The following is a 72,089-nucleotide window of genomic DNA, read 5'->3' on the forward strand; positions in this document are numbered from 1 at the left end:
CAGCTCGACGATTACCACAGGCGAAGAGAGAGGAAGCTGAAACGATTGTTCAGGAAATGAAGAAAGACGGGGTGATAGAACCTTCTACGAGCCCATGGGTCTCTCCGGTGGTCCTGGTTAAGAAGAAAGACGGAACGACGAGGTTCTGTGTGGATTACCGTTTGTTGAACAACGTTACCAAGAAAGATAGTTATCCTCTGCCTCGGATCGACGATACATTGGACACATTGGCTGGAAGTAAATTGTTTTCTACTTTGGATTTGAAGTCTGGATACTGGCAGGTAGAAATGGACCCAGTAGATAAAGAGAAGACAGCCTTCACCACAGGATCTGGATTGTGGCAATTCAACGTTATGCCATTTGGACTCTGTAATGCTCCTGCTACATTTGAGAGGCTTATGGAAAATGTGTTGAGAGAGTTTTCTTGGAAAACATGCCTGGTTTACCTAGATGACATAATCGTCTTGGGGAAGACATTTGAAGATCATCTGAAGAATTTAGAAAACGTTTTTAATTGACTTAAAGCAGCCCGATTGATGTTATATCCCAAGAAGTGCCAGCTATTTCAAGGTAAAGTCAATTATCTGGGTCATATAGTCAGTAAAGAAGGAGTGGCCATTGATAAGGAAAAAATTGATTCTATTAAGGAATAGCCAGTACCAACGGACAAACATCAAGTGAGAAGTTTTCTTGGACTATGTACTTACTACCGAAGGTTTATTAAGAAGTTTACAGATATCGCTAAGCCATTAACGTGACTCACAGAGGAAGCAAGAGATTACCGCTGGGATACAGACTGCCAAAATGCCCTTGACCTTGAAAAAGAATTTAATAACAGCACCAATTTTAGGGCATCCACTGCCAGAAGGAGAGTTTATCTTAGATACAGATGCAAGTAATGTGGGAATTGGAGAAGTGCTGTCTCAGATTCAAGGAGAACAGAAACGAGTCCTCGGATATTTTAGTAAAGTTCTTTCAAAACCTGAGCGGAATTATTGCGTCACGATAAGAGAACTTCTAGCAGTAGTTAAATCAGTAGAGCACTTCTATCAATACCTCTATGGCAGAAAGTTTCTAATTCGAACCGACCATGCCGCCCTTAAGTGGTTGACGCAGTTTAAGAATCCAGAGGGTTAGATAGCCAGATGGATCGAACTACTCCAAGAATACGATGTCAAGATTGAGCACCGGGCCGGTGTTAGCCACAGAAACGCTGATTCTCTTTCCAGAAGGCCATGCCCAGCAGAATGTTTCCACTGCAACAAAACGGAATCCAAGGAAGCAGCAGTGCTAAGAACAACGATGGTCAACGACGACTGGACACCTACTTAGATCAGGGAAGAACAAGAAAGAAATCCAGTTATACAGAAAATTCGAAAATGGAAAGAGGAAAACCGTCGACCACCTTGGCAAGAAATATCAAACCTATGCTCAGTAGTTAAGACGTATTGGGCCCAGTGGGACTCATTTATCATAGAAGATAGCTTGCTCAAACGAGTCCTGGAAAATGATGACGGTTCAGAGAAGAGAAGACAGTTGGTGATCCCAAAGGCAGAATAGCCGAACTACTTCGTCAGATACACGACAGTCCATTAGGAGGGCATTTTGGTGTAAAGAAAACCCTTCAGCGAATTCGGGAACGGTTTTATTGGATGAACAGTTCCGATGACGTAAAAGACTGGTGTAATAAATGTACTATTTGTGCTACGAGTAACGGGCCTTACCGAAAAAGGAGAGCTCCTATGAGACAATATAATGTTGGAAGCCCGTTTGAAAGAAAAGCTTTGGACATCGCTGGGCCATTTCCAGAAAGTGAAAATGGAGGAAAGTACATGTTGGTAGTAATGGATTACTTCACTAAGTGGGTCGAGATTTACGCACTTCCAGACTAGAAGGCAACCACCGTTGCAGATAAGTTGATCCAAGAATATATCAGCCGATTTAAAGGGCCTTTGGAGATCCATAGTGACCAAGGCAGCAACTTCGAAAGCAATCTATTTAAAGGAATATGTGATAGACTTGGCATGAAGAAAACAAGAACTACCGCGTATCATCCGCAATCGGATGGTATGCTAGAACGAATGAATAGGACAGTTGAAAAGTATTTGACAAAGATGGTGTCCGATCATCAGCAAGACTGGGACCAATACCTTTCGTTCTTCACAATGGCCTACAGATCTACTGTTAACGAATCAACAGGCCAGACACCAGTCAGAGTCCTATTCGGACGCGAAATGCGACTACCTTGTGATCTAGAGTTTGGGTGTCGACCTGGAGAAGATGTAGCAGGTGAAGATTATGTGATCGAATTACGAAGAAGAATGGACGATGTACATGAGTTGGTCCGTTCCCACCTTCAGATCGCTAATGACCGAATGAAGAAACGGTACGATACGCAAGCCGAAAAGGGATGTTTTAAGAAGAACGACAAAGTCTGGCTCTATAATCCCCAAAAGCCAAAAGGTTGTTCTCCCAAGTTGCAGCAGTTTTGGGAAGGCCCATACTTAATTATGGAGAGGATCAACGATGTCATCTACCGAATAAGCAAGATTCCGAGGGGGAAGCCGATGATAGTACACCATAACCGGCTGGCGTCTTTCGAAGGTGACCACGACGTAGATGAAGAAGTGGAAGTAAACTAAGTCCAAGATGTGTCTGACCTCACGTTTGAGGAATTCATGGGTGCCTATGGAGGTACCGGTAAAGCAAGACATGGTGTTACCACTGAAGAAAAGCAAGATCTACTCGCGCTTCCCGATGACTACTCGCTGGCCCTTACCATCCCAGCCAGTATCAAAGACGCACCAGGGTTGGTCTCTGTCTTTCGAAGGAAGTTTGGTCGAGTTGCAGAACTTCAATGCCAAGTGCCAGCTCCCGGTAAAACCTTGAAACTCCAAGATGCATCACGTTACCTTTTCTACCTGGTAACAAAAGACACTGTCCGTGACCAACCTACCTACCGAGATGTATGGGAAGCCTTACTTCAATTGAGAGAGCACGTACTAGAGTCCGACGTGCAAAAGTTAGCCATGCCAAAGTTGGAGTGCCGTCAATTAGATTGGAGCGTTATCCAAAATATGGTGGAGGAGATCTTTAAAGACACCGAAGTCCAGGTGTTAGTCTGTTGCAATCCGCATAGTTACTGGTGCGGAGAGAAAACCGTCCCTTGTCATTTTTATACAACTGGAAGTTGTAAAAGTGGGTCCAGTTGCCGATACCATCATACCATTCCAGTTCCAGTTCCGACAAGGTTCCAGGAGGAACCTTCTTTTAAGAGGGGGCAATGTTACGATAATAAATATCATGGCCTGTAAATATATTATGACTAATTCTGTTTTTGTTGTAGTCATTTCGGCGTTTGTTTACCAGAAGCCTCTAGACCCGAATTATGATGAGTTATCCATCTCGAGGGTTCCAAGCAGTTGAAAAACTAGTTTTAGCCGTTGGCCGTCTAGTTTAGTCGATGGTGTTCCTGTTATTCTTGTCAACACCACCAACAATGTTCGAGTAAATTCATGTCTGCTATAGTGAATTCCGAAACTAACGGAGTTTTATATAAAAAGAGAAATTTTGTTGGGAAGAGAACAGTTAATTTTGAAGATTCGCGCCGCGTGTAAATTGTATCGTTCGTAGAGATAAATACAGTGGTTTAAATAAATGGATATAAATTATCGTGCTTTTTAATAAATTAAAATAAGAACAATATAATAAATTATAATTAATAAATTCGTAACAATATATATATATATATATATATATATATATATATATATATATATATATATATACAAAACTCAAATATTTGGGTGTGCAGCGGAAGATAGGACAAAGAAGTACTCTTTTTAGTTAACCAAGCTTTCGCAAATCTTTATTTGCATCATCAGGGTGCTACAATAAACAAAATTAGTACAAAATACAGAAAATAATTATTTTGCATCTTACACTAATTGAGGTTAGTTGTCGTGATGTTTATTAAATAAAATAAGCAACTCATTTGATCCCTACAAATGATAGCGAAAACTATCCACAATTGTTTTTAAAAAAACGTTCTTTAACAAATACATATTTAAAACACTTTAAAACACATATACAAGAACACTCAAATAAAATTATGTTAAAATAATTACAGAACATGTCATAATATAAAATTTAGGTTATAAACATTCTTATCAGAAACAAAAGAATTGGTTGTGAATTCGTTACTGCCAACTTAAAACGATAGAACGTTAGATCCTAATGATAACAATGTAAAGGTAATAGTATACCTGATAGACGCTGAACTTCTTGAAACAGAAAAGGAAAAAAGACTTATATTAGAAGAAGTAGGAGAGGTACTGTATATCTCATATATAATGAAACTTATATTGTTGATGATGAATTGTCTGTGTTAGTAGATTCGTGTTTATCCAAAGTTAACAATAATGAATATAGGTTGCTTAAATTATTGGTATCTGTCTTTTTGTTAATAGTTTCTTTTTCTTGAAAAATGAAAGCCATCTCGAGAAACAATCTTTTTAAATAATTGCTCTCCGTGGATAGGATTTTTACATTTGGAAAATCGAAAGAGTGCCCTGTTGTGTTAGCATGTGTGGCTAGAGAACATCTATCAGGGTGTAACCTAATGTCACTCTTGTGAAGAGTCAAGCGGCTAGAAACTTTTTGGGAGGTGTGACCTATATAAGAACCTTCACAGCCCAAACAATTAAGTTTGTAGACAACATCACTTTTATCTAAGTTTGGTACTTTATCTTTCAATGACTTGTACAAAGATCCCACAACTAGAGTGCTTTTATAAGCAATTTTTACATTTGGTAGGTATTGAGCAAAAATTCTGGTCAATTTGGGAGAGACGTCCTTAATAAATGGAAGTGATACAAAAGATATATTAGGAATATTGTTAGTCAGTGAGTGGGAATCAGAGCTAACTTTCATAGCACCTGTATTTTGGGGAGGGTTTACTTGTGTGTTGAGTATAACAGAGGATGTGTTGATCAGCGTTGATGACAAGCGTTTATCGCTTTTTCAGTATATATATATATATATATATATATATATATATATATATATATATATATACAAAAGGAACATTTTTATTCTCGAGAGAGAAAAAGAGAAAATATATCTTCTGTCTCTCTCTTACTCATATCTTACATCTGTAATGATTTCACCTATTCACTTCCGTGCAAATTTCCAACGTCGAGGGGGCGTATAGAAGTAGAAGTAGAACTTCAAAAACGGGTGTGGACTCCCACTGGACTGCCGGTAGAAGTTATACTTCTATACATGCGTTCGCCGTTACAAATTTATATGGGAGTCAATCTGCACAATCATATGTAATGCTATAGGCAAAAGAGAGGAGAAACAGAAACAAAATTAGGTATATAGGTATGTGGTGCATCGTTTGCTGTATATAAACAACATTTGACCTGTAATAGGAGTATAGTAAATGAAGAACTGAGAGATTATGTCACTGGATCAATTACATCCAACAACTATTTAATGATGAAAGAGAAGAACTTTCATTAGAAATTACCGAGGATACCGGACCACCAATATTAAGATAAAACGTTATCTATACCATCAAAAACGCAAAAGAGGGTAAAGCTACTGGACCAGATGATGTGCCAATCGAATTAAGAAAACTCATCGATGAAGATGTTATTGATGTAATGGTTGAACTCTTTAATCTAATATATCAGACTGCCACAACCCCCAGACAATGGCTGCAATTGACCTTTGTAGCAATTCCCAAAAGGCCAAGTACAACAACTTGCTCAGATCACAGAACAATAGCTTTAATGAGTCACACACTTAAAACATTTTTGAAAATAATTCACAGCAGAATTGTTAAAACTCTTGAATATGAAATTAGTGAGACACAATTTGGCTTTAGAAATGGTATGACTACAAGAGATGCTTTGTTTGGCTTGAATGTGCTGGCTGAGAGATGCATGGGCATAAATCAGGACAGGTACTTATGTTTTGTAGACTTTGAAAAGGCATTTGATAAGGTTTAACATAAAAAATTTGTAGATATATTAAAAAGCAAAAATATTGAAAGTAGTGATATAAAAATTATATCTAATTTACATTGGAATCAAACTGCCAAGGTAAGAGTTGACAACCAGTACATATATATATATATATATATATATATATATATATATATATATATATATATATATATATATATATATATATACTATATATATTTTAAAATCCTTAGAACTCTTATAATTGCATTCCTAAAATTGGCCTTTATTTTTTATAAAAAAAGTCATATTCTTAATTTAAATATTATTTCATTATTTTAGATTTTCATGGATCTTCTACTTCTGAGCAATAGTTACATGGAGTTACATGCTAATTTGTGATGATCCTGAAGAACAAGATCGCAGAAATGCTAGAGTTTACACTTTATTATCTACAGATTGTACTTTAAGGCAGAGTATTTTAGAAGGTATAAAACTTACAACAAACCATTACTAATGAATATAGAGGTATCTATATTTGTATATCAAAAGAAAGATCTCCAACACGATAGGAAGATTAAATGAAGATTGGAGGAAAAATCCCTTCAGGAAGTTGTCCATCTGGTACAGAATTGCAGCCAATGGAGACAGCAAGCTAACAATATTTAGAGTGTCTCCACCCACACCTTAACAAAAGCTCAAGAAATGAGGGGGATGAGGATATTTGTAGCCAATAAATTACGAAAGAAAATTATACAAATAAACAAGAGTCAGGATGTCTGTGTTTTATTTTGTTGTTTTTGGGACTTTGGTTTGTTAATGTAATGGAAAACAGATATAATCATAAAATATTAAATAAAAACTGTCCTATACCATAATATATACCATCTCTGTATTAGATATTATGTTATACATTTATATAAAAACATGTGTAAGTGCATACTTTATTTTTATACAGAGAGAATTTAATTTTTTGGCAGAGTTTTTATTTCTTATTTTATAACTATATTTACTTTCCATTAAGAGCATACTTTTTGAATTTTGGCGCCTAAAACTCAGATCATATTTTTTGAATTTTTCGCCCATAATTCAGATCCTAAGTTTTGAATTTGCCGCCAAATGAAATTAGTTTCGGCCGGTTCGTATTTGGCGCTAGAAACTCTCTCCTAAAACATTCCATGGGAGTTACCTTACTAGGTCATACCTATTTAAACAAATGGCACAGTTTAATTATAATACGAGTATTATTAATGCTTAAAAGAAATAAAATGATTCTATTTTAGCAATATGCAGTGCAAATGGTGTGAATTAGCAACTTTTTTTCATGATTGCTTGGTTATAGCAAAGAATATAGTGCGTCTATATTCTTTGGTTATAGTATATTGTTAAAGATTTGGTACCATTTGCTATGTTACTTCCGAGTCTGGGTTTTTATTTTATTACAAAAAGGTAAGTGTAATTCTATCTAAAATTTGTTGTTTAAAACAAAACGATTTGTAATGTAAAACGTGGAGAATATTGTTGAAAATATTAATAACAACGATATTCCATCTCTTTAAAACCTTTCTTCGGAATCCCTAACTGATCTTTTTGATGAGAGTTTCAGTTCAAATAGTTTAGATTACAATACTTTCGATCAACATTATCAACATCAGGTTAAGTGATAAAATGTGTTCGGCTTTCACGGCCATCATCTAACTTGTTAAACTGTTTGTTCGGGCTTTTAGGCCGTTGTCTTCTGAGATTAGTTTTCGACGTTTCGCCAACACTAGCGGTTGGCATCTTCTGGAGATGTTACTGCTTCACATGTACGCTGTACCGTAAATTGAATATTTGAATGTAGTGTGTTTATATAAGACAATATAAATCAATAAAACATGGATACCAATATTAAAATCTACAAAAACCCTTCCCGCAAAACACGAAGAAAGAAAAGCTACTACAAACGACGACACACCCTCTCACGCCAAAACCAGTGGAGGGGAGGCGAGTAGAGAATATAAATATGGCCTCCGCAGTACAAAGCGGCGTCAGTTTCAGCGTACAAGCGAAGCAGTAACATCTCCAACCCGTAGTGTTGGCGAAACGTCGGGTACTCGAGTCGAGTTGCAATATTGTCTAGGAAAAGGATTACAGCTCATTATAGGATGTGATGCCAACGCACACCACACCGTATGGGGAAGCACAAACATTAATGCAAGGGGTGAGTCTATTTTGAATTTCATCTTATGTGAAGGTTTGGTTATATCCAATATAGGAAACAAGCCAACTTTTGTCACTAAGGCACGCAAAGAAGTGTTAGATTTAACACTCTGCACGAGCAGGATAAGTGATATAATAACAAATTGGGTCGTGTCTGACAAACCCTCATGTTCGGATCACACAGACATATACGATTTGACCTTGATATTTTTCCATCGGAAATTAAATACAGGAATCCTAGAGATACAAACTGGGTAGGATGTAGGGAGTCCCTCAGTAAAAATCTCGAGGAATGTACGATTTCGTTTAAAAGCCCAGAGGTTATATATTCGGCGGCAGAAACGATAAGCGAAGCTATTATGGCGGCGTACCAGGAAAATTTTCCAGAAAAAACAAGGAAAAATACGGGCAGTAATACAGTCTTGTGGAACAACGGCTTAAAGAAGATGAGGTCGGAAGTCCGAAGCCTATTTAATAAAGCCAAAAGTAACCAAGATTGGGATACCTACAGGTATAAGCTAACGCTATACAATAAAGAAATTCGGAATGCCAAAAGGAATTCATGGAGAGAGTTTTGCGAGGAGATTACAGATATCACAGCATGTTCTCGAATCCATAAGGTCCTGGCAAAGGATGGTGCTACAACCAAAGAAGTAGGTTTCCTAAAGAAATCTAATGACAAATTTACGGACACCAAAGAGGAAAGTCTTAGAGAACTAATGAACACGCACTTTTCGGGCTCAACAATTCTGGATGATGCAGATAGGCAAACCAACATAGACCAAAGGCTCACTAGACCAAGGTCTACAGATTGGGAATAGCCACAGCAATCACAAGACCAAACAGAATTAGATGGGCTATAAATAAGTTTCGGCCATATAAGTCTCCAGGGACAGATGGCATATATCCAATACTGTTGCATATGGGATTAGAGGTATTGAAAGTCATATAAACCGATAAGCCTATCTTCTTTTCTATTAAAAACGCTGGAAAGGCTTCTTGATAGGTACATCAGAGACGAAGTGCTAAAAGATAATCCTCTAAGCAATCGTCAATATGCATACCAACCTGGTAAATCTACGGACTCTGCGTTGGATGATCTAAATAGGCTTATCTCAAAGTCAATGGAAGACAATAATGTTATCATCAGCTCTTTGATAGGAGCTATGAGTAGACGAGGCGCACCTGCGGTAATATACAGATGGATAAGGGTATCCCTGGAGAATAGGACAGTAATGTCCACTCTGGGTAAAGCAACCATCAAAGCAAAAGTAGGTGGAGGCTGTCCACAAGGAGGAGTTCTGTCTCCTCTACTTTGGGCAACCTTGGTAGATGATCTCCTCAGAAATCTGTCCACAGAAGGCTTTTATTGTCTAGGATATGCTGGCGATATAGCAATCGTTGTCAGGGGCAGGTTTGCTCAGGTAATGTCTGAGAGAATGCAAGCAGCCCTAAATATATTTGACGACTGGTGTATACAAGAGAGACTGATAGTCAAAGCTCAGAAAACCCCAAAATGACTCTATGGTTATATACAAGGGTTATTAGACCCATGATAACCTATGGCTCGGTGACGTGGTGAACAAAGACGCAGCAAGTGGAAGCAATAAGGCTGCTAGGTAATACACAAAGGCTAGCATGCTTGTGTATTACAGGGGCCTTAAAACAACTCCTACTGCATCGCTGGAAGTCCTGTTGAATCTACCACCACTTCATATCTTTATACAGGGCGAAGCTAGATCCATGATGCACAGATTAATCCATAGTCAGCGATATATAAGCCAGATGCATGGTACTGACAACAGAAAGCTAATCGAGGAGCTAAAAGCCGATATTGTGATGTAGAAACCTATTGTAATGTCTTTTATTTATTTATAATTATTTATATTTGGTTGTGAATTCTTAATTTATAATGTCTTGTTCTTATCTTAATTCATTAAAAGGCACAATAATTTATATCAATTTATTTAACGAATAATACACATAATTTATATAGGCGAGCGTAACAATTAAAATCGCGGCCGCGGGTCTTCAGAATTAACTGTCTCCTTCAATGAAAAATCCATTATTATATATGAAAACACAACTGGCCTAGAATTCAGGAGAATCCCTCTGATTTAGACTAGAAGGTCAATCCGGGTCATCGTTTCGACATTTTCTTTCAGGTAAATTTTCTGCCAGCCGCTAGAATTATCTGGTACAATCTACAACATAACAGAATTAGTCATAATATATTTACGGTTATTTTAGGCCATGATATTTATCGTAACATTGCCCCCCTCTTAAAAGATGGTTCCTCCTGGAACCTTGTCGGGAGAGGAACCGGAACTGTATGCTGGTATCGGCAACTGGACCCTCTTTTACAACTTCCAGTTGTGTAAAAATGACAAGGGACAGTTTTCTCTCCGCACCAGTAACTATGCAGATTGCAACAGACTAACACCTGGACTTCGGTTTCTTTGAAGATCTCCTCCACCATATTTCAGATAACCCTCCAATCTAATTGGCGGCACTCCAACTTTGGCATGGCTAACTTTTGCACGTCGGACTCTAGTACGTGCTCTCTTAATTGAAGTAAGGCTTCCCATACATCTCGGTAGGTAGGTTGGTCACGGGCAGTGTCTTTTGTTACCAGGTAGAAAAGGTAACGTGATGCATCTTGGAGTTTCAAGGTTTTACCGGGAGCTGGCACTTGGCATTGAAGTTCTGCAACTCGACCAAACTTCCTTCGAAAGACGGATGCCAACCCTGGTGCGTCTTTGATACTGGCCGGGACGGTAAGGGCCAGCGAGTAGTCATCAGGGAGCGCGAGTAGATCTTGCTTTTCTTCAGTGGTAACACAATGTCTTGCTTTACCGGTACCTCCATAGGCACCCATGAATTCCTCAAACGTGAGGTCAGACACGTCTTGGACTTGGTTTACTTCCACTTCTTCATCTACGTCGTGGTCACCTTCGAAAGACGCCAGCCGGTTATGGTGTACTATCATCGGCTTTCCCCTCGTAATCTTGCTTATTCGGTAGATGACATCGTTGATCTTCTCCATAATTAGGTATGGGCCTTCCCAAAACTGCTGCAATTTGGGAGAACAACCTTTTCGTTTCTTGGGATTATAGAGCCAGACCTTGTCGTTCTTCTTAAAGCAACCCTTTTCAGCTTGTGTATCGTACCGTTTCTTCATTCTGTCGCTAGCGATCTGAAGGTGGCAACGGACCAACTCATCTACATCGTCCATTCTTCTTCGTAATTCGATCACATAATCTTCACCTGCTACATCTTCTCCAGGTCGACACCCAAACTCTAGATCACAAGGTAGTCGCATTTCGCGTCCGAATAGGACTTTGGCTGGTGTCTGGCTTGTTGATTCGTTAACAGCAGATCTGTAGGCCATTGTGAAGAACGGAAGGTATTGGTCCCAGTCTCGCTGATGATCGGACACCATCTTTGTCAAATATTTGCCGACTGTCCTATTCATCCGTTCTACCATACCATCCGATTGCGGATGATACGCTGTAGTTCTTGTTTTCTTCATGCCTAGTCTATCACATATTCCTTGGAATAGATCGCTTTCGAAGTTCCTGCCTTGGTCGCTATGTATCTCCAAAGGCACTTCAAATCGGCTGATATATTCTTGGATCAACTTATCTTCAACGGTGGCGGCCTTCTGGTCTGGAAGTGCGTAAATCTCGACCCACTTAGTGAAGTAATCCATTACTACCAGCATGTACTTGCCTCCGTTTTCACTTTCTGGAAATGGCCCAGCGATGTCCAAAGCTATTCTCTCAAACGGGCTTCCAACATTATATTGTCTCATAGGAGCTCTCCTTTTTCGGTAAGGCCCGTTACTCGTGGCACAAATAGTACATTTCTTACACCAGTCTTTTACATCGTCGGAACTGTTCATCCAATAAAACCGTTCCCGAATTCGCTGAATCGTTTTCCTTACACTAAAATGCCCTCCCGATGGACTGTCGTGTAACTGACGAAGTACTTCGACTATTCTGCTCTTTGGGATCACCAACTGTCTTCTCTTCTCTGAACCGTCATCATTTTCCAGGACTCGTTTGAGCAAGCCATCTTCGATGATAAATAAGTCCCACTGGGCCCAATACGTCTTAACTACTAAGCATAGGTTTGATATTTCCTGCCAAGGTGGTCGACGGTTTTCCTCTTTCCATTTTCGGATTTTCTGTATAACTGGATCTCTCTCTTGTTCTTCCCTTATCTTAGTAGGCGTCCAGTCGTCGTTGACAATCGTCGTTCTTACCACTGCTGCTTCCTTGGATTCCGTTTTGTTGCAGTGGGAACACTCTGCTGGGCATGGCCTTCTGGAAAGAGAATCAGCGTTTCTGTGGCTAACTCCGGCCCGGTGCTCAATCTTAAAATCGTATTCTTGGAGTCGTTCGATCCACCTGGGTATCTGACCCTCTGGATTCTTAAACTGCATCAACCACTTAAGGGCGGCATGGTCGGTTCGGATTAGAAACTTTCTGCCATAGAGGTATTGATAGAAGTGCTCTACTGATTTAACTACTGCTAGAAGTTCTCTTCTCGTGACGCAATAATTCCGCTCAGGTTTTGAAAGAACTTTACTAAAATATCAGAGGACTCGTTCCTGTCCTCCTTGAATCTGAGACAGCACTCCTCCAATTTCCACGTTACTTGCATCCGTATCTAAGATGAACTCTCCTTCTGGCAGTGGATACCCTAAAATTGGTGCTGTTATTAGATGTTTTTTTAAGGTCTCAAAGGCATTTTGGCAGTCTGTATCCCAGCGGTATTCTCTTGCTTCCTCTGTAAGTCGCGTTAATGGCTTAGCGATATCTGCAAACTTCTTAATAAACCTCCGGTAGTAAGTACATAGTCCAAGAAAACTTCTCACTTGATGTTTGTCAGTTGGTTTTGGCCATTCCTTAATGGAATCGATTTTTCCCTTATCCACGGCCACTCCTTCTTTACTGACTATATGACCCAGATAATTGACTTTACCTTGAAATAGCTGGCACTTCTTGGGGTTTAGCATCAATTGGGCAGCTTTAAGTCGATTAAAAACGTTTTCTAAATTCCTCAAATGATCTTCGAATGTCTCCTCCAAGACGATTATGTCATCTAAATAAACCAGGCATGTTTTTCAAGATAACCCTCTCAACACATTTTCCATAAGCCTCTCAAATGTCGCAGGAGGATTACAAAGTCCAAATGGCATAACGTTGAATTGCCACAATCCAGATCCTGTGGTGAAGGTTGTCTTTTCTTTATCTACTGGGTCCATTTCTACCTGCCAGTATCCAGACTTCAAATCTAAAGTAGAAAACAATTTACTTCCAGCCAATGTGTCCAATGTGTCATCGATCCGAGGCAGAGGATAACTATCTTTCTTGGTAACGTTGTTCAGCAAACGGTAATCCACACAGAACCTCGTCGTTCCGTCTTTCTTCTTAACCAGGACCACCGGAGAGACCCATGGGCTCGTAGAAGGTTCTATCACCCCGTCTTTCTTCATTTCCTGAACAATCGTTTCAGCTTCCTCTCTCTTCGCCTGTGGTAATCGTCGAGCTGTTTGACGAATTGGCTTAGCATTACCAGTATCAATTTTATGCTTAACAACGGTAGTTCTTCCCGTCTTTTCTCCTTTCGGTACGAAAATATCACGATACTGCCCAAGAAATTCCCTTAATTTCCTTTTCTCCATCTGATTTAGAGACTGTCCTGCAACTGCAACCATTTGGTCGAATTTGTCGTTGGAATTATCAGATGTTGTCGCCTGACGGATTATGGATGTCACAGGTACACAAGTTCCTGCTTTTGTCTCTTTCTTGATGGTCACTGGGTAGTCGCTGACATTGATAAGTCTCACAGGAATTTCTTTAGCCGAAGTCACCAATTCCTTTCCAATTATGATTCCACGGCCAACCTCATCGTCGTGGTTCCAAGGCTCCATCATAACAGGTGTCCCTTCGTCTACAATTCCCTGTAGTCGCGCTACTATGATCATTTCGCTTCTTGCAGGCACGACTGTATCTTCTGTAATGGCTGCTTGCACAGTGTTGTCATTATGTGGATGAAGAAATACCTCTTCGTGGCCAACTTTGATTACCTTATTCTTAAAATTCAATTGGAATCCATGCATATTCATTACGTCCATTCCTAATATAACATCCTCTTCGATGTCAGCAACTATAACAGTATGGACGAACTTTTCTGCTCCAATTCCCAATTGTACCTGGATTTCTCCATGAATGTTGGCATTTTCACCTGTAGCAGTCCGAAGTCGCAACCTCGTTGGTAACAGTTTCTTTCGGCTGTTTATAACTGTCGGGCGTATAATGGTTCTGGTCGCTCCGGTATCCACCAACAACGTATGCTTTTTACCATTTATGTCTCCATCTACATATACACTATCTTCACGACATTTCAAAGAAGCTATTAGTATGAGAGGGTCTTTGGAAAAGTTCTGGGTCGAAGCTGCCCCCCTAAGGCTGACCCGTTCTAGTTTTCCTGATGGTGAGTTTCTTGATTTGCGTCGTACCTAGGGTGTTTACAGGAGCTTCGTACGTGTCCTATTTCGCCACAATTCCAGCATCTGATGGTTTTCGTTTTCTTATATGTCATGCTTTTCATCATATTAACGAGCTGGTCAAGTTTATCTTCATCTCCTTCCTCTTTTACAGTCCTAACTTTACTGTACCCGCCAGAGGCCTGCGTAGCTGACTCGTATGCGAGGGCGGCGGATAAGACATCAACCAGCGTCTTGTGACGAGCTAATCGCAGTGTTCTCTGCATTTCATGATCACGAAGACCATCAATAAACGTTTGAACGGCCAATTTTTCCATCATGTCTTCGGGAGCTGTTGGATAAGCGTATCGTACTAATCTGGCAATATCTACCTCGTATTCTTGAAGAGCCTCATCTTTCTTCTGTCTACGATTTTTAAGTTCTCTTCTTGAGTTGTTCGAAATCATCGGTCTCCTCTACGGCTATGGTCTGCAGCACATCTAAGGCATCTCCTCGAAGAGCGATAGTCAGGTTTACAGCCTTTTCTTTTTCAGACCATCCATTCGCTCTTGCGGCTGATTCGAACTGTTTCATGTAGTTGTTCCATGAGGATTTTCCGTCGAAAGTTGGGACTTTCACATGGACAGAACCTCCACTTTCTTCAAATTTCGGCCGTATTTCCAACTTACATTTCGTCTCGTCTTCTTTTGTCTCTACTGTAATTGGATTGTTTCCTCTCTCTGCCGTCCCTGTTTCCTCCAGCTTCTTTTCCATCTCTTTCCATATCTTTTCTTCGAAGGCCAACATATCGGCAGCAACTTGGTTTTTTAACGAAGATATTCTATCGTCCAGGGCAGACATCTCAGAAGTGACTTTAGAGATTTCCGAAGAGATGTTAGCAGAGACTTTGCTTTCCAGCGAAGAAATCTCGTTAGAAACTTTGTCTTCCAACGAAGCGATGTCGCCGGAAACTTTGGCTACATCACCAGAAACTTTGGCTACATCAGAAGAAACTTTCGAAATATCGTCAGAAACTTTGTTCTCCAATGATGCGATGTCACCAGAAACTTTCGAAATATCGCCAGAAACTTTGTTCTCCAATGATGCGATGTCACCAGAAACTTTGGCTACATCAGAAGATACCTTCGAAATATCGTCAGAAACTTTTTTCTCTAATTTAGAAATCGACGAGATGACAGCATCTTCAAATATATAAGTCTCTGGATCTAGTCCTTCTTCTAGCAAAGCGTTCTTTAGTCGTTGGACTAACTCAGCCTTTTTTTCGGTAGAAGCTAATTTTCTGTCTTCGAGATGTCTTCTTAAATTAGTCACTGTCAGCTCATAAATCGTCGTCATTTTCACAATTTACAAATATTCACTTGTATTATTATTATTATAAATCTAATTTATGTTCGATCCCACTTCTGACACCACTGTAATGTCTTTTATTTATTTATAATTATTTATATTTGGTTGTGAATTCTTAATTTATAATGTCTTGTTCTTATCTTAATTCATTAAAAGGCACAATAATTTATATCAATTTATTTAACGAATAATACACATAATTTATATAGGCGAGCGTAACAATTAAAATCGCGGCCGCGGGTCTTCAGAATTAACTGTCTCCTTCAATGAAAAATCCATTATTATATATGAAAACACAACTGGCCTAGAATTCAGGAGAATCCCTCTGATTTAGACTAGAAGGTCAATCCGGGTCATCGTTTCGACATTTTCTTTCAGGTAAATTTTCTGCCAGCCGCTAGAATTATCTGGTACAATCTACAACATAACAGAATTAGTCATAATATATTTACGGTTATTTTAGGCCATGATATTTATCGTAACACTATCGATGCAACAGTTACGAGATATAGCTTTAACAATAAGTTCACAATTAAGATACCAGGCAAGGAAGACTGGAATAAAGGTGTGCCCATACAAGCTGCTGCTACCTGGTACACGGATGGCTCAAGAACATCGAGGGTGTGGGAGCCGGCATAGTAGGAACGAATCAAGGGATAGATTTCCCGGTAAGTCTATCTAAGGATGTGACAGTTTTCCAGGCGGAAATAACTGCAATCCATCACTGCGTGGAAGAAATAGAAAGGCAGGAAAGAACGTTCTGTTCAGTTGTCATCTTCAGAGACAGTCAGGCAGCGCTTAAGGCACTCAATTCTGTAGAGTTCAATTCTAAGCTAGTATGAGATTGCGTGTGTGCCCTAAATAAACTAGGAGACCGTAGCAAGGTTACGGTAGCCTGGGTACCAGGGCACGAGGGTCATAAGGGCAATGAAAAAGTAGATGAAATGGCCAAGCAAGGCTCATCATTGCCATTCATTGGACCGGAACCCTTCTTCTTCTTCACGTGCCATCTCCGCGACGGAGGTTGGCAATCATCATGGCTATTCTGATCTTAGATGCTGCTGCTCTGAATAGTTCAATTGATGTGCATCCGTACCATTCCCTCAAGTTACGCAACCATGAGATTCTTCTTCTTCCTACACTTCTCTTGCCCTGGATTTTCCCTTGTATAATCAATTGAAGTAGGTTGTATCTCTCATTACGCATAACATGCCCCAGGTATTGCAGCTTTCGTGTCTTGATGGTTTCCAATACTTCCATTCTTTTGTTGATTCTTCTCTTCTACGGACTTGCAAAATCAGTAACAAGAACGGCTACAAGGAAGTGGGTAGCTCACAAATCTCTGGAATGTTGGAGGAATTCACCAGGACAAAGACAGGCGAAACAGTTCATTACAGAACATTCGCCAAAATTTACGGCAGGCCTAATAAGCAAAGATAGGAAAACAGTCAAGGTCATAGTAGGTCTTCTAACAGGGCACTGTAAGCTGAATAGGCACTTGAAGCTGATGGGATTATAAGATGATAACCTGTGCAGATTCTATCACCTCGAAGAAGAAATAGCAGAGCACATTTTATGTCAGTGTGACAGTCTGGCAAATGTGCGGTTCTTTGCATTAGGAGAAGAAAATCCACCGGCAAATAGCTACATGGAAGGTACAGTCTCGAAGTATATAGACTTTATAAAAAGGGTAAGGCTACAGAATGTTATCTATGAATAGATAACATTCACACCACAATAGATCTGAAAAGGTCGCAGTAAAATAGGCCGAAAGGCCACCTCTCTTAATCTAATATAATCTAAATCTCAGAAGACAACGGCCTAACAGCCCGAACAAACAGTTTAATCATGTTAAGTACCCAAAATAATCCAAATGGACCACGTGGACGACCATTCTGGTTTAAATTCTTTACAAAGCTCTTCTTTTAATGAAACTAAAGAAGGGTCTAAACATGATTGTAACGGAAATTTTGGAGAACCTTACTGAGATGTTTTTAATTTTTCTAATAAATTATTCAACTGGACTTTGTCCTTTAAAATACCAGGTCATTTATTAAAAATTCATAAAGAAGTTCCTGATCTTTCTCATTTGCCATCAGCCTATAAATCTTGCTTTATCCAGAGAACTTAAATTTAAGGACGTTTTCCTTGGAAAATATTTCCACTTTGATCTTAAAAAAATACTCCATATGATTAAAATTTCAAAGGTGTTTTTATCTTACAGCAAAAAACAATGTTATAGAAATGTTTGTAAATTTTGTCGAAATCCCACTGAAAAAGATTTCTATTAGTCAGTTTTATCCTATTTTGTGTAATTTGTTTATATATTCAAAAATTATAGGTTTAATAGGCATTTACTGTGGTAATAAGAAACCAATAGATGCAAATGAATGTTTGATTGATTTGGACAGAGGCTGTTTTTTGTTAGATAGATTAAGCTAAAATAATTAAGCATGGATGATCCAGTTTGTGGGATAGTTAGATTACTGGTACATGTTGATTTATATTTTAGTATAATGAGCTTTCCAAAATTGGCGAGGAGACCATAAACGAATTTGTTAAAAGAAGCTGATCCGCAATAAAATTCAAGGAAAATATAGTTGGCTAGGAAAAAAGCAATATAGAGCTTTTAAAGATACACATATATCAATGATTTTAAAAGGTTTGTAACTTGTAAACATAAATCAATGTACATTTAAGAATTTACACTATCACTTAAGCGGCCACATAGAGCTGATGAAGCATATCGTTAACTGGGTCTCATATGTAACTTAGATGTAATAAAATTTATCGACTCTACAAATCTTCAGGTCTGGCTATGAAATTGCTTCAAGAACTATAGCTAGAGATGATATGAATGTTTGTTTTTGGCCGTATATTTTATTTATACACTGTTATTTTTGTTTTTTAAGTGTAATTACTGCTCATTTGGTTATTAGAAATAAATACCAATGGTTGGGCTGGTATTCTTCTAGGTTAGGTGAGATTTATTATAACTACAGCAATACAACTTAAAATTTAATTTTACGCTTTTAATTACGATTTTGAATGATGATTTATTCACAATAAGCAAAGCATAATGAACTAAATCTGAAATTAATTTGTTCAATTTATGAATTTACATTAATTTTGTTTTCAGATGCTGCTTGGAAAAACTTCAAAACCAGCACTGCCATGAGGAAGGAAATTGATAAAAATAGATACCTAAAAATAGATACCTGAAAATTTATCTACTGCTGAAATAAAGCAGACAAACTTCCATATTAAGTATTGATCTTTTTCATACTTATGATTTCAACTTTAAAACTCAAAAATTTTATTTTTCTGCTTTTAACTGCTGACGAAACAATTGTAAGGGAAATCAGAATGGGAAGGGATAAGGGAAGTTAAATGATTCTATTTTTAGTGAGCCACAGTAATTTTCAACGATTTTTCCAATTTCTTTAGCAGTATCCACAATCCTTCTTTCTCCTGTCTATGACAAGTGTAGTCAAATACCCTATATCAGTCACAGCCATATTCACTTTTTAACTATTAAAATTTGTGAATTCTAGCATGCTTACAGTGTCTTAATACCAATAAAGGTCTTGGTCCAGGCGGAATATCCTAACTTGTTTTTAAGGCATTGTGCATTCTTTTTATGTAGGCTTCTATGACTTATTTTTAATAAATCTCTGAGGGTCACTTTTCATCATAATTTATTTATTTATTTCATCCCTAAATAATTGATTGTTAATTATCCATTATAATTCTTTCTGCTATTCCTAAAATTTTCGAGGCTTTACTGACTGATTTTTTGACAGTAAATCTGAAGAATCAGCTTCATACTGGTCAGCATGGTTTCCTGTCTGGTCGTTCAACTTCCACTAATTTACTCTGAATATATTATAATTGCATTAAAAACATTTTTTATGTCAATTAGATTTATACTGATTTGTCTACAAGCATCTACTGTTCTTGTAAATTGCGTAGACCATATTCTTATTCTGGTATGATTAATTTCTTGAATCTCGATTCTCTTACCAGAAGAGTTACTTTTCAATCTTTATTTTTAAGATTGTTCATAAAATAATTATTAATCTCCTGAATTGCCTCACCTAGTTTGTTTTCATATTGCTCCCCATTTACTCCATCAGAATTCACATTTCCATGTTCCTTACTGCAGAACTAATTATGGTTCAAATATAGGTATGGTCTGAAACTTCTGTATCAATAGCTTTAGGTACTATTTGAAGCACTAAAATGCAAAATTATACTTTTTATAAATGTCTACTTATTTATTTTATTCTTGTATATTTTATTTTTATCTGTAATTTTGTTTTTATTTGTAATTTTGTGTATATTTTTATAATGTTGCATTTTTGTATAATTTTGACCGTGAATTTGTTCATTTATTATTAATGGACAAATTCAATTTAATGGACAAAAATAAATATAAATAAATGTAATAATAAATGTAAGTTCCTTCAAACATTTATGTTTTATTTCCCAAAATACATTCTTAATATGCACAGGATGACGCCACTATTAGTACTTTATACAATGGCGTTGACGTCTAATTTACATCCTCAGCTTTAAAATAGACGTCCGAGAGTCATCACAAAAGTCCGTCAAGTAAGTCCACCGCACGTATTATGGACGTTCGTTTAAGGTCCATTTAAGTTGGTTTTACGTCCAACGAACGTCCGCTCGGGACATTAAATGGACGTCCATAGGACGTTTGGCACAACGACATTCGGACCAATATAGGACGTCCTTGGGACCAAAGCGGACGTTCGAGGGACGTCCTTAAAGTCCATGTGGGACGTACTATAGACGTCCACTGGACGTACGTGTGTAAAAGTCCAGTCCAGTTCCAGTCCGTTTAACTTACGTTCCGTCGTGCGTTTACGTCCATTTATAAATAAGAGTGTAGCATAACTATCGAATATTTAAGGAGTTTCTGTTTATATTGTGACGTAAGCGTCTGAATACACCGAAAAAAAATTCCACTGCTAAGTAAAATAATTCATATTTTGCGTTTTAAAATTCTGCGAATTTTCAACCCAAGCCATATTAAGGTTGAATCTCCCTTGCAGCTACTCTTTGAAAGAATTCCGATTGGCTAGTCCCTTTGACCGATACAAGGGGTGAGACGCAACAGAGGAAGCTGGTATGATGGAGATCGAGGTCAAAAGCTAGTTGGGTTTGAGATTTCATAGAGAGAAGACGCGGCGTGGGTAGTCGGAAGGAACCGGCAAATCTGTTGTAGAAAGGTGAATTATACTCGAGCGTAATGTGTCAATTTTTGCAAGAGTAGTCACTGTTTTGTTTTCGTGCCGTCTCTAACCTAAGGGATTTGAAGAACGGAGTTTCCAACAACTTTGAAAGATACCCACATGGTTTTTGAGAAGCCAAGTTTTGAAGATTGCTTCCCAGTGCCCAGCTTCCATCCTCATTTTGTTTGCCCCAGGTCATTCCAGACTATCTTCGCAATGTGAGATTGCATTTGTTTGTGTTGCAGTGAATTTGAGTCTAGTTCCAACCCCAGAACTTTTAAGAGAAAAATCAACATTGAGTAAAAACCAGTTACCCTTCTTTGTTAAATTTTTTAAAAGTAAAAGTAGACATTTTCTAAGATTTAGTATTGACGTATGACAGTTAGCACTATTTTGATGAAAATTAAAAAAAAAGGTTAACCCCTATGCATAGTTCCGTTTAAAAAGATATTTTTCATTTGTAATAATTTATTTCTACTAAGAAATGTCGCCCATTAACAACTGTAAGTTCTTATAGTATCTCCAACTTCTAGCTAGAGTTTGTAAACCGATAGTAACATAGTAAGTTTATTATTTTATATTACTATTTATATTTGTAACTGTTTGTGGCAAGACAACAATAAATATGTAATTTTTTTCTCTAAAAAACAGTATTATTTCTTTTAATAAGTTTCTAACCCTTTTTTATATTTTTTTTATATCAAACTAATCACGACAAGAGTACACAAAATTCTATGTTGATCTTTTCCAGTGCATATACGTTTACAGTCTATCAAAATATATATTCAGCGTTAGGTAGGCATCAGACTGCTCGACGGATCACGACCAACCGTCCTATGGCGAACAACCAACCTTTGTATTTTTATTTAAACTCACATTACTCATTCTTGTTCCATCCACCGACCGTCAAAACGCCAGGAGAGTGCAGTGTCAGCTCAATCGCTCAATTCCGGCTTTACGATTGGTCAAATTGCAACCATAATTGCAGCCAATGGTATTGCCCGAAATTGAGTATTGGCTGTCGTGCAAGCTTCAATGGCAGAGCGCCATGGAGCACTTGACCTACTTAATTTCATATAAGTATAGGTGCACAACGGCCAAAAATTCGTTCTGGTCTGGACAGGGCTACGCAGAACCAGCCTTCTTGACATTAGAGACCTTCTGGTTGATTTAGTTCCCAGAACCTCTGGTTCTTATTGCACCTAACCGCTATCCTTTTATTTCAGGATTTTTTCTATGTTCTCTAGCGAGACTTAGTCTAATTTATATTTAAATTGTATTTATTTCAGCTTTTTCGACTTAGGATATTTCAGGATTTTTCTAAGTTCTTAAACGAACTTGGAATAGTTTTAATATGTATCGCACCCAGTGGCGGCTTTTGGGGGTAGGCAGGATAGGCCGGGCATACCCAATAATTTTAAGAGCTTAAAAATTGAAAAACATATGAAAAAGACAGTCAAGATTTGATTTCACGTACAAAGTGTCTATGTATCTGTTTATACGTATTTCGCCCTAATAGGGCTCATCAGAACAGCTATTCATAGTCGTTCTCAACGTGAAAAATAAATCTTTTCTGTCTTTAAGAAGCAACACTAAAATGGCTTCGATATGGACGCAATAGCGACATCTGATAATAAATCCGTAAAATAGTTTCGAAACACAATTCAGATTTCTGCCTTATCTGAGCCTTCTAAAAATTGCAAGGCAAAACAGACGTCGATAAAGATGTTACTAGAGACATGGGAAATCTAATCAATGGGATGAGCATTATTAGGGCGAAATACGTATAAACAGATACATAGACACTTTGTACGTGAAATCAAATCTTGACTGTCTTTTTCATTTTATTCGGATCTACTCTGTATGAGTACAAGAAACCAATTCGCTAAGGATTTCTGCTTAGTTGAGGAGACATGTCGTGGAATGCAAATTTTAGATTCCCCATGTCTCTATTAACATCTTTATCAACGTCTGTTTTGCCTTGCAATTTTTAGAAGGCTCAGATTAAGGCAGAAATCTGAATTGTGTTTCGAAACTATTTTACGGATGAAAAACATATATTCAAAAATTATGTTAATTCATGTAAATAACTTTTAAATGTACTAAATCACTCAATACATTAGCGTCCGTTAAAACAATTATGTTATTATATTACCACAGAAAGCATCGAATCGTATTCAGGCATTTTAAATATCATTAATAGGCCTGATCGGAACTGGCCGACCCAGCTCACATAAGATCCCCGTACAAAAAGCGTTTAAAGTTAGCAGCTTACCGGACAACGATTTATATTGTCTAGTTTATGCTTGCTGTTTAGGCACCAGACGATCGGGCCTACACCGACCATCGTTGCCACTTGTAACGTAATTATCGAATTGTAATATAAATTTTCTTTTAAATTATGATAAAAAAATATGTTACATAATCTATAATTGTAACATATTTTTAAACAAACAACACAACTGCAAACAAGTGCACGGTTGCCCAAATAAATTTTAAAAAATTGTAAAATTCGAAGAAAAAAAATCTCATTTGCATGATTTCTATATCGCTTAATTGTATGCAACTTATATATGTGAGATTGTTTTATAACTGATAAATGATATAACATAAAAATGATAGAAAAAAAATTATTATGAAGGAATGGCCTATTCCAACATTGCGTATTGACCAAAAAGATGGGAAAAAGGTGCGTACTACTTTTAATTGCTCTTGATATGATGTGTACAAATGGTTTTCTGGAAGTATTACGAAAATCAGACTATATTGTTGGCCGTGTTTGTTATTTTCTAATAAGAAATGTGTATGGAATTGTCAAGGATACTTTGATTTAAAAAATATGCCTGCATCCTTAAAAAAACATTCCAGTTGCAAGGAACATTTAAGTAATTTCCTGTCCTTTAATTAAGGATGTACAGAAGAGAGTGTTTTCTGTTAGCGATTTGCTAGATGAAAAATCAAAAATCGCAAAAATTAGATACAACGCAGAAGTTAAAATGAACAGAGAAATCATTAAAAAATTAGTTAGGGGGGGGGTCATGACCAGTCCCTCTGGACCCGTCACTGATTATACATAGCTATTATGTAATTTGCTGGCTTTGCCTACCCAAAATTTAACCACACCAGCCGCCACTGATCGGACCGGGTTGTAAATAATAACAACAGTATATGAAATACTACCGACTTTAATTACCACTCCACAACGTAATGCAAAATATCAATATACATTTATTATACCCTCGTTGCGTCTGTCTTTCTCTTGAGTTTCTCTCCAGCTGATTGTGATCTAACCGCACTGAATACATCAAAACTTTCTTATTTGATTTATTTGATATTTTCAGAGAATTTTAACTTAGCATAATTTCGTCGGTTGCTCTGTAAGTGATGGTCGGTCCACAATATATTTTCATGGACTGATAATGTTGGTCGATCGTTGACGGCCGGTCTGGTCACAGAATAAATAACAATCAGAATTCCCACTCTCAGATGCCGCCTTTGAAGTTTGTCAGCACGCGATCATCATATTTTAAACGGAAACATAGACTTGAATTGAGAAATCTGTGAAAAGTTACGACAGAACTGCAATTTAAATTTTTAGAGATTAATAATTTAGTACATTTGAAATAATTTAATCTATTCTTCAACTAAAAGTACGAATAAAATAATGCATATTATTGTTTAAAATCGTTTCAAAATATTTTTATTCTATTGTTTCAAAATATTTCTATTCTATGTACATATATGTAAATTCTTAGACCTAAGTTTTAATTTGCCTAGACGGCAACCCTGTCAGCCCTAGGCAAAGTCATTACAAGTTTATAAAAGCAGTATGTTTCCATATGTTGCCATAAGAGCAGACAATAAAGAACGTGCGAAGAGATTTCATTTTATAAGTTATTTCTTCACCCTATCGAACAACTATTTACCACCACGATTAACTAGCTACCAGTCAATTTAATTCAACAATTTAAACATACAATTTTTTTGGTCATTCGTAGCCGAATTCGGTGGTAAATCGTAACAATTTCAATTTTTAAATCATCAATTTGTTAAAAGTAACGCAAAAGTTTCTATTAGTGCATCTGTGCCTTTCAACCCATCAGAGAACGGGACAGCGAGTCAAAAGAACGTTGACAAACACGAAGCGGTGTTCCTGTGGCCAATTTGCTGAGCGATTGCAGACGCGCATCCCTGAAAAGCTGTAAGTCTGTTCCACTTATATACCATCTTAAGATAAATCCTACCCTTAACCCTTATCGCAGTGCTATTTATAGATTCTGGTATTTCAGACTTTTTTGATCTTTTTGAATTTGCATGGTATTATAACTTGTCAGATTTAGAGATATTTACGAACATTTCAATTAAAAAATAAATAATGTCGAGCTCAGATATTGCACAATTAATAAGAAATAGAGGTTCTCTTAAACGTAAATTAACTTCATTAACAAATTTTGTAAATAAAATAATTGATGGTTCACTTAAACCGACATTAGGCGATGTAAATATGCGATACAAAAATAATCTTGAATTATTAAGTCAATTTGAAACTATTCAGCAATCTATCGAGGAGAAATGTTCGGACGATCAATTAGAAATTCATTTTAATGAACGTGATCCATTTGAAAATCATTTTTATACAGCAATTTCATATTTAGAGGAATACATAAACAGCAATTCTTCTCCGGTAATAAATGTCACACCTCAAAATGTAATTAATCACGATCCACTTCAAAATTTTCTTTTGCCTAAAATCAAGCTTCCTACATTTAATGGTGAATATGAGCAGTGGCTCGAATTCAAAACCAATTTTATAAACACTATCGATTCAAATTCATCATTAAGTGCAGGTCAAAAGTTTAACTTTTTAAAAGCTGCGTTGGAAGGTTATGCCAAACGAACAATAGAGGGTTTTACTGATTCCCAAGACTATCATGCTGCATGGAATATGCTTTGTGACAAATTTGATCGAAAAAAGTTTCTAGTAGACACCCACTTAAAATCTATTTTCAATTTAAATTCGATACATAAAGGCACATTCATGCAATTCAGAGGGTTAATCGATGAAGTTTCAAAGCATTTATCATATTTAGAAGGAATGAAGCTCACTAAAGAGTCTCTATGGGATATGACAATTATTCATGTTGTGTACAATAAATTAGACAAAGTAACTCAAAATAAGTGGAAAGAATACCACACTTCCGTAGAATTGCCTCACTTAAATGAATTTCTTGAATTCCTTAAACAGAGACAAGACATATTACAATCTCAAGAAGAGCCTCATTCCTCCTCAATGATGACCGTCAAAAATCACTCTGGGTTTCAGAAACCTCTACAATCTCGATCACAATTTCATTTATCAATAAATCAAATTCAGTGCAATTTTTGCAAGAGTGATCATTTAATATATTCTTGCCCCGAATTTTTAAAATTAACAATTAATGACAGATGGGAAAATATTAAATCTTTAAAACTATGTCCGAATTGTTTACGTTTTGGTCACCCCAAGGAAAGGTGCAGTAGCGGATCATGTCGTAAGTGTAAACGTAAACACAACACTTTATTACACCAAGATTATTCTCGTTCATATCAAAGTCAAAACACACAGTCAAATGCATACAACAACAACAATAATCAATACAATTCACGAGACACAATTCAATCAGTAGGTGCTCAGAATCATCCAAATAATAGTGACCAGGTGTCACACAATTCACAAGCAATTTCTCACAATAGTCAAGCAATTTCAGTCCCAAATCAACAATGCTTAGTTACAGAAAGAAATACACAATCTAATATAATTCTGTCGACAGTAACATTCAAAGTTAAAGACCAAAACAATCAATTGCATCAATGTAGAGCTCTGCTCTATTCAGGAGCTCAATCCCATTTGATTACCGAAGAGTTTGTCAAACGGTTAGGGTTACCATTAACCAATACCGAATTAGCTATTATTGGTATTAACCAAGTGGTTTCTACTTTAAGAAAGAAAACTTCAATTACAATTTTCTCAAACAAAAATAGTTTCCAATTTCAATTATCTTGTTATGTAACACCATTCATTTCAACTATTCCGTTACAACAATTTGATATCTCTACAATTTCCATTCCTCAAAATATCGAATTGTCTGATCCTACTTTCAATACTCCTCAGAAAGTTGACATGATCATAGGTGCCAGTTTGTTCTGGGAACTGCTATTAGATGGTAATATTAAATTAGGAAAACATGCACCAGTGCTTCAAAATACCAAACTTGGGTGGGTAATATCTGGTACTGTAATGAATGCGATATCAACGTCGTTATGCAATTTTTCACAATACTTTATACCAGAAGACAATCAGTTACGTAAATTCTGGGAACTCAATGAGATAAATGAACCTATGATGTTATCAAAAGATGACGTCCAGTGTGAGGAACTATTTACCAAACACACTCAAAGAAATGAAAACGGTCAGTTTGTAGTGAAGTTGCCCTTCAAATATTCTACCGATTTATTGGGAGATTCAAAAGAAATAGCAAAAAAACAATTCATATCACTCGAAAACCGATTCAAAACTCATCCTCAATTTTATCAATTATACAAAAATTTATACATGAATATATCGATTTAGGTCACATGACCAGGGTAGAAAGTGACATGGTCACTGAACCAACTTATTTTTTTCCCCACCATGGCATATACAAGCCTAGTAGTCTGACTACTCAACTTAGAGTGGTCTTCGATGGATCAAGTCCAAGTAGTTCTGGATGGTCTCTCAATGAGTTACAATATGTTGGACCAAAGGTGCAAAATAACATATTTGACATTTTAATGTTGTATGTTGTGTCTGCTGACGTTAGTAAAATGTATAGGCAGATCCTTATACATGATGCGCACAAGCCCCTTCAACAGATCCTGTGGAGGGACAACCCAGCAGATGAATTTTCAATTTATCAATTAAAAACCGTTACGTACGGTTGTACTAGTTCGCTATACTTAGGAATAAAATGCATAAATCGATTAGCAATTGATCACTGTAATACATTACCGACAGCTTCACAGACAATTCTTAATGATTTCTATGTTGATGACCTAGTAACGGGTTTCAATGACCTTTCAGAATTACAAGCCCGATGTAAAGATATTTCAGACATAATAAAACTTGCACAATTGAAATCAATCGCAGAGGAAATATCTATTTTAAATTCCAATAAACCATTACCAATGAAACATAAAGTTTCAAATCTTACTCCATTTTTAGATGAAAATTATGTATTACGAGTAGGCGGTCTACTTAGATTATCTGGATTAGACTTTAACTCTAAACACCCTATATTAATTTCATCTAATCATCCTTTCACTAAGTCGCTATTTGAGCATAAACATAAAGTCGTATTACATGCAGGTCCTCAACTCCTTCTCTCATCAATTCGACAATATTATTGGCCAATTCGGGGGAGAGACCTTGCAAGAAAAACAGTAAGAAATTGTCTTACTTGTTTTAAATTTAAACCTACATTTGCCAGTTGTCCAATGGCCAGTTTGCCCGAAGCTCGCACAACCCCATCACTGCCATTTCAGCACTGTGGCATAGATTTTGCAGGACCATTTTTACTAAACAATAAATCGGGTAAGGGAGCCAAAGAAATAAAAGGTTACGTTTGTGTTTTTGTATGCTTTTGTACCAAAGCAATTCATCTTGAACTCATTACAAATCTCACAACAGACTGTTTCCTATCCTGCTTGAAGCGTTTCATAGCTCGACGAGGTATCCCCAATGACATTTATTCAGATAATGGATCCACTTTCGTTGGAGCTCGCAATGAACTTAAACAATTTGGTCAATTTCTTTTAAAAAATAATACTTATATTCACAATTACGCTATTGATCATAATATAAATTGGCATTTCATTCCACCGTATGCGCCTAATTTTGGCGGTCTTTGGGAGGCGGCAGTTAAAAGCATGAAACACCATTTAAAGAGGGTGTTACTCGACAAAAAACTTATCTACGAAGATTTTAATTCTCTGCTAATTCAGATCGAGGGAGTCTTAAATTCTAGACCTATGTTTGCACTCTCTAATGACCCAAGTGACCTATCGCCACTTACTCCATCCCATTTCCTGACTGGCCGTCCTATTACAACCATTCCCGACACTGACTTAAGCACAATCCCAATAGGCAGGCTCTCCAACTACAAAACGATTCGTCATATGTATCAACAATTTTGGAATCGTTATGTGAAAGAATACGTTTCGCAACTGCAACAGCAATACAAATGGAAAGAATGTTCGTCCCATTTGAAGATTGGAACTTTAGTGTTAATTCGCAGTTATCAACAACCACCATGTAGATGGCCTTTGGGACGTATTATTAACTTGCATTCCGGTAAAGATAAACTTTCAAGAGTGGCAGAGGTAAAAACAAACAATAAGACAGTTATTCGCTCTGTTCGTCATTTGTGTCCGTTACCAATGCAGCAAGAGAGTGTTAGTGATAGTATTGATACATAAGACTTTATTTATATTTATAATCTATTTTGAAGGTACCCTTCAACGGGGGAGTTTGTTTAAAATCGTTTCAAAATATTTTTATTCTATTGTTTCAAAATATTTCTATTCTATGTACATATATGTAAATTCTTAGACCTAAGTTTTAATTTGCCTAGACGGCAACCCTGTCAGCCCTAGGCAAAGTCATTACAAGTTTATAAAAGCAGTATGTTTCCATATGTTGCCATAAGAGCAGACAATAAAGAACGTGCGAAGAGATTTCATTTTATAAGTTATTTCTTCACCCTATCGAACAACTATTTACCACCACGATTAACCAGCTACCAGTCAATTTAATTCAACAATTTAAACAATTATGTCCATAGTTGCTGTAAATAAATTAAACCGGGTTAATTTTTCTATGCACACCAGATAAAATGTCACTGAAAAGCATTGGTTCCGTTTAAAACATAGCTGATTTCGTCTGCGCGAACGAGATGCGCGTCCTTATTTTTTCAAGCAGAGTAGGCATTCTGATTGTTTATTATTCTGTGGTCTGATCGAACCGGTCGAACAGTCTGATCCCTCCCTTAATCGTTTGATATTCTTTCCTCACAAATTCACGAACAACAAATACGAATCACACATAATGAATGTCCATAACCAAAAGTCCTTATTTATTCTTCAAAAAGTTCAAAAAACATTATTTCCAACTTCTTATGGGACAAATACATACAAATTATAAATGTTTGGAAAGGTTTTTAAAAACCTCGCCTATTCTGACATCAAAGCTTAGGTAGTCCATACCATGATACTATGATTAAGAAGATAAGATATTGCGCATAAGTCGTGACGTAATTGGAGACTTGCACGTTCGTAATGTCAATTTTTTGTATGTGTCAATAAATAATCTTTAATAAATAGTTTGGAGATATCCTTTTGTGTGCGATTACTGTAATTATTAAACCTTTATTTAATATTATTATTTTGCTAATTGAATCATTTTATCACAGAATGCATAAAAATCCCATTTAACTTTAACAAGAATTTAAATTCTGCTCTCCAATGACGGCATGCGCGAACACGACCGATTTTGTGCTACGGGAAGATCCTATCTTGTTAGTCATAGTATCATGGTCCATACCACAGACCACTAGTCCATACTCACGGTTCGTAGACTTACTACGGTTGCCTCTTCCGACTGGGGTGGGGATGCTTGAGTTACGTCACCAGAGTACACAAGGGCCCAGATTCTAATTGAGATTTCGACTCAAAACATGTCGAAATTAATATGGCGACGTCGAAATGCGACTTTGCGAACCTTGTGGATTTCAGCTAAACTAACCAAACGACGTCACTAATTTTCGATTTATCGAAATTAACTTCAACTTCAAGAAAGTGGTTGAAATTTCATTTCGAGTCGAAATTAATCTGACATGACATGACTGGCTGGACTGGGAGAAGTGAACTTAGGTTCAGTTTAGGTAGGCGGTATTGTTTTGATCCTTGCAAGGAAAACTGAGGCACAAAGTATTAATATGGCTGTGTTTTACGGACATTTGCTAGTTTTGGAGGAATTAGAGAGGATAGATATCCGACGCTAACAACGAAGGATAAGAAGAATGTTACGGGATACTCAAAATTCTTTTTCACTAAGTGATGCTCAATTTAGGCAGCAATTCCGGCTTAATAAACAAGCTGCAAATTATTTAATAAGGGTATTAGAACCATATTTGGAAGAAAGTGTTTATGCCTCTAGGATACCCAAAATGTTTAGGGTTAGTATTACTAAGCTGCAGTAAATTTAAAAATATATTAGAATATAACCACTAAGTCAAATCTTAGTGGTTATAACTTAAGGATCTCCCACATCGCCTTTTTTTTCTTGCCATCTTTTCTTTCAATTCAAAATATAATTGAGAATGGCCACTATTTATGATTTAACAACTCAAACAAGAAAAAAAAGTCGTTCACGTAACGTAAACAAAACAAACATTTAACAAGCGTAGTGCAGCGTGCAGCCAATAAACAACAGGGCCAACCCCCAAATTTTCAGCAGTGTCAAAATGATAAAGTAAATATCCCCAATTTTAACTACAATCGAAATGAATGAGAATCGCTAACGATTGCGACTGTCATGGCGTAGTCGCTTTTAAATTTCGACATCGAAATGAAATAGAATCAGGGCCAAGAATACAAAACCCATTTATTCGCGATTGAAAAACTAAATGTAGAGGACACGTCGATTGCAGTGTTGATTGGTTGAAGGGGAAGAATTACGTCACCAGAGTACAGTTTCGGGCTTAATGTTCATTGGTTAGGCGGAAGAGGCAACCCTAATAAGTCTACGAACCGTGGTCCATACTGTGGTAAGATAAACGATGTCAGCTTGTCAGCTGTAATTCATTTGCGGCCGGATCTGCGCTTGGTAATAAATTTGGGATGCGCCATGCGCCGGCACCCGGCACCGTCACGAAAACGAAAAGAAAATGGAGATGGAGAACAAAGAGGAAGCGTCGCCGGCGTTCCTGTTCCTGTCTCCAGTAAACACTCACAAGGTTTTACGGTTTTAACTTAGTTTTAGTATAATGGACATGGATACTAAAATACTTATAGTACGTGGATTTTAAGTTGATATGCAGGAGTAAACTTGTACATTTGCAGACATGTTCTCTCGAAAAGAAGAATCGGTTATCAAACTGTTTGATTCATATGTGACCACATGTAAACATATCGTGGACAATTAATGAATGTAAGTAATATATTTAGTTTATATCTACTCATTAATTATATCCTTAGTTTTTCCTCACTCAAGAACTGTCGTGATGTTAGGGAGCTATATTTATATATAAGATCATACATGAATTTAATGATTGTCCAAACCTTTTAAGCCAGGTTAACTTTAATGTTCCCAATTACTAGCTACTTCCCATAGCTCTATGTTACTATTAAATGTTCTCGATTTTGATATTTTCAATATAACTTTAACTCAGTTAAAAAGATCTCTTGCTTTGTGATATGTATATTAGTATTGTTGAATTTTGTTCTTGTTACATTTTTAGTATGTAAGATTTTTAGTCGCATTTTTTAAACTCTTTGATATTGATTTTATATTTTAAGTAATTTCAAGTTTTGAATCCTAACTGTGATATTGTATATTGTAATTTAAACTTAATGGAGTTATCCCCTGTATTAAATAAATATTTGGACAGTTTGTTTAATTCATTCCAGTATGTTTTACATTTCATGGAGTTGCATCTTCCATTCATTCAGGAAGAAATAATTAATCCAACAGTAGTCATATTTGCTCCTTATTTCCTTTAAATAATGTTTCGTCATATTCATCTTCTTTGTGATAATCTGAAGGGCATTTAGAGTATGATTGTTCTTATAAAAATTTCTGAGCTAATTATCTACATAATGTAAGGTAGGTATCTCTATCAAAATTCTAGGGTGCTCGGTAAAAGAAGGATAGGTCAATTTAGTCAACTTTTCAGGAGAAGCAAAAAACGATAAATAATTTTGTTCTGAAGCTAATTAATTGTCATATCTCCTAAATCGTAGTACACAGAATTGTTATATTTACCTATTTTACTTTGTAAATATTAATCTTGAACAAAGTATATTTTTTTTTAAATGGAAATTACAAAAAAAAATGTGACATATTATTTAGACCACACATACCAGATGACTTATGCTATTTTGTTTAGCCCAAAAAGCTGTTGTTTATTAAAAAATAAATAAATAAAACATATTTATGCAATATTTATTAAAAAAAAACATAAAAACATAGGAATAATGTTAATACAGTTATGGCAGACTAATGGCTAAGTCCCTTACTGGAGAAAAGTATTTCTCTGCATCAGTTGTCATTAAATTTCACATATTGCTATGATGTTTTTAGTATCAATGCAAAATATCACTAATTTAGAAGTTATTGACCATAAATTAATGGTGAGTAGACACAGTCATATGGAGACTGGACTTATCAGAGGAAGAAGATCCAAAATATCCTTTTTCTTCTGCATTGATATAGCAAAAGTGCTTTTATACAAATTTCTGGGTACCAACATAGCATTAGTTTGTCCTCTACATAGTACACTTAGCGTCAGAAATGCCTCTTTTTCATCAAGTAATGTTTTATAATGAATAATTCCATTTTCTCTTGTATAACGAAACCAGTTCACATCAAACCAATTGAAAGAATTTCCTCTTGTCTTTTTTACACATTAGGCAGTTACTTTTCAAAAGATCTGAAAATTTTAAGAAATCACCATGTTTAAGTGCTACAACATTGAATTTCTTCTTTTTTTTTTCTTTTTTTTTTTGCTTTTTGATCAATCCATGATCAATATCGCACTCCATATGACTGTGTCTACTCACCATTAATTTATGGTCAATAACTTCTAAATTAGTGATATTTTGCATTGCTACTAAAAACATCATAGCAATATGTGAATTTTTGTTCTGACCACTGCATGTATCCAAGTACAGGGTTACTTTGGAAACATGTGGTAGTGATAATAATTCTTTATAACTACATGTAGCTATATTGTTACCTCCCTTCCTCCTTCACCTTCGTCACATATGTTACATGCTACACTTCCCTCTCCATTCTCATGAATAGTTAGATTATATGTCCATAACTGTCTTTTGTAAAAGGCAACAGAAGAATTTACATATGGAGTTGTGAGACGCTGCTGCAAGTCAAAAGTGAGGCATCTAAAAGTACTATCACATTTTGCTTTTTCTGTATCGTTGCTCTTCATAACATATGCATTGTCTGTAGCAGTGTGATGAATACTTATCTCATCTTTTATTTTAGTTTTATAATCTTCGCTTTCAGTAACTTTAAGTTTATTACTCAGCTTCAGCACATCACATTTATGGCACTTATCTAGTTTAGGTTTTTTAAATGAAATGTTCATTTTATGGAACTCCCTTTCATAGGTAGATCTAGAGACAGGTGATTAATTTTCTTCACAGTATGATTTGTACATTTTCTGAAGATTAAGATGGCATGACAAATACAATCTACTAATCTCTTGTCGAGTATAATGAGATTCATATTGGGGAAAAGAATTCATGTGGGACTTCACTGCATTAATAGTTTCTTATGCTTGTTAGCAGAAGGATGACAACCTCGCTGGTCATCAGTATTCTCCCTGAAGTAGTTGAATCCTTATTTGTAGGAGCCAGTGTAATAAACATATTTGTCTCATCAAATGTGTTCATAAAACATTTTTTATAAACTTGAGTTCTAGCGCCATTCGCCTTTAAATGAAAAACGTGAGTCACATTTCGAACTTTTTCTTTATCAGGATCTAAAGTCTTTAATTTTTCTAGTAGTTTTAGAATAGACCATAGACCAATATTCATCAAATAGCTTTTTTTGTATATCTTCTGAAATTTTGTTATTGCATTTATATCTACAGGCTTTAAGTTTTTTCATGCAGCGTGCAGTTTTACCTTATTTTTTTCTGTTGCATAAGCTTTTCCATAATTTCGATTTCTTTTATGTTCCACTCTTTTTTTTGATTGGTATTACTCAATACTGGTATTACCTGATTTTGATCTCTCTGTATTTTCATACCTAGAATTTGGAACAGATTCTATTTTTTCTTCAACAGCACTGCTAGAGTCACTACTATTCGGACTTGTTCTATTGATATCAAGGTAAAGATATAGTCCTTTATAGTCTTATTCGACAAAAATAATATTTTGACCTATACTCTTTGTACCGAGCACCCCAGAATTATTGTCTTCCCTAAATTTGGGGGTTTCTTGAAGGTACTTTGCAGAAGCATTACATTTTTCTTCATCCCTATTATATGACTGTAATTCTGAAATTTATTATCTAAATGATTTCAAGAAGTCACAACGTTCGGCACAGTTACAATACTAGGCACAAGCAGAATATGATACCATCATATTGGCATTTGAGAAGGTGTCAAAATGGGCCAGGGTATTGAGCAATAAAATGTTTTAATGGTCTCCCTGAAAATATCAGAAACTTGCCTGAAAGGGAATTTGAATATGGAATTTAAAAAATTGATAAAAACTGCCTTTTATACATTCATGAATATTTTCAACATAATTTTAATTCAGGTTTTGTACATATTTGATGTGTGTAAGATTTTATATTTTTAACATGAATAAATGGTATTGAGTATTTATATTTCGGCAGTTTTTTTATTCCATTCCAATATATTTAACCATTTATGTAGTTTAAATTGTGGTATAAGTTTGTGAATATTTTTGTTTAATTCATTAAATTGTGATTTTAATGCACATGCGTCATTGATTTGGTTCTGCCTGAGTAACTGGCTCTTTAGTTTAATTACAGATAAAATCAAGGGTGGAAGATTGTAATTAAAAGGCGCATTCATTTATGCGAGTGAGTTTTCTATTAATAATTTAGACAACATAGTATTGAAATTTTTAATGTAATCTGGACAAATATTGCCTTACATTTAAAAATTTCTTCATACTACTATTAGATTTTGTACATTACATTTTTGCTGTTCCGCAGCTTAACTTCATTAATTTAATTAGGAACAAGTTGTAGATTAAAATTAAATTGCAGATCCAGATGATCACTGCCCAGATTGGCAGTTACAAGTATATTTGTGATATTATTTATAACATTTTTAGAACATAGTAATGTATTGGGTTACCTGCCATGATAAACATGGGAGCAGTAGGTATTTGACAAAAATTGAAATTTTGAAGGAAACACTTGATTTGATTTGTACATGTGGGACTTGACAGTGGGTTAAAATTGCCAATGATTATTGAATAATCATAAAGGGATGATTTAGTGAAGAAGGTATCTTTAATTAAGGAAGCATTATGAATGTAGATAACAAAAAATATGTAATTTAGAGGCTTTGACAGAGAATGAAACATAGATGCAGTTATTGAGGAAGTTGTTTATTCCTGGAGGTTTTCTTCGCCCATTTTCAATAGTTTTCGGGATTTTACAAGGTTGGCTTCTCTAAAGTTTTGGCTTAATATAATTTCTTTTTGTTAGATTATAAACCAGTCATAATATGGATTAATGAAATTTTCATTTTTGCTCTCCACACACACAAAACTATATATATTCGTATTTTGTATATAGTTGTATATTAAGTATTTCTTTGGTTGAAAACTGTTGATATTTGAATTTGTAGAAACCTTACGTTATGAGCCATTATCTTGAAATACTGTAAGACATTCCTGTGGCATAGTTGGTGAATCATTGGTTGGTTTTACCTGATCCAACATGAGTATAAATACTGAATTTCTGCTAAATACTGGGGTAGTATCAATATTATATAGATGTACAAATCTCATTTTTAGTTTAATGATGTGAGGAAATGGAACAATAAAAAGCCCAAAACCTACCAAATTTTTGCAGTTGGATGAATCTCAATGAAACTTGTATATAATTCGTAAGAGTGTCAGGAAGTTTTGTGAACAAAATTATGATTTGGAAATGAAAATTGAATTATTCAACAAGGAAAATTCATTTTCCACAGTGTATTTTAAAATTATAATAAATTTGCAAATCAGAAGTAATTGAAAGAAATAAGTTCAATATTACTACTTGGACTTTTTGGATCCAGTATGGACCTCATCTTCTGGGGTTTTATAAAAATTTAAAATGCATTAGGAGTTTAGTTGGTCTGTTAAGACATTGGTCTGTTAGGACCATGCTTGGTGGTCCTCGGCATTGCATGACAAACATTTCTCCGGAAGGATAGAGGTGCACATTTGTGTTAGATGTTTTCCTTGGCATTTCCTACAGCTTATTAAGGTGATGAAGTTATTTGTGTTGTGGGTATATAATAAACATTCGGAACATGGTGTAGGAGAAGGTTAAGGCAGATGACTGGGGTAAGCAGGATAGTTTTAGTTTGTAAAGAATATTCCTTGACTTCATAGTTTTTGAAATTTTGAGTACTCTCCCTTAATTATTCTAATCAGAGGTGTAAGTTTCCCGGTTTATCTTGTCGTTATTCTTTTTTAGTGTCTGGTTTATTCCGTTATTTTTAAGGTACTCCTTTATATGTGTATCTTCAATATCCAACTCTATGAATGATATGAAGCAAGCGAAAGTTGATGTGTGATTTATTTGGTGTTGAATGACTTTGGTTAGAATAAATTAGTTTATTTATATCCTTTGACTACTTTTGACTGGGCTAATGATTTCAGCTGTGCTTCTGAGCTATTTAATCCACGCATTCGTCACTCCTTTAAGAGTTATTAAAATTCTAAAATGCATTAAAAAAATTTCATAAAAGGAGTCTTCAAAATCTGCTGATAAATCAATATTTTATTTATCCTATAATATTATATAAAATATGCAATAGATGTTGATTTACTCTAACTTTATTTTTGTTTTTCAGGTTAAGAGCAGAAGCTGTGCCTAAATCGCAGTGTCTGGATACATATAATAAATGAATCTTTGGTTATTAAGAAGTACAGGAATCATGAAATTTATTTAGCTGCTTAGCACAAAAAATGTTTTGCTGAAGATGAAATTTTAAGTTTGGTCTTTTTTATGGATCCGTAGAAATAATGCGCTGAAGTATCAGATCGATATTGAATTGGCTGTAAAATATAAGACAGGATAGCAGGATTATAACAGAAATAGCGACTTGAGTTTAGAAAAAAGATACAACCACATAATAACATTCAAAATTTTGATCTATTGTATAAATGTAATAATGTACTCTCTAAAATATTGTTAATATTAAATGTTGTTATTGTGTTTTTTATAACCAGTTCCAGGTTTATCAAGTTTTAAAACAGTAAAGTAGTAGATGTGTTACAAGTTTATTTACGTTTGTTTACGTTAGCGTCGACTATAAATTTAAAAAATCGATGTAGACTGTACAATAAGGAAATAAGCAGAGCAATAAGTGAAATTCAAACTACGTCGCAAGTAACGAAAATGCTGAATTTCTATGACGTAAAAAATGGTAGATCAACATCAAGGACGTTCCTCTACGTATATATTTATTTATAATAATCATTAGGTTAGCATTGACTTCAAATTTGAAAAGTCGATTTATGGTTATTATAAAACAAATTGGAATTACATCAACAAGAAGATTCTTCAAGGAAATCTAAATCACTTTCTCACCTACATCAGAGATGAAACGGATGAAAGTTCTGTCATAAGTCCGGCAATACCAAAGATTGGTTATAATTTGACAGAAAAGTTTCTATTTTGAAAATTCGCTGAAGTATCAGATCGATATTGAATTGGCTGTAAAATATACGACAGGATAGCAGGATTATAACAGAAATAATGACTTGAGTTTAGAAAAAAGATACAACCACATAATAACATTCAAAATTTTGATCTATTGTATAAATGTAATAATGTACTCTCTAAAATATTGTTAATATTAAAAGTTATTGTGTTTTTTATAACCAGTTAAAGGTTTATCAAGTTTTAAAATAGTAAAGTAGTAGATGTGTTACAAGTTTATTTACTTTTGTTTACGTTAGCGTCGACTATAAATTTAAAAAATCGATGTATACTGTACAATAAGGAAATAAGTAGAGCAATAAGTGAAATTCAAACTTAGCCGCCAGTAACGAAAATGCTGAATTTCTATGACGTAAAAAATGGTAGATCAACATCAAGGATTTTTAACATCAAAGACGTTCCTCTACGTATATATTTATTTATAATAATTATTAGGTTAGCATTGACTTCAAATTTGAAAAGTCGATTTATGATTATTATAAAACAAGAAATTGGAATTACATCAACAAGAAGATTCTTCAAGGAAATCTAAATCACTTTCTCACCTACATCAGAGATGAAACGGATGAAAGTTCTGTCATATGTCCGGCAATACCAAAGATTGGTTATAATTTGACAGAAAAGTTTCTATTTTGAAAATACTTTGTGGCTCTTAAATTAAGATTACAAACTTGATCAAAATAAGAAAGGTTTTTCAATTAAATTTTTTTTTTCATCAGACTCCATCGGACTGGTGAATACATAATAACACTCGCGAATGGGTTAAGCCTATTAAGTACAAATTTTAAGTATCCTGAAGTGGCTTTTTTGTTCTTTTTTTATAAAGAACTGAGCTATGAATAATTTAGTTGATACTATTTCCAAGTTTTCAATGTATTCTAAACTCTGACAAAAATCGAACTCACAATAAAAATGATGAACAAAAACACACTTCTATCTAGATTAACTATTTTTAAAAAAGTACTATATAAATAACCTAATTAGAAGACAAATGAACACTTTAAACAGAAAATATTTAGGCCTAAAATTAAAGTTTATTTTTTTCGGCGCATTTACCACAGCATGCAATTCAAGCAGCAAGGCAACTTGTTGGCATACTGCAACAAGTTGGTTCCATTAGGGAAATTTTTGAAATATTTAATATTAATAACAAGTGTCAACGTTTTTATTCAATGGGAGAGTAGGGGAGAGGTGGGTACAGTGACACAGAAAAATTTGAATTTCTGTCATCGCTAGACCATTAATAGGATTTTACTTGCAAATATCAATTTGGACGTGTTATTGTGTTGCAAATACATCATGAATGACTACATTGCTATAAATTAAGAAAACAAATAGATTTAAAAAAAAGTCTGAAACTTTGCATTGTGTCAGTGTTCACTGGTATGAAGGGTACACTGACACAAAGACATTTTTCAACTGTAATATGTAAGTATTATTATTTAGGACTAATTAAACAATAAAAACGTATCTTTATTATTGATCTATAGAAAAATATAAATGCTTGTTGTTTTCTATGAAATCAAGTCCGTTTTAACATTAGGAAAAAAGTGTCGACCCCTGCTAATTTTTGGATGGTCCAAAATTTTTATAATCTGGTTGTTGAATATAACACCAATGTCTGTGACACATGGAAACACAAAGCATGTGACATTTTTTGAATTTTTACGTAAAAAACTGACTTCCATCGTACCAATGGTGTTTATCACCACAACTTTCCCAATATAATATTTTTCGATTTCTTTATTGGAATGGGCTTCATATTTGAGTCTCACTAATAAGAAATCATTGATCTTAATGTCGCAAATTTTGGCTGGATCTAATGTCAAATCACATAGGTCTTCATCATCACTATCTGAAAATATTATACTTCCCTCTGACGTGTCAGAATTATGGAGACTATAAGTTTTACCATCTTCGTCTTCCGACTCAATAACATCATCATTGTTTTTAATGTCTTCTGAGATTATGCTTCTTTTAACTGTTTTCGCTTTTTGGCTCTATTACCTTCAATTTCGTTTTTCTCTGGAGTGTCAGTAGCAATCATAGTCTTGCCTTTTTTTCTTCTAGTTTTAACCGAAATTGTCAGACTTTTTTTTGGATATTCACGAATAGCTGATGGACTTACAAATGTCAATTTTCTTCCACTTGTGGATGAAGGTGACAATTTCTGTAATGGAGTTACGTCCTGGTTCTTGATAGAGTTATCTGTGGTACCTCCTGTCGAGGTAGATGGTTTTGGATCAATATTTGGTGAATTAACTAATGGTCGTTCTGTAACTTGGCTTGCGAAATAATCATCATCATTAAATACGTGACGGTCAAAGGGAAATATTCCAGTTTTTTTAAAAGCTGCCGATATATTTACAGGTGTCATAGATCTGGGGTAAGCGAGTCCCACAAATGATGCTACATGGTAGATTGTCACAGGTGTGCCCGGATTAGCTGTTTCCCACGAACTTAAAGCATCGTTGTAAAATATATGAAACGGTTTTAGCAGACCCACATCTAATGGTTGCAACCGATGGGTGCAATGAGGAGGCACAGTCAAAACAGTGACCCCATTATCTTTGCACAGAATGATAGCTTCAAGAGATATATGGCTCTCATGGTTGTCCATGATTAATAGTGAAGGGTTAGCTTTTGAACTACAAGTATGTTTAATGAAATGTTTTAAAACTTCAATAAAACATTCTGTGTTCATCCATCCTGCTTTCGTAGCCAAGCCTAACGTCCCACATGGCGCTCCTGCCAACATATGGCTTTTAAAATGGACTCTCGGAAATACCATTACGGGTGGGATTGCACTTCCATTTGCACTTACAATGCAGCATGTGGTAACAAGTGTACCTCTTTCACTGCTTTGAATTTTAGACACTTGTCTAGTGCCTTTTTTGGCTAGCACCTTTGTCGAATTGTTTTGAACTGTCAAAGTTCCGGTTTCGTCTAAATTGTAAATTCTGAATCCATTTGAAAAATTTGGATGTCGCTGCAAAACTATTTCCAACTTATTAAAAAATAAGTTTACATTTTCTTTATTGAATCCTGCTGCTCTTGCTAGACTACATCCCTCTGGAGTTCTTAAGGATATTGTACGATGTCTATGGCGAAATCCTTTATACCAGTCGACTGAAGCTTTTTTTTCCTCCTCCCAATTTTTTGGAATTTTTAATTTATTTGCTTTCGCTAAGTCATATGAAAGTTTGCGACAATCGGTAATTGTTAAACTGTAAAACATTTTTGAACACGTTATGATATAATCAACGAGAGCTTCCTCTAGTTCCAAAGAAAATATTTGGTTTATTTTATAGTTAGGAGCCATTCGGCATTCGGGATCATCTCTGTATTTCTTTACGTATCTGCTTACGGTTTTAAAGCTTAAGTTTTTCTCTCTAGCAGCTTGACGAATTGATATACCACTGATAACTAGATTGACTGCTTCCCTCATAGAATCTTCATTGAATCTACCCACTGTCTTATCCGTTTTCTTCTGACGTACCATCTGTAATGTAAATTCATAATTAACAAAAGCTTCTTAGACCCTAATATGATTTTCCAGCACTCATTTGCTGTAAAGATTTTATGAAATTCACAAGAAGGGTACAGTGACACATCGTGTCACTGTTCCCTATCAATATTCGTGTCACTGTACCCACAATGCTGTTTTATACAAAAATTTGTAAATTTTTTGTTAATCTACAAAGATTTTAAAGAAATTTTATTGCTATTACTTACATTTTATACGACTTTTTTACGACCCAGAACACAATCCAATAATTCAGGTTTGTTTCCTCGTAGTAAACAACTAAAAACACCCTTGACAAAATACTTCTGCACTAACAAAACACAAACATGCGATTTTCTCCAAACACAACAGATTCTGTCAACTTTTTATAAGACAAGTAGTATTCTTATTATACCAACTGTAAAATTCCACAATATCACCAACTTGCTAACATATTTTCTACTAGGATTTTAAATGTGTCACTGTTCCCTGTGTGTCACTGTTCCCGCCTCTCCCCTACGTTACAATAGATGAAATGTTGCTGGCTTTTCGTGATAGATGTGGCTTCCGCATGTTTATGCCTAAAAAACCAAATAAAGATGAAAGAAGAAAATATATTCTCTTGTTGACGCACGAACTTACTTTACATCAAAATTAGAACTTTATGCTGGTGTACAGCCGGGTGGAACATTTCAGACAGACAATTCTACTAACCCTCTATTCCACGGGTGACTTTCTTGTGACACAAATACACGGGTGGGGTATATCAGTACCAAATTTAAAACAATATTCTCCTTATTAAAAAAAAAAAAAAATTTAAATATTTTTAAGGAAACTTACTGATGTAACGTTGTACTACCTAAATGTACATATAATATGTCTATCAATATATATTTTTATAGTTTACTGCGAAATAACTAACACCATTATTTTTTTACAAGAGTTTATTAAAAAAATCATGAACGGCAAAATACAAAAGAAAAATATAAAAGAAGACAATATTATTATTCTATATACTTACAGTAATACAAGTAAAAAGGATACATCCAAAATTAAAATTAGAAACAGAAAATAGAGGGGGTTAAATTATGTAAATTTTCTTTCTACATGATCAGCACAAAATGCTTTTATATGTTCCATACATAACCAGTTTTTGTACAATTGGCAAAAATACCTAGTTTTTCTTTTTATATAATACTTATACATCCCTGTTTTCGTTGGGCTGGGTCATCCCTCGTCATTTGCTCAATTTCAAAAAATTGTGCAGCAAGTAACTGTGATGTTCTCTATATACGCATATTTAGGGCTCGTATTTTCATATTTTTCTGGACTAACGCAATTCCTAATGACTTCGTAAAGAAACAATCGACGAGAAAACCGAAATTCTGCATTCGATTATTGGATCTCAGTATATAATAATAAATGCATTTATAGCTGCAATATTAACCAAGCCATAGTACAAAATAAGAAACGCCCACCCACGGGTGGGGTCTGTCAGGATACTTTTGCAGGTAGCGATTGAAGTGATTCATACAATTTCACCAAATTATGCTAAAATGTACTATTCAGTGCTATTAAAAGGTACACCAAGTCTAGGAAAAAAATACAAAAAAAAATTTAAAAAATTAAGCAATTTCATTTATAGTTGTACTGATAGACCCCACCCGTTGGAAATAGGGCTAAAGCAGTGTCTCTTAGAATATTTAAAAGCATATTGAACTCCGGTAGTTCAAAGTTTTACTTGTCCAGACAAGTGAAGTCAAAGACCTGATATTACTCACAGCCATATTCACTCATTAACACTTTCGCTGCGCAAGCTTTAATGCCTACTGAACGCCGTAGCCAGTCGCTCTACTCACATCTATCAGTTTGTGCTTTAATTAACGTCATGGGCCATACACAATCAAAACAGAATATTTGTTCTGGAAATTAACAAAAGAAATAAAATATTAAAAAGAAAGGCCATTATGTATACAGGGTGATTGTACACAGAAGATAAAATGGTAATTATTGAATAAGAACGTATGCATTAAAAATGCCGAATTTTTTTGTGGACTTAGCCTAAAAAGTGAAAAAAGCTCAAATTTTACTGTTTTCTTTGATGGAAACTAGTAAAAGTATCTAAAAATTAAGTAATACAAAAAAATCACTTTAATTTTCTTTTAAAAGTACCTAGAGAAGAATAAAATGTAATATTAAAAATCAAAATTTCTATTTTCATAAGAAAACATATTTTGTATAACTATGGCAACCCTGGTAAGAATTATTCTTCTTGAGAATATGACTGCGTTCACCAGGTTAATCCGATTGCACAGCGCTTAATGCTAAGAATTAAAGTTTGGTGAACGACTGACGTTTGACAGTTGTGCGTGCTGCTTTGTTTTTGTTTTTATTAACCCAACTAAAATGGATAATATTCTTGAAGCATTTTTGTTTGGGGACGATATTATCCTCCAAGTTGCGAATGCCGTGGTGAATTTAGTGGATGCGCCTCAAAATGTTCCAGAAGGGCGAGGTGAAATAACACGGAATGAAAATTATTTCGAATATACCATTCCACGTTATTCCGATATCCAATTTAGAGAACATTTTCGTATGTCCAGAGTTACTTTCCAGGTAAAATTGTGTAATAAATTAATAACGTCACGTCTATATTCTTATATATTTTCAGAGACTCTTTAATTGTATTGGTCATATCCATCAGTTGGAAGACAGAATAATTCCATTGGAAAAAAAATTAATGTTTACGATTTGGATGCTAAGTAAACCAGAGAGTTTTTTGGATAGATTTGGTTTGCCGAAGAGTTCTGGGCATAAGATTTTTAGTGAAATAATTGTAGAGTGACGGGGCAAAGTGATCTAAGTGCCAAAAAACATTTTATTGGGAAAACACAAAAAACCGTTTTTGAATCAAATTTATTGTCGTAAATCGTTTATTTAAAAATAAAAACAGTTAAATTAAGTCATTTTAAATATTAAACATGCTTCAAATATAACACATATTACAAAAAATGAAAATGATAAAGTGCTTAAACTGTCAAAATGTTTAAAAAATATTGTTTATTGTCATCATCGAGAAATTGCAACATTGCAGTAATGTCTTTCTTTTTAGATTCTTTTAAAGGTAAGGAATTTGGAAGAGAAGACAGTGTAGCATTTTTGATGGTAGTGGCAGTAATGCCAGGTTTTAGGACTATACAACTTTCCCACGTTGCTAAATCACTGTAACTTTTCTTGTACATGAAAGGGTTGTTCTTTGAAACTCGAATCTAAACAGCTGTAGAAATTCCAAGTTTGGCTGTATTCAGAAACGCGGAAGAGGCTGCATCAAAATCAAAAAACGTTTCCTCGTCACCCATGTTCAGAACTTTGTAAGGACGTGAAGGTCTCGCTGTGACTATCGCCTTCATAACATCCTGCATATTAATTAGCTTGCATTGTCTTGCTCTTTTTTCGATTAAAGCAAAATCCCGATCTGAAGCTGAGAACGAATGACCTGATACAAGAAACTTATGATCAATCGTTTCAAAAACTTCATGGCAGACAAGAAAAATGTACAAGAACAAAAGCATTCTGTTTTTCAACTGACCTGCACAGTTATCACTCCAAACGCACAGATTTTTTTTGTATGTATTGAGTAGTCCACAGTTTAGTGTTTGTAAAAGGCAAGATGCCATTTGGTTGCCTCCTGTTCCTGATTGCCCCTCATGCCAAATACACATCAATCCATCATCTGTATCAGCCACGTGAATACCAAAGTTGTAACCAGATATTTGGCGGGAATAGTACATACTACTGTGAATTAGTTTGGGTAACGAAAAAACTTTCTGCAAATCCATTGTTATGGTGCACGTGTCACTTACTGGCAAGGTGCTTCGTATAAAGTCGCTTTTTATAGATGCGAAAACAGCTTCTACTTGGCGGTGATGTAACTCAAGTTTTGTTGTCCCTGTTTTCTTGGTTGCTGGGTCAGAACTTTTGGTTGATATGCTCAGTTGATCGCATGTTTTGCAAGTATCCACTCGTGGTCGACGGAAGGATAGGTTCGCAAAATCCTTCAAAAAAACACTTCGGTAAAACTTGTGTGAAATATGAGTACAAGGATTCTTTTCTTGAAATGCCCTGAAAAGCCTAGGCACATTCAGATCAGAGCTCAAATACTCTTTGTCCGACTTAAGTCGGTTGTAATGACTGACATCTCTAGGGAAGCTATTAATATGTTGTTTCACTAAACGACGATCATGGACAGTGAATTTAAACATTTTTGAACCACCTCGCTTGTCTGTGTACATGTAATCCCCACTTTTTTCTTCTTGACAATGGTTGTAATCCTTTGGGGAGTAACAGCAAAAATCTTCATGAATGTCTGTTTACAAACTTTTTAACTGTAACTCATAGTGCATTGGCGTCGGCTCTCTGAATCATCATCGTAAGTACCATGACGACGTCGTGTCACCGGAAGTATCTGAATCAGTCCCATAAGATAACTACCCTGTGCATTTAAATCCAGTGAATAGTAGGACTCATGGAGTTGCATCTTCTCTATTCCAGTCAGTTCCTTACAATAGCTGTTCTTACATTTGCATTCAACCTGAAAACAAAAAAAGCAAAATATAAGGTTACATTGCAAATATTGGTTTTTGTTGCTAACTTCATTATTGCACACATACTCGAAAATAAAAATTAATACTAACCTCGTTTTTAGGTTTACGACTTGCCGGAACTAGTTTTTTAAATTTATCGGTATTGTACGAATTTCCACTAACTCGTGCCTCACTCTGTATTTTTCTCTTACGTTTTTTGTTTTTAACTGTTTCATCACGACAAAATGCTTGTTCATTCATTATTTCATGCAAAATAGGAATTTTAACCTTAAAACGACACGTTCCCGAACGTTTATAAGCAACTACTGACATGGAACAATACTAATAAAGAAGCATGGCACTTAGAACAGTTTGGCCGGACACGTCCGAAGGACATACCGCTAGCTTGATCATGCAGTCAATTTTTAAATTAGGTAACAGTAGAATAGGGATTTAAATCACAGTGGGGCTATTGGCGATGGCACATCGCCACTGTCGATCGGATAGCCAAGCGGGCTGGGCGGCTGGCTTCTCCTTCGCTTCACTGCGAGAGATGTCAGTTCAATCCCCAGCTCGGTGTACAGAAAACAAAAAGGCTAACGCAGCAGTTTAAAATTCTAAATGAATCTGCGGATTAGTCTAGAATATGCTGGTATCTGATCGGCCTATGGTGGAGCAGTACGGCAAGAGATAAGGGCTTGCGGCTTGGTGATACTCCTCCATAGATCCCTATCGGAAGGGCGTGTGCCGCCTAAATACCGGGTATATATATATATATATATATATATATATATATATATATATATATATATATATATATATATATATATATATATATATATATATATATATCTTTTTTCTTATTCTTATATATATATATATATATATATATATATATATATATATATATATATATATATATATATATATATATATATATATATATATATATATATATATATATATATATATATATATATATATATATATATATATATATATATATATATATATATATATATATATATATATATATATATGTTCGGAAAGATTTCCGCGGTTAGTACAATTAAACTTAGAGCTAAGATTAATATTATTATAAAAATTAATATTAAACTCACCAGTCTTCCGGGTTGAACCGCGTCGATATCCATTTTGCCGAGCTTTCGACATCCTCTCTGATGTCTTCTTCAGGGCTTCCGAGGTCTCAGTCTCCCGAGCCCCCAGACACTACTACACTCACTAGTCACTTCTAGTTCACTCACTAGTTCACTACTACGACTGGGACCAGGGGACGGTTCATTTATACCGTCGATGGTGACGTGGCCTAGGTGGGGGTTAGGGTGGGGATTGGCGCGAACATTTCCGACAGTGGGATTTTGATTCGAAGATGGAGGGGGCGATATTTTGTTTATGAGAGGTCTCCATGTAGAAGGTAACCGTATGGCGTCATCTCTTTTATTAAGGCAATTTGGTCTTTTTTCTATTTCTATGGCTTCTCGGATAATTCTTGGTTTATAAAAGCGGATGGGGGCTATGGTTCTGGAGTTTTCGAAATCAATTTTGTGACCTGTATGAAGATGGTGTTGACCGAGAGCTGAAATTGAATCGGAATTGCGAACAGAAATGGAATGTTCATAAATCCTATTTTGAATTCTACGATTTGTTTGGCCTATATAGGATCGGGGACAGTCTGCACAAGGAATTTCATAAACTCCGTGCTGTTCGTTTGGAATATTGTCTTTGATTGATCGAACAAGAGATGAAAGTTTTTGTTGGGGGGTAAATATTGTTTTTATTCCTCTTGATTTAAGAATTTTGTCGATTTTGTCAGTGACACCTTTGATGTAAGGAAGAAACGCTTTCGTATGATAAGGGTCTGAGTCTTTGGATTGAGATTGAGTGGGAGATTGATGTCTGTGGATGCTCCTATTGATGTGATTTTCGCGGTAGCCATTTTGGATGAGGGCTTGTTTTAAACAAGAAAGCTCAGCGGATCTACTTGCATCATCGGAAAGGCGTATTGATCTGGATACAAGAGTATTAATGACTGAATTAATTTGTGAAGGTGCGTGGTGAGAGTTGGCATGCAAGTAACGATTGGTATGTGTGGGTTTTCGATAGACAGAGTAATGAAAACCTTGGGATTGGTGTTTCTTTATGAAAACATCGAGAAACGGTAGGGATGAGTCAGTTTCTACCTCCATCGTGAACTGAATACTAGGATGTATACCATTCAGATGGGTTTGGAAAGACACCAAAGCATCCCTGCCATGGGGCCAAATGACGAATGTATCGTCAACATATCGTAGCCAACATGTGGGTTTGAGCATTGATGTGGATAGTGCTCGGGTCTCGAAGTCTTCCATAAAGATATTGGCAATCACTGGAGATAGAGGGGAGCCCATTGGGGCACCATTTATTTGTCTGTAGAATTGATTTTGGAAGATGAAATAGGTGTTGGACATACAATGTTTAATGAGAGATAAGTGGTCTTGTTGGATACTGTACTTAGTTTTCAGAATGTTTAGAGTTTCATCTATAGGAATGTTTGTACAAACATAAACAGTAAAGTAATAAATACACAAATAAAAATAACTTTGATGAAAGTAGGTAAATTGAGTAAAAAACTTTTCTCGAAAGGTGGTGTGCTAAAATATATATATATATATATATATATATATATATATATATATATATATATATATATATCTACGGCATAAAGTGGACTCCGCCCATGTTAAAATTCAGGTTTAATTGAGCTCCTTGGTCAAGTGGATACCGATATACGGAGCTCACTTGACCATTCCATAATATTGGTTCTGTCGATTCATCAACATGTAGAGTTTAATAATTTATAAAAAATTTTTGGAGCCCGTAAATACCCCTGTATCATAAATGTATATCGTTTAGTTCACGTGTATATATTATAGGGGTCGTTCAGATCTTTTTCATTGTATATTTGAACCATACGTTTATCGGTTTAAGTAAGCTCTGAGAGTTTGGCAACTGTGCGATTATACCGTATATTTCCAACATATACCCTGAACGGTTTATATGGGCTCCTTATTTTTATCTACTATTTGTAGACAGTGTAATGTCATATGCATTACACTGTGTAACAGAGGATATCTTATTACCTGGTATAACTACGTACTAAAAGGTAACTGGTTCTTTAAAAAACAGGTATATAGATACAAAAGGATTTCGGCTTATTATTTAATGGAATGTTCGCTTGCATAGAAAATTTTATTTTTTCTGCATTTTTAGAAATGTTTTTTATTTAATATAATTTTATTAGTTCAATGCCGAATTCGATGTTTTTTTCTATTACAGAAATTTCGTAATGTATTTTGTTTACGTGAGTATGTCTTTGTACGTTTTATGTAAGCACCCGATTAATAAAAACTACTTTTATTTCATCTACTCTTCTGCGATATCTTGTATAAAGCTTTTTTATTATTTTAGTTCTGGTCTTATTTGTATACTCATATGATATCTCGATAGAAGGTTATCTCAAAATAAATATGGTTAAGTGCTGCAATAGATATTTTTGTGTTAAAATGGGTAGTAGTGTGCACAAAAAGAAAGAATGGTTAATTTGTCTATCAAGGTATATTCGGCAGCAGAAGCATATAGTGCAAGCGTCTATGCGAAGAATATTATTTTGTTTTTCAGGGGTTTTGGCTGAAAATTGATTCATAGTTTATTTTTATTGTGCAATAATAGGTGTATCAACTTTATAATATTAGTCCTATTATCTACCGGTATGAGTTGATCGTTTGGGGAAATGTTATACAGTGTAGGTGCTTTTATGCTACCCCAAGCGAGACCGTTCTTCATCTGCTATTCTTAACATTGAGTGATACAAAAAATATTCTCTTGTGTAGGCATACGCAAATAATATAAGTGAGTTTGTTATCTAAGGGGATATCATATAGTTTTTCGAGAAATATTTGGTAATTTAAGGTGTCGCAAGCGGCATTTAGATTGAAAAATACCACCCCTGATACCCGATATTTTTCGTACCCGTCTTTGATGTGTTGGGTAAGATTTAGCATTTGTAATGTACATGATCTTCCCTATCTATAGCCACTTTTGTCTTTTAATTTGAGCTTTTCTTCAAATATCGGTGAAATCATATTAACGATCTTGTGCAAAAGTATTTTAAATAGCTGACAAAATAAAGATATTGGCCGATAGTTTTTGTGGTCGTTGGAGTTTTTGCCAGGTTTAAGCAAGGTAACAACTTTAGCTTGTTTCTAGATTTTGGGTGTTTCTATAATTTGAATACAGTTGTTCATCATCCGGATAAGCCATTGTGGTGTTTTTGGTCCAGATTTCGTAATAAGCTTTGTGCTCAGATCCTCAATGTCGGTAGTTGTATTATTTTTCATTAAATATGTAGATGGTGGATCCAAGCTCAACATCGTTGAAAGGTTCTCTGAAAGCTGACTAGTGTTGTCCTTTCTTACTTTGAGTTATTCTTTGCTTTTTTTCCGACAGAGATAGCATGTCTATATCTATAATGTGGTTAAAATACCCTACGTTAGGCCCTATATGTGTTTCCTGCACTAGAAATAAGTCAGATTCGTGTTTAGCGCATATGTCTGATAAGTTTAAGTAAAGTAAAGTTTCTTGATCTCTAGATATACCCTTAACAGTTATAAACATATGTTATTAGAATAGTTGGTCCTAAAAAGGATCAATTTGACAAAATCATATTAAAGGGGTGACTGACGAATTAGCCGATTAATTATTTAATCATTACCCTGGGTATGCCCGATTGTGGTGATCTTCTTAGTACTTAAATTTTCGTAAAGGCTCGTTCTTTGAACCCCATAAGTAATGCCTAATATTTTACTTTTTATTGAAAATTTAAATTTTACATGCCGTGTATTACTTTTTGACGATATTTCGAATCAGATTTGTATAGTAATAATTTAAGGTATTAAAGAGCCTGTTTGTGGAAAATAAATAAGTTTGTGATATCGTTCGTAACTCATATATAGATAATAAAAAAATAAACAGTTAAAATAGGTGTAAAAAATTTCAACTTCATACATCGGCGCCATTGTTCAGGTGATGGGTTTATCACAGGTATCAAAGGTTACATTTTAATTCAAGGTTCTATTTGCGTATTTTCAATATTAAAAGAGTAGGAAAAGACATGTTTATGCTTTTATTTTTTTTGTTAAATCTATTCTATTTTCTTTCTAGAGTTCCGTCTTTTTTGAACGACCTGTGGTTTTTTTTAATTGGGCACTTGTCTAAGGCTATGACAAATACTCTGTCCTCTGCCATTCTACATTAATATGACTGATTCATTTTCTCTTTCTTGCAGCTATTTTATTGTTTATCCTGTCAATCCTGTGTATCTTTTTCTTCTTCTTCTTCTTCTTTTTATATATACATGACTCTGTCTGTTTTTCAATGTGTCTCCAGTAAGTTGCCGTTCCATGGTTTTCGTGGTCTTTTTACTGATCGTCTTCCTATTGGGTAACCGTCTCTTGCCGTGTCTACTACTCCATTTGTTGTCATTCGGCTTATATGATCGTTCCATTCTACTCTTCTATTTCTTAACCAGTTCTTGATGTTCTTCACCTTGTATCTACATCGTATATCTGTACTTCTAGCTCTGTCCCATATTGTCTTACCATCAATTTTTCTAAGTGTTTTTATCTCTGTTGTTTCTAACATCCTTTTTGTCCTCTCTGTGTCAGGTCTTGTTTCTGCTGCGTATGTCATTATTGGTCTGATAACTGTTTTGTAAATTCTGCCTTTGGTTTCTTTCCCGATATTTTTATTTCTTCATATTGTTTCATTTAGGCAGCCTGCGGCTCTGTTTGCTCTATTCAGTGGATCTTCCACTTAAGTTTCGAGCTTTCCGTAGCTAGATAATGTGATACCTAGATATTTAAACTCCATCACTTGTTCTATTATCTGACCTTCCAGCTCCAATTAACATATTAGTAAACTTGCTGTTGTAACCATGCATTTTGTCTCTTTTGAGGAAATTAACATGTTAAATTTTCTGGCGGTTATATGAAATTGGTGTAGCATACGTTGTAAATCATCTTCACTTTGAAAGAATAGTATTGCGTCGTCTGCATAGCAGATTATTTTAATTTGTTTTTCTCCCATTTGGTATCCTCTTTTATTTCTCACTTTTTTATTATTTCATCCATAATCCCGTTGAACAATAGAGGACTCAGGAAATCTTCCTGTCTTATCCCATTACCAGCTTCAATAGGGTCGGTTAGTTCTTCTTCTACTTTTACTTTTATTGTGTTGTTTTGGTATATATTTTCGATTGTTTTGATTATTCAATGAAATTGACATTAATTTGATAGTTTTCATTTTATTAGTACTGATGGTATATAACTAGCATCTGTTGGTACTATATATCAATTTGAACATGTGGAAGTAAGAGCACTCTCTTGTTAGTAATTTCAGTGTAAATTATGACGAAACCAGAAATAACCCATAATATTATCCCACACCTCAAAGGTCTGCCTCGCGGTATCTGGGAGACGCAATAATTCGCTTTTGATAGATAAAAACAAAAACCCACTAAGACGAACACAACATAAATCAAAAAAATCCGTCAACCTGTCAATAGGGACATACAATATTAGATCAATGTCTACGGATGAAAAAGTAAATGAATTGGAAGAAGAATTAACAAACATAAAATGAGATATCATAGGCCTATCAGAAACTCGACGAAAAGAAGAAACCCGAATACAGCCTATGTCATACTTAAAATAAGAAGAACATCAATTAAAATTATCCAGGTATATGCCCCCATGACAGCTTATGATGACGAAGATATCGAACTATTTTATGAAGATATATCAAAGGCTATTGAAGAACATAAAAATCGTCTTATACTAGTAATTCGAGATTTCAATGCCAAACTGGGTAGAAAACTAAACAAGGAAGAAACTAAAATAGGAGATTTCGGGTATGGGCAGAGAAATGACAGAGGTGCTACTTTGATGAACTACCTAGAAGAAAAGCATCTATACGCAATGAACTCCTTTTACAAAAAGAAGCTCCAACGAAAGTGGACATGGATCAGCCCTAATGGATCCACAAAAAATGAGATCGACTACATACTGTCCACGGAACGATATATCATTAAAGATGTAACAGTTCTTAACAGATTCACAACAGGTAGCGATCACTGGATGGTCAGAGCAAAAATTAGTGTTGACGGTAACTATGAAATGAAAAGAAAAATAATTAAAAACTGGGATCTAGTAGATAGAAACAAACTAGGGCAATATAAAGAGATATACAAAGACCTATTAAAAGAACAACTTACTTAAAAATTAGACAGTGATGACAAAGATATAGATGAAATAGACAACATACTTACAGCAACGATGATTACAGCAGGAAAAGAAATAGCAAAAAAGGATCTAAAAAAGAACAACTATATATCAACAGAAACAAAGAAGCTTATGGATAAAAGAAGGAAGCTATAGAATATGTAGAAATCAATAAAACAATAAGCAGAATGATAAGAGAAAATAAGAGAAAAGAACAAGAAATAAAAATAGAAAAAGTAATACAAAACAACAAAAATATGAAATGCTTAAGACCGAAATTAGGTAAGTATGAAATAAACAAAATAAAAGATGAAAACGGCCTAGAAACAAACATTAAAGATGACATTATAAATATTATCCACCATTTCTACTCAGAACTATATAAAACAAAAAAGGAACCACCAGAAACAATTAAAAACCAACTTAAGGCTAAAGTAAAAAATGTCAACTCAGAGCTACAGCCAGAAATAAGCAAATCAGAAATAAAGAAGGCATCGAAAGAAATGAAAAATAACAAATCGCCTGGAAAAGATGCAATAACTGCAGATATGCTGAAATATGGTGGAAAGTGGTAAATAACACTCTACATTCCCTTTTTAACAAGATATTAAAAGAAAAAAGAATCCCAAACAACTGGAAGGAATCCATAACCATTATCCTACACAAGAAAGGGGATAAAGCAGATATAAAAAACTACCGTCCCATAACACTCCTCAATGTAATGTATAAACTCCCAACAAAAATTTTAACCAATAGATTGACGACAAAATTCGATGGATACCCAACAAGCTGGTTTTAGAAAGGGATTCAGCAAAAGTGACCATTTACTAAGTATGAAAATACTTATAGAACGAGCAAATGAATACCATATTCCTCTATATATAGCGTTCATAGATTTCGATAAGGCTTTCGACAGTGTCGAACATTGGGCAGTGAAAAGTTCTTTGATTAACAGCAGAATTGACCACAGATATACGGAACTAATAGCCAATATATATAAGGAAGCCAAAACAACAATTAAAGTATATGAATAAACAAAATCAATACAAATAAATAGAGGCGTGAGACACAATATCACCGAAACTTTTCAATCAGGCTCTGGAAGATATTTTTAAAAGATTAGAATGGGAAGAAAAAGGTATAAAAATTTGTGGACAACACTTGAACCATCTAATATACGCTGATGACATCGCATTGATAATAGATAAATGAGAAGAATTATTTGAAATGATGAAAGAACTGGACGTAGAAGCTGGAAAGATAGGCCTTATTATGAATTACAGCAAGACCAAAATTATAACAAATACAGATGAAAACATCACAATGAGGATCGGACAAGATGAAGTAGAACAAGTTCAGGATTATATATATCTAGGTCAAACTATAAAACGTAACAAAGAAAACCAAACGGCAGAGATAAAAAGACGAGTTAGACTGGCATGGGCGGCATTTGGCAAACTAAGCTACATTCTTAAAAACAAAAGATATCCACAGCATCTTAAGACTAAAGTATACAATCAATGCGTACTCCCTGTTCTAACTTATGGTTCGTAAACGTGGACATTTACAAAAGCAAACATGGACATAACCATAAAAACAAAAAGAGCAATGGAAAGACAAATGTTGCACATACGATTAATGGATAAAAAGAGAAACGAGTGGATAAGAGAGAAAACAAAAGTGAGGGATGTTAGACAAGAAGTTGCAAAATTGAAATGGAGATTTGCCGGGCACAATATAAGACAAAAAGAAGACCGATGGAACAAAATTCTTATAAGTTGGAGACCGTGGGAATATAAACGAAGCAGAGGAAGGCCCCAAATGAGATGGGCAGATGATATCAAGAAGCACGTGGGCTCTAGGTGGATGACTATACCGACAGACAGAGAAGAATGGAAAAGGATTGGGAAGGCCTATGTCCAAAGATGGACCGAAAAAGGCTAATTAGATAGAGACAGATTTTCCCCGTGTGATCTTAGTATTTCCGTTGATTGAATAGTATAGGGTATCCAATATTTTAATTAACGGTATGTCAGAGTTTTATTAATTTTTATATATATTTGCAAAATGAAGAAGAAAGTTCAGTACAGGCAATTAAACAGCTGATCTGTCAATTTAGAAGTAAGAGCAAGTACCAACTTGCTGAAAAGCATACCATACACAAAAGGGATAATAAAATGTACTGCACAAACTATAGCGATATAAGCTATATATAAGCTATATATCTATTAATTATTAGGATATACAATATTTTTTCTAATACACCTGGAACGATTGAGTGAATAATCAATTATTGACTATTAGGCAGTTAATTAGAAATGTTGGGAATACAAAAAAAAACATTAAACTAGTTATTTATAGATTTTAAACAAACACTGATATAATCATAAGAATAAAACTATGAAATACCATGGCAGAACTAGGCTACTTTTACAAGGAGTAATCTACAAGTAAAGTATCTTATTGTCGACTTATTTTCAAATGTACTGCAAAGAGCTTTAAAAAATGTGAACGAATTATTAACAGCTGTTTTGAAAACTAAATATTATGAGACGAATTGGGGATATTATATTACACAAACTAAACCGCTTGCCTACAAAAAATATTAGGAAAATATGATACGACGCGAAAGACTAATGACTTTACAGCTAATTGCCACATAAGTATCAATGTAACTATAGCTCGCAAAATGGGTTCAATTACATTGCAATTGCAAGTTGTTTTTTATTTTTGTATTCCTATCATCTGATATTGTAATATCAACAACATTTTTCATAATATATTCTGAAATGCGCTTTCTCTTACTGATAACGAACAAAAGTTTTATTAACTTCTCGTTAATATAATTATGTAGGAATTTAGATTTTTATCTTGTTCTTATTATAGTGCTAAAGCACAAATGTAGTCATAGTCTACCGTATTTTTTCATAGTGGTCATAGTTTTTAATTGTAGTATAGCTTATGTGTTTATAATAACTAGCTCATAGAAAATAATAAAAATTTTTACCCTGTGCTTTATGTTTATTATCCTTTATTGTATTGGAACATCTAGAAGTATAGCAATACATTTTAATTGTTGAACAAAAGAGAAAATAAAAACACTTTTTGTGGTGTGCCACTTAACCATACACAAAATTGTACACAAATAATCAAATGGTAGTAAAAGTTTCCGATATAGGCCGCCAGACGGCAGAGGCACCGCCGCGCTCTATGTCTATACTATGAGATGTTTTTCATACAGTTTTCGGATCAGATTTTTTCAAAACATCAAATTACATCTTCTTTTTGCCTTTCTTTATTTAGGCTAACCGCTACTGTTTTTTTCTTCAGCGTTTCTTCTTAATCTACATTAATGTTATTATATTTACAATTCTTTCTGGAACGAGCTATAATTTTTCTCAAATAACCATTTTGTGTGGTTTAGTCGCCTTAAGATTTAGCATGCTTTGTCAGATGCTCTTTAAAGTCCCTTTTAATATTAATATCGTTTGAGAAATTTTTCCCAGATACTTATATTTCGTTTTGATTTTCAATCTTCTTTTAATGTTAGTTTAAATGGTCCAGTAGTGTGTTCGTATAGTTCAGTTATAAGCAAAATTAGGTGTTGCTGTTTACCTAATTCTTTTAGTATCAGTCATAAGTGTATCCATTTGACTCTGTCGAACGCTTTACGATAATCTATAAAACAAATCCATAGTGGGATATTGAATTCCCTAGACTTTTATACTTTTTTTTTGGACTATTATAATAATAGCTTTAAAATTAAATGTTTAGTGAAAATCTTTACGCGACTTTAATGCATTAAATATTTTAATTAAAAATCGACATATCTATTGAAATTAGGCAGTAAAAAAGTATGTTATTAAAGATTGATTTATAAATTATTGTAGTTTAAATTCAACTACGCTATAAAACAAACATTGCATGTCATAAACTGCAGTAATCCAAAAATTACAAAGATATCCCTGTTGTTTGAGTTTTCTTTAATTATATTAACAGGGTAACAAGCATTATAATCCTACCGAAGAGGCTTCTACTTTCATAAACTGTTACACGATTACTCTATCCGATGTACGTACATTTATGAACTAAATGTCTTAGTGACAATGCCTTTTAATAAAAAATACTAATTAATAAAAATGGAAACTTAACTTTTCCACGTTTATAATAGACACTTTCTTATGTTTAAAAATATATAAAACAAGTAATATAAATTACCGCATTGTTTATTAAAACTAAAAAGTAAAATAAAGTTATATGTCGGTTAACAATTTATATTTAACTACATTAGCCAAATAATCCTGAAATTCCCCCATGACTAAATTGATGGATATTTAAATAAATTTCAAGTTCCAAAATGTACCAGCTGTAAAATTTGAAAATCTACTACTAATACAATTATTGGCAACATCTCAGGAGATTAGAAGTGTACTCGAAATGGTAAATACGGATCCCACAAATGATTTATCCTGTTGTGGAGTCCACTTAATCCTACATGTTGGTCGGAGTCTACATAAAGCGCTACTTAGATAATAATATACACGGTGTATATTCTACTGGAGTTAGTATGATACCGTTTTAGAACGGAGCTCAGATTAACCGCTAGATGTATATATATATATATATATATATATATATATATATATATATATATATATACATAGAACACTTTGAGTGGAAAAAGTGATTTTTTGATTTTTTGGCACTTAGATCACTTTGCCCCGTCACTCTATAATTATGGAATTAGGAGGCCTGGCTCCACAATACATAAGATGGCCTAATATGCAAAATCTTGTACAAACTGCAAATGTAAGAAGACAAATGTTTATTCAATCAATAACAAAAATTCCTTTGCTACTTATTGATTTTACTTTGTGCAAGGTTCATTTTAAAATTATTTCTTGTAGCTGTTTGAAGCTCGTTCTCAAGGAATCCCTGGTGTGGTTGGTGCTATTGATGGGTGCCATATAACAATAAAGCAACCCGTAAATAATGCCATTGATTTTTATAATAGAAAAGGATTTCATTCCATAATACTACAAGGTATGTCAGGCCATATTCAGAGCTTAATTTCTACTACTACTAGAAAGTATTTTTGGAAAGCTGTGAATACATTTGAAGTTTTTTGCTCTACTAATAAAATCTGTTTTAAAAATTCCTTATCCCACATTCCTGTCTACTGGTATCACCAATATCCAACCTTTTTAATAGAATTTAAGTACTGCCTTAGCGATATACTCATCACATATCTTATGTTACAATTAAAATCTGTTTTTAGGTGTTTGTAATGAGAGGGGTGTATTTACTGATGTAAACATAGGTAGACCTGGACGAATGCATGATGCTCGTGTATTTCGGATGAGTGAAATATATGATTGTTTAACTAGAGCAGATCCTATTTTGCCACCGAATATGCATCTCATTGGAGATTCAGCATATCCCCTACTCATAAACTTAATGAAACCATATCAGAACAATGGACATTTGCTACCAGAACAAGTAAATTATAATAATAAATTAAGTTCTATTCGTTCTGTTGTAGAAAGATCATTTGGTCTATTAAAATGTAAATTTAGGAGACTAAAATTTCTTGATACAGAAACTATTCAAATGGCAAACCGTACTGTGCTTGCTGCTTGTGTCCTACACAGTTTTATAATATTAGAAGGCAATGTTCTGGATGAGTACAGCATTGAGAATCATATATTAAATGAAGATAATAATGAAGGAATTAATGATATAATGGTTGGTGGAGCAGAACAAAAATAGAAGAGACATAGTGCAACAGTGTTATGTGGAAAATAATTAATATTGAATATTATTGTTAATGTTGAATCTAATTTTATTTTAAATATTTTGTTTAATTGTATTGTAAATATTCTATATAATTTTTCTCCTGTCTGTCTTTTAGTTATTAATGCAAAGAAAGATTTGTTTATTTAAAAGTTAAAGTATGTTGTTTTATTTTAAGTACATATCCATAGTGTCTTTAAGAATGTTTCTTTTCCTACTAGTCCTATCCTACTTACAAGTATTAACATATCAAATCTCTATTTAGGCCCTTGCTTCAAAATAGGTTTTTTCTTTAATGGAAAGATAAAACAAAATTACTGATATACTATTTTATTTTGGTTTTGAGAATTACAATATATGAAAAGAATTAGATGATTTATAAAACAATTTAAAAAAGAAATAAACATATTCACATTGGGAAGCTGATAGCAGAAAATCAACTCACTTAATATCACATCAATTTTTTGTTGGCAAATAAGTATATTCAACAGGTGAATTGCTGAGGTTTGATCGGCCAATTATTATTGGCAGATGTCAGCTACTTCTTTGGTTTAATTAGGATATGATTCGATTTTATTATTATTTAAAAGCATCCTCAGTTCTCAACTATAAGTAATGATGTAAGAATATAAGTAAAAATCAGAGTTCATACTTAAAAAACAATTTGTAGGTTTTATGTTCTGAAAACTTTATGATAACTTAAAAAACTAAACAAAGTTTCTTTGTGCTTACTGTTTGTATTTTACACAATTTCGTTATATCAGAAGGCAATGTTCTGGATGAATACAATAGTGAGGGATATTCTCTACATCTCTACAAAACTGAGTACGCTATATTATATGAAGGAATAATAATATAATGGTTGTTGGAGCGGAACAAAAAAATTGTAAAAATAATTAACATTGAATATTATTTTATTGTATTAATTATAAATAGTAATCAATAGGTACCATTTTTCATAAGATTTGTGTATCAATCAAAAACTGGTTTGGTGGAAAATAAATGAAGTTTATGTTTTCATATTTGTTTTAATATCTAGATAACTATATACATATAAATAACAAAAAAACTATGAATATTTATAACCTAATCCCTAATCTAGATAATGACTATATACATTTTAATAATACAAAAACTATGAATATTTATAACCTAATCCCTAATCTAGATAATCACTATATACATTTTAATAATACTAAAATATTTACAAACTAATTTAAAATTCCCTTAGAGTCTAAATATTTTTTAAATAAATTATTTCTTTCTTTTTGCACTTCGTTGTGGACCTCCAGTGCACTAGCTACTCTTTCTAGAGCCACAACCTTTCTTAGTTCCACCTCCTGCATTGTCCGGCGAAATTTGGACAATGATTGTCCCTCCATTCTTCTTTTTAGAGTTGTTTCAACTTTAATCCCACACCCACTAGTACTTGGTTGTGGCTCTAAATTTGTAACCTTTTCATTGGGAGCATCTAAAAGTTCTCCCAACTCTTTGATTTCTTTTGGCATGGCCATACTCATAGATGATATAATTTCGTCAGTGTTGATTGTCTTATCATCTACAAATATGGCCTCCATGTCTTCAAAATATTCCCAACCAACAGTACCTTGTCCTGTTTTTGATTTTTTTTTGCATTATCTTTTACCGTTTTGAAATGGGCTTTCATATTTCTAAATTTTTTGTCTAAAATTTCATGGGATATATCATATCCATGAGATTGAAAAATTTTTACTATTTGGCCCAACACTTGCCTTTTCTTTATTTTTGGATTACGAAAAAGTTCCTTTTTTTCGTTGTAGCATGATAGTAATAATTTTGTGGTTTTAATACTCCATGAAAATGGCACAGGCACATTTACTGTAGGAGGGATATTCTCTACATCTAAATTTTCTACGGATATTTCGATTGCATTTCTGTTCTCTTGGCAATATTTTTCGAAATATTCGGGATCTAAAAAATATATATAAATGTAATATTTTAACATAAAATTATATTAAAAAATTTAAGGAATTTCACATAACCTCTTATTCATAGAAATATGTATATTACCTTCTAATAAATTGTGAACCTCTTCACTTTCCACTATTTTATAAATAGTGTTATTATAATTATACTCTATTTGGATTAAATTTGCCATTTTTTGTTGTATAAATTTAAATTTGGCGGGATCTTACTATTAGAAGAAGCTATTCAGCGATGATTAAGCAAAACAAATTTAAGGCTGAATAAAATGGCGACCGCTTATCAGCCGCTTGGAGTTAGCGCATGATCAGCATATCGTTCACCAGAATCGATTATAAGCCGCTTGCAAGCAGCTTCTAAGCGATCGAGTCTGGTGAACGCAACCTATGAAACGGTTGTCATAAGTGTCATTTCTTGTTGTTTTATGGTAGATAATGGCGGATAATAGCGATAGTTAAGAAATAAGGCATATTTTATATGAAAATTACATAAAAACAACATTTGACACCCAATAAAAATGTTAAATATATGTTTTTTATATGGGGTTAAGCCACAGTTTATTGGTTGTTATTTGTAATTAGAATTTAACCATGACCAGAAATCGTTTTCAAAAAAGTTTTATAGGTATGTAAATTTCAAAATGTGTGTTTTTTTATAACGGAAGGTTATAATGTTATGTTTTGGTTATGTCTTTCTGAAATAATAAAACTTAACTTATTTAACTTAAACATGCCACAATGAAGTAATTTCAGATCCTTGCCAATAAAAATGTATTGCATAATCATCAGTAACTGAAGCAGAATTCATTGATATAAATTTCATATTCGTAAATATCGTACCCTCTTGATCTACTAGTAGGGATAAAATATAATAGATGAACTCCTACAGCAATAGACATCTTTGCAAAGTTCAGATGCCATATAGCAATTGTTACAAAACTATGATTGTAAAATGCCGAATATAATATATAACCAACACTGAATAACCTTGTAATGAATTTAAAAAAAAATCTTGAAAGAGGTAAAAGTATACAGGACAAAAATTGAACAATAAAAAACTAGTAACTTTCTAAACTAAAAATATAATAACAGCACTTAGTTATTTTCGATATGAAATAACTCAAAATAATTGAGACACAAATACGGTTTTTCTTCACAAACAGCACAACTATATATAGTATCTCTGCGCTTTCCATGCATGTAGCAACGTTTGCATCTTTTTTGAATAGATTTGTTCTTTCCTTCTTTTTTGTTTGTAGATGGAACATGCATGTTACCCGCTAATTGAGGAGATGGCAGTTGAGCAACCTTGTGTGATAATAAATATTCAATAATTTTTATACGGTAGTTATATAGTGATTTTTTTTCTTCTGCATGTTTATTAAATAACAAATGAGAATTGATCATAAGCAATTCAATTATGTAAATTCCTATTTTTTGGTTCCATCTTAATGCCTTTCGTTCACATGAGTAGTATGAAAACAATTGGGAGATTCTGTCAACTCCACCCATGTACTTATTGTACTCAATAACAGCTTTGGGCTTCACTGTCATCTGCCCTCTTCTATTTTGTATCTCACATAATTCCCCTTTATATTCTGTTGAAATCATAAAAATCTCCCTCTTATCTTTCCATTTTTGCAGACACATGGGACAATTCTCTGGGAATACCTTTTCTATCACTCCTACATGTACCAGTTATATGTATTAGCAGCTAACAGGTCACGAGCTAACTGAACACTGGTGTAAAAATTATCAGTATATAAAGCATGTCCTTTATTAAGTTTATTTTCCGTCAACTTAAAAACAACTTTAGCGGCATGACCTCGACCTCCAATATCAGGATCTTTAGCTCCAGTATATAATAGTAGCTTTTGAACCAATCCTTGGGGTTCACAAACCCTATATACTTTCACACCATATTTGTGTCGTTTATTTTTTTACAAATTGGCGAAACTGTAATCAACCTCTCCATAATATCATAGCTTCATCAATGCATAGGTTTCTTTCTGGATAATAGACGCTTTCCATCCGATTATTAAAGTAGTTTAAAAGAGGTCTTATTTTATAGATACGGTCCACTGGTACTGGTTCTCCATCTTTAGGATTATCTGCAAAATGGAGACAACGCAAAATAAGTTGAAATCTATTACGTGACATGTAGTTTCGAAATAGTGGGATATAGAGATATTTGGTCTTCCAGTAGTCTTCTATTCGAGGTAGCTGTATATTACCCATGTGAAGTAATAATCCGAGAAACACTTTCAATTCATTTTTGGAAACTGGATTCCATCGGGTTATTCTTGAATTTTCATTCACGCCTTTTAGAAATAATTCTTCGGCATAATTGTTGGTTTTAGACACAAGCATATCGTATAATTGGTCAGTTACTAATAAATTGAAATAGGATATGGGGTCATCTAATCGGTCAATGTTTAAAGGAATCTTAGTTTTTGAGAAATTAATATTTGTCTCATCCATAGGAGCTTCTATCCACTCATCATCTCCATTTGCTTGAATAGCGGTAACATCTAAATTATCGTTATCATGAATTTCATCATCTATTATTTCCTCTGAACTGGACTCATTACAACTTTCTGTATTATCCTCACTACTTAACTCACCAGCAAATAACCTTTCCAGAGCTTCTGGTGTATATTTGTTCTTATATCTATAAAGAAAAATTCCAATTACAAAATTGAATTTACCTATTGTGGAAAATTGCTTATATAATATAACTTTTTAGATTTTTTATAACTATTCATTTCACCGGTTGACGTACTTGGTTGATCCATTGCAATATTTAGGCAACACTATGATAAAGTTTACTGAACTAATGTACATATAAACAATATTTGGAACAAATTTAACAATTCAATCTACTAAAAACAAAATTATTTTAAGAAAACAAAACATAGACATCATTTATCTGTGAAAATAGCTGCCTGCAAATTGCAAATGAAGTTGACATGACAGAATTAAATGTTGGTGTTAACAGTGTTGCCATGTTTTTATAATGTGTATATTGTATGCTTCAAATATACAGAGAGAAAAATTAAAAAAAACACATTTTTATTATATTACTTTATGGATTCTGTAATTTTTTTATTTATACAAAACACAAGAGATAAATATTTGTTTCTTTCGATATTAATTGCAGTTAATTATTGGAAAATTGCCTTCTTGTGCACCGGTTTATGCCGCCTTGCCATCACTTTTTTTACAATCTCAAAACCGAAACGAAATTCATAATTAATTGACTTAAGGCTATATTCACACGCCCATGAAAGTATAAAGGCAATTCGGTACATGCCGGCCTAACTACTCACATAATAATTTAAATGCACAAATGACGTTCCAAAACGTCATGGGCGTTCTCACCCAGTTGTCAATTAGCAGTAAACAGTAACCTTAAATGAAGAAAATAAACAAATGGAAAAGCTGATCTTTCAGTATCACCCAGTTGTCAATTAGCAGTAAAGTAAACAGAAGTAAAAATTTATCCCTGGTTGTGCATTGCCTAGAGCAAGACGAGCATAACCTTACATGTACTGGGTAAACGATTATATAATCGAAACCCAAAAACAAACGAAGAAGAAGAAGTTAGAGACAGAACTATTATGACGTACATGAACGTCATGGGCAGTGAAAGTGTTAACTATTAAAATTTGTGACATTCTAGCATGCTTACAGTGTCTTAATACCAATAAAGATATAGGTCCAGACGGAATATCTTAACTTCTTTTTAAACAATTATGCATTGTTTTTATGTAGGCCTCTATGGCTTATTTTTAATAAATCTCGTGACTGAGGGTCACTTTCCATCACAATTTATTTATTGATTTCATCATTAAAACATTGATTTCTAATTATTGTTCCATTATAATTCTGCTATTCCTAAAATTTTCAAGGCTTTACTGACTGATTTTTTGACAGTACATCTGAAGAATCCGTTTCATACTGGTCAGCAATGTTGCCTGTCTGGTCGTTCAACTTCTACCAATTTACACTGATTATGTTTTAATTGCATTAAAAAAAATTTTTTATGTCGATTAAATTTATACGAATTGTCTACAAGCATCTACTGTTTTTGTAAATTGTGTAGACCATATTCTTATTCTGGTATGATCAATTTCTTGAATATGGATTCTCTTACCAGAAGAGTTACCTTTCAATCTTTATTTTTAAGGTTGTTCATAAAATAACCAAACCTAGTTTGTTTTCATATTCTTCCTCATTCACTGCGACATTTCCATGTTCCTTACCGCAGAACTATTTGCTATTTGTATGCCTTGCCTCAGCAAGTATTTGTATCATCAAATCTAATGACTCACAAAAGAAATCGAAATTTCCTTTGTGATATAGCCGACACGAATATCTCCGATCCCATTCCGTCATTACTACAATACTCCTGCAAAAGTTGTCTCGCTGCTCTTTGAGTACCAGCAAGTTAAAATAGAACAATAAAGCACTTAAATTCTATATCTGACGTTGGAGCTGCATCAGATTGATCCGGATAACGGTCTGCTATTTTCCGAACGTATAAATCTGTATTTGTCACTCCCTAATAGCACACGTACTGATGGATACCCTCGAATTAGAAGTGGACTGTATGTTTGCTTTGCTTGAAGTATGGTGGTTTTACACCCATTGATTAGATGAATAATGAGCCAGAAACTAGAAAAACTACATGTTGACTTTAGAACGTATATTTCTAGACTGTTCCGGACGGCGAGAGCAAGCTGCGTCGACGGTTAAACCTACAGGGTGGGCCTTGCCCAAAATATAAACATAATTATATTCATTTAAAAGAATGAAACTTGAACATGCCCCCCGCCTTGAAAGGGCTAAACTTTCAAACATATATGAATAACATTAGGCGTACATAAATCAAATAAAACAGTTATATAACACGATAATCAGTCACTGATATCACTTTCACTGCATATAGGAAGAGGGCAGATATTGGACACTGCCCTACGAATGATTCCTTGACCAGTTCGTGTAGACACGACACGAACCACACCATCGGAACCAGGATGAAGCTGATAGATCCGACCAAGTAACCATCTTCTAGGAGGAAGATTCCTATCCTTTATGAGAACCATCGTGTTCGTGGTTATGTTGTCGGAGGTCCTTCTCCATGTTTGACGCTGCTGCAACTCTGAGATGAATTCCAATGACCAACGCTGCCAAAAGTGTTGTTGAAGCACTTGAAGTATTTCGTGATGCAGTAGTCGGTACATCCTTTCGTTCGTGACATCCTTCTCGGGAAGATGGCGAAGAGATCGCCCGATTAAAAAGTGAGCAGGTGTCAAGGGAAGAGGGGAAATAGGCCTTGAGTTTAATATTCCCTCTATCTGTACTAATACCGTTCGAAAATCTTCGTAAACCAACAAACAATTGGACAATACTCTTTTAATATGAAACTTAACCGATTTGACCCCGGCTTCCCAAAGTCCGCCAAAGTGAGGGGAATAACCCGGTATAAATTTCCAGGAAATATGCTGATTTAACACATCTAGAATATTACTTTCGTTATTTTTTAAGAATTCGCCTACAGTGACCAGCTCATTTCTAGCACCGACAAAATTGGTTCCATTATCCGAATGTATCTGAGAAGGCAAGCCCCGTCTTGACACGAAGCGCCGAAGAGCATTACTAAAGGTAGACGTTGACAAATCTGAAACCAACTCTAAGTGCAATGCCTTTGTGCTAAGGCATATAAATAGTCAGACGTAACCCTTGTAACCTTTGAACCCCCGTCCTCTCCTGTCCTTGAGTGGAAAGGGCCCGGCATAATCGACACCAGTATAGCAAAAGGGAAAGGAGGGCTGAACTCGATATGATGGAAGATTAGCCATTAATGGATTATTAGAGGTGGGACGTGCCTTGAAACATGTTATACAATTGCGAAAAATAGCCTTAGATGCTGAGGACCTGCGTGCATGGAAGCAATGTGAAGATTCGTAAATATTAATTTTGTAACATGATGACTGGATGGTAGGACTATGGGATGTTTCTTATCTTTATCAAAAGAAGAATTTTTTAGTCTTCCTCCAACACGAAGAAGACCACTATCAAGAAATGGATATAAAGAAAGCAAGTTACTCTTGGACGGTAGAGATTTACCTGAACGTAATACATGAATTTCTTGAGCAAATGCTTGACCTTAAACTAACTTGATTATGCATAACTCTGCATTTTCAATTTCCTTAACCCTGCGTTGGTGTGGTGCCTGAAACTTACGTGCCTAGTGTGGTGGGGTGTGACATACCCCATAGCAGAATACGTCTTGGAAAACTCAATATTTGAGTATCTGCATTAAAAGTATATACATTTCATTTGAACATTTGAAATAGTGTGTACTATAAAAAAATTGAAAAAGTATCAGCTCAAACAATTTATTGCACAGTTCAAAAATAGCAGAAATAGCAGCTTAAAACCATTACATTTTTCTGAAATGAAAAAAAACTAATAAAGACTTCTAAAAACACATTTTTCTTTATTTACTTATAAATTAATAAACATTATAAAGAAAAATACGGACATCAACGCAATTAACAACATCATTTACTGACTTTCCTCGTTGATGCAAGTATCACATTTGAAACATGCATGTTCTAAACAAACAAAATGCCTCCAATCATAACACACGTAGCGACTTTTTCTGTCTCTTGTTCTGGGGCACACCACACATCTACCTTATACTTTCTGACGTTTAGGCAACGGTTCATCACAATCTGCAGTCTTATAGACCGGTGTCTCACGCAGTTTTCTCGGCAACCGAGGATTGTGTTGCCTTTCTTCCATATAATCTGCTATGAGTGACAAACTAAGAGATTTCAAATATTTTCGACGCTTCAGTGTATAGTTATTATTGTTGATCTTATAGATTACTTGGGAGTTAATTCCACACATATTCAAGAGCGCATAGAACACCGTCAACGGCCACCTTCTGCTGTTACGGGAAACGTCGTATGTACCTGATAACTGGTCAACGGTGTCAACCCCTCCCTTAGTAACATTGTAGAATGTGATTATTTCTGGCTTCCTAGCGTTTCCCGTAGATTCGTCTATTGTGTCATCATGGTGTAGTGTTGATAACAAAAGAACATTTTTGTTTTTCTTTGGGATATAGGATACTAAGGTTGTATTTTTTTGGAAACCAAAAAGTGTAGAATACTGTTCTCGATTCTTTGCATTGACCATTGTGGAAGGAATTTGCTTCTTATTCTTTCGGACAGTACCCACAGATGTTAACTGGTGTTCTTCAAGAAGTTGTTGCATTAATGGATAATTACTGAACCAATTATCGAATGTGATATTTCGTTTGCTGCCAGACACTGGTGAAATCAATCTTAAAACTACATCTGTAGGCTTTGTACTCAGTTTGAAAGGACCATCCGGTTGAGAACCACAATAAATTTCCAAGTTTGTAGTATAATAACATCTTGAATCGACTAAAGCAAAGATTTTGATTCCATAACGAGCCGGTTTATTCGGAATGTATTGCCGAAAAGGGCACCTGCCACGAAATGCCTCCAATTTTTCATCAATAGTGAGATACATGCCAGGTGTATAGGCAGACTGAAAATTGTCAACTACTCTTTCGAAAACACTTCTAATTGGGGCTAATTTATCGATTTTGATTCTATCTACGCGCGTAGCTCCATTGTCAAACCGCAAGCACCTTAGCAGAAATTGAAAGCGTTTTAGAGACATAGTTTTCTTGAATATTGGCATTTCTGTGCCGTCGTTTGCCCAGAAATCTTCAAGGTTTCGCCGAGACGATCGATGAATTCCTGCCAAATAAAGTAATCCAACGACAGCCTTGATTTCTTGCTCGGAGGTCTCTTTTACTACGTATTGGTGCCCATCGTTGTAACGTTCACTTACTGAATTGATTTTCTCATTAGTATGTTTTACAATATCAGCAATGAGTGTGTCATCCATGAAAAGCTTCCAACAATCAATTGCAGTTTTAGCTTCTTTAGCGTGTCGTTTCACGCCAGGCAATTGAGAAATTATATTTTCGGCTCTAGTGCGAACCGATCGTACTTCTACCTTCTTAGCCCATTTAGTCACTTTATCTCTGCCCAATCTTGTTCTGTGTCTATGGCATGAGAACTTTCACTAACATTGTCGAACTGCACTTCGTCTTTGGAATCAGGAATAGCCCCATCTTCATCGCTTTATACCTCTTCCCAGAATCTTAGCAATCTCGCTTGCTCTTGTTCATAAGTACACATATTTATAACAAATTTTGAGCACAACAACCAGAGTAAAAAGTAAAAAACCACGTGAAATTCGGAAAAAATGTCCAGCATCAACAATGATAAACTGACTGACGGCAGAGGTGTGGTGGGGTGTGACATACCCTTGCGGCATATTATGACATCTATATAAATCAGTATTGAAGAAATTATGAAAATAACAATGCTACTCGATATAATGATATTTTAGTAACAGCTACTGAACAATAGAGGGCGGTAAGGTGCTGTTTTTGAGAGAAATTCCGTTTTTTGCATGCGTGGGGTGTATCATACCCCACCACACCAACGCAGGGTTAAGAGATAAAGAGCCAACTAACCTTTGATCATTTAATTTTTGGCTATTATATATGAAACGCAAGCAGTATGCCACACAACGTGACAATCGTTTGAAACTGGAGAAACGGTCGAACGGAAATTCAATTTCTGGTATAGTAATCAAAGACAATAAATTATTCTTTAATTCAGGAAGCTCCTTGCATAATTGAGAGGGTTGATTAGGCCAGACAATATCTTCTGAAACAAGAAATTCAGGACCATTCCACCACAGATTGGAAGCCAGAAACAAAGAAGGGTCAACACCTCTAGTAAGAAGATCTGCAGGGTTTTCCTTGGAACCTACATGAGACCATGTACCAGAACTTATATTTGATGTAATCTCCGAGACACGATTCGCAACAAAGGTTTTAAGAAGATTGGGAGGAGTTTTGATCCAACCAAGTACTATTGTGGAATCTGACCATAGAAAAATGTTTGTCAACTTAAGTGTAAGCGATTGAATTACCTTATTAGAGAGTCTTGATAAAATTAGAGCTCCCATGAGCTCTAGTCTTGGAAGCGTGATTTTCTTGAGCGGAGCAACCTTACTCTTTGCACAAAGAAGTTGAACTGTAACCTCACCTGAAGAATTTATACTACGAGTATAAATGCATGCTCCATATGCCTGTTCAGAGGCATCTGAAAACCCATGTAACTCGAGGAGAATATAATTGCTACAGATAACGTGACGAGGTATTTTGAGGTTATTTAGCAAAGACAGTTGATCCTTGAATATTAACCATTTTGTGTGAATGCTTACAGGAACCGATTGATCCCATTCCAAGTGCTCAGACCAAATTTCTTGAATTATGATCTTGGCCTTAATGATACAAGGAGCCAATAGACCTAACGGGTCAAATATCTGAGCTATATTTGAAAGAATTGTACGTTTGCTTGCTGAATTAGATACAGGAGTATTTACATGATAACTTAAAACATCTTCATCAATGTGCCATAGAATACCTAACGCTTTAGTGCTATCCCCTATGCGAAGAAAATTAGACTCTACTGGAGATGCATTAAGCCCTTGAATGATAGATGAACAGTTTGAAACCCATTTTCTTAAAGGAAAACAACCGCGTTGAAGAATATCACTTATTTCCGCACTTGCGATAGCAAGATCGGTGGCCGAGTCTGACCCAGTTAACAAATCGTCGACGTAGAAATCATCGCGAATTATTTGAGCTGCCTTAGGATTTGTGCGAGAAGACTCCAAGGAGAGTTGGAGTAGACATCTGGTAGCAAGAAAGGAAGCGGAAGCCGTACCATACGTGATTGTGTTCAGC

At 34.8% G+C, this 72,089-nt stretch overlaps 2 protein-coding genes and 1 long non-coding RNA gene across 3 annotated transcripts; 2 read left to right on the forward strand and 1 right to left on the reverse strand.

Annotated features, from left to right (window-relative positions):
- The first annotated feature begins 25,671 nt into the window (after nucleotides 1-25,671).
- LOC140451061 (uncharacterized) lies at nucleotides 25,672-29,789 on the forward strand. Its single transcript, XM_072544779.1, has 3 exons — nucleotides 25,672-26,671; nucleotides 26,867-27,745; nucleotides 27,907-29,789. The coding sequence occupies exons 1-3, from the start codon at nucleotides 25,672-25,674 to the stop codon at nucleotides 29,787-29,789; spliced, it is 3,762 nt and encodes a 1,253-aa protein (XP_072400880.1).
- Nucleotides 29,790-32,175: 2,386 nt separating this feature from the next.
- Nucleotides 32,176-38,308, forward strand: LOC140450124 (uncharacterized). The gene is made up of 2 exons (XR_011951965.1): nucleotides 32,176-32,520; nucleotides 38,162-38,308. It is a non-coding gene; the product is annotated as an uncharacterized lncRNA (long non-coding RNA).
- A 2,691-nt stretch (nucleotides 38,309-40,999) lies between these two features.
- On the reverse strand, nucleotides 41,000-42,535 carry LOC140451062 (uncharacterized). Its single transcript, XM_072544780.1, has one exon. The coding sequence runs from the start codon at nucleotides 42,533-42,535 to the stop codon at nucleotides 41,000-41,002; it is 1,536 nt and encodes a 511-aa protein (XP_072400881.1).
- Between the last annotated feature and the right edge of the window lie 29,554 nt (nucleotides 42,536-72,089).

The sequence above is a fragment of the Diabrotica undecimpunctata genome, chromosome 9 (assembly GCF_040954645.1).
Source record: "Diabrotica undecimpunctata isolate CICGRU chromosome 9, icDiaUnde3, whole genome shotgun sequence".
NCBI classification, from domain to species: Eukaryota; Metazoa; Arthropoda; class Insecta; order Coleoptera; family Chrysomelidae; genus Diabrotica; species Diabrotica undecimpunctata.

Excerpts from the sequence above, each read along its gene's own strand:
- LOC140451061 (XM_072544779.1), top strand. The coding sequence starts at position 25,672 with ATGTCGAGCTCAGATATTGCACAATTAATAAGAAATAGAGGTTCTCTT. Across the intron at positions 26,672-26,866 it reads ATCAATAAATCAAATTCAGT|ATTATTCTCGTTCATATCAA; the intron begins GCAATTTTTGCA and ends TATTACACCAAG. Across the intron at positions 27,746-27,906 it reads CACTCAAAGAAATGAAAACG|GTCACATGACCAGGGTAGAA; the intron begins GTCAGTTTGTAG and ends ATATCGATTTAG.
- LOC140451062 (XM_072544780.1), bottom strand. The coding sequence starts at position 42,535 with ATGGTACGTCAGAAGAAAACGGATAAGACAGTGGGTAGATTCAATGAA.